Consider the following 72,089-nt stretch of genomic DNA (forward strand, 5'->3'; position numbering starts at 1 on the left):
GAAGTCTGGGAACAACTTTTCCATTTAGACTTACCTTCGTTTCCTTAGCTGGCTAATGGTAGGCTCTCAAGTATTAAATAACCTTGCAATGCTCTACAGTACATTCCACTTCAAAACCTTATGAATACTGCACACTGTAAATCTGGAGCGAGGTGAGACCTGCACATGTGAGGAGTGCATGTGCTCTTCCATGGAAACGTGGAATCCTTCATGGCTTCACACCAATTTAGAATATCGCAATGGCTTCATAAGAGAGAAATGAAAAAGGAAGAGATGGTTGGTCTTATAAGAAATGCTTGAATGAGTGCGCTTTTATGAGGAACAAGTATCTAAGGTGGAGTTTGCCATTGCCAAGACCGCATGGACCCCAGCAAAGAAAATTAAAATCACTATGAAGACAATGCTGGGAAGAACTTAGACATGGGACCTTTACGTGTCCAAGTAAAGGGCAGCTTCCAGCCTTGTGCAACATTCTTCAGTTCTCCATTTAAATTAGATTGATGGGGCAGCAGTCTAGGGTTTGTGTTTCCTGTGGTCTATGTTGGGAGAAGGAGCTGTTTGATGTGAACTCTCTGCATGAACCACCTCTCAGGGAGTTGTCCAGGTACCTATAGGAGGCTCCACTCTGTGTAGGCAGCCCGCAGCCAGTGAAGGAGATTGTAGGGGGCTGGGGATGGAGTTATGAATCAGACACGGCAAGAGAAACCATCCAGAACCGGAGCAAATGGAAAGAATTATAAGGTGGCCTACCAGATGCACGGGGTAAGCCCATGCCACAGATTTGAAAATCTGAAGAAACAGATGATTCTAGGCCTTCCTGGGAAAATACAATTACTAAAATATTACTGAGATACCTAAAGAGACCCTGAGGTAATTTGAAAAGTTGTCCTTCTAAATGTTATCACCACAGACAATGTAATGAACAACTTTTTTCAAACTTTTAAGAAAAGGAAATGTCTTCCTTTTGAGAAATTCATCCAGAACACAGGGAAAAATTAATGTTGTAAAATTATTCTTCTTGTGAAACCAAATTAAATTGATACCAAAGCCAAGGACAGGAAGCACTCTAAAATGAAAGAGAAAAACCTATAGACAAAAAAGAAAAAAACTAACACGAGAGCATTGAAACACATTATACTTCAAAAGTATATCAAAGGAATAATGTATCAGCCAGGTACAGTTCATCCCCAAAAACTATTGATTCAATATTTTAAAATATATAATTTAGTCCCATATTAATATGTAGAAGAAAAGACCCCAGAGGACCACTTCACAACTGCCAAAAGCTTTTGATAATATTAAGCATGTATCCCTACGGAAGGAAAAACAAATCATTGAAACTTGATAAAAGCATATCTCAAAGTAACATCCAATATTAGGCTCAATCATATACGGCTGCAAACACCTCAGTGAAATCAAGAACAAGCCAGGAGGCATGCAATCATCTTTAGGGTTTAATATGCTTTTGTGGAAATCCTAACTAGAAAAATTAGAAAAAGGAAATAAAATGAAATATAAAATACTGAATTGGGAAAATATACACAACCCTACAGGCAACTTTCATTTTTTGATGATGTGAGGGCCAAAAGCCTTGGCCTTGGTTCACTGAAAAACTGAGACAGCTGAGTATAAAGGGGTCCCCAGAGAACCTCCGACCAGCCTGCGCATGGGGAGAACGGGATGGAGCCTCAGAAAGTTTGTGCCATTGTTTTGCAGTGGGGAGGAGCCTGGCCTCTCCTGTTCTGGGGTGGAGTCTCGCTTTGCTGAGAGACCTTGTTTCCCTTTTGTTCCCTTTTCACCCAGTAAGCCCTGCCCTTCTCACCCTTCAGAGTGTCTGTGAGCCTGATCTCTTATGGTTGTATGATAAGAACCCGGCTTTTAGCTGAACTAAGAAGAAAGTCCTACAGCAAAAGCACTGACATGAAGCAGATTGATTAATAAGTGATGACAAGGCACAGAAATGTACTTAATGACATCTACATGAGAGCCTTCACAAGGGAGACCCAAAAATATATGGGAAATTGTTCATATGTATCCTTAGGTTCAACAAAATATGGACAGCTATGCAGAAATATGACAACACAAAAAAGACTCGAGCTGATGCTAATAGACTGAGTGGGGAAACCCTGCAAGGCCTGTCTGTCTAGATTCTTCTTGGCCTCTCTGAGCAGCGCTCCTTCCTTCCGGGTGTGGGGCAGCGCCCTTTGAGGAATGAGGGTCTAATGACCTGTAGTCAAAAAAAAGAAGGTCAGATAATTTCTTTATGACTAGTTTTTACATAGAATACTGTTTAGTTTTTTTGGCTGGATTTCTGGAAATGGGACTGAGAAACAGGAGGGCAGGAGAAGGTCAGAGAAAAACTTTTGCTTCTGAAGAAACTGCTGAGGCCTTCACGTTGGGGTATTGTTTTCTGAGTGCCAAAAATGATCTATGTATTGGTTTATTACGTAAACAGGTCCATGAGCCAGGCACTGTTGCAAGGATCGAAAAGTCAAATGTTAGAGGAAAATAGATGCTGCCTGGACCTCAGAGACCTTGCACTTCAATGAGGGAGAGAACTGTCCTCAATATGAAGAAAAATAAATGCAAATTGCAAAGGTAGTGAGTGCTGCAAGGAAGGTGTCCCGAAGCCAACAGAACAACGGGATTGTTAGACGTGATCATGAAGGCAGTGGCCAAGGAAAACAGGAGCCGAAGCAGCAGTGCTGAGTTTAACAACCCCATCTCCATTCTCTGCATTCTTCCAGTCTTAGGGGAAACTAAGGAAATGGGGAAAAAATAGGTGGGGGGAAAATGAGTCACTAGGGGAAGAAACACCACCATGGTAGCCTCTAAAACAAAGGAGGGTGTGCTGAGTAGACCCTGGAGCCAAGCAGGTGACTTAGGCATTCATATTCATGGATTGACAATGATATTGAACAGGTCCTTCTCCGAGTCGCTGAGACACTGCTTTAGAAAGGTGAGAGCTGGGCTTCAAAGCGAGACACAGCTAGAGAAAAACATGGATGCGTAGCATAATAAATGCATGCCTTAAAGGCAGTAAGGATTACAATGCCCATTGGAGACTGAGAAGGAGGGAGGGTAGAGGTGAGGGAAGGATGGGAAACTACCCGCTGGGTACAATGTACACTATTTGGGTGACAAATACACCAAAAGCCCAGACTTCACCAATACACAATTCATCCACGTTACCAAAAGCTCCCTGTATCCCTAAAGCTATTGCAATGAATTTTTTGTTTTAATGCATGGATTAAACACACAATTTCCAAACCTCAGGTGCTTCATCTTGCAAGCAATCAATGTTTAGAAAACAAAGCAAAGAAAAACAAGCAAACAAACAAGCAAAAACTTATTAGCACAACTTGTACAAAACAGATGCTGGGAACACCCTCTTGTTTCTCTTACAGAAACTGTGGCAGAGAAAAAGGGAAGGATGTTATCAAATAATTTTGAGTCTAATAAAAGCTTAATAACCTTAAGTTATTAACATAACCAAAATGTGTAGATAATGATTTCTAGCATCAGAAAGACAGAGATAAATTGCAGTGGCATTTCAAAGGAGGCAGGGATGCTTCTCTCTGGAAAGGGTCATAAAAACTTCCGTCACCAACCCCATGATCAGCCCTGAACGTGGGTAAGACAGGAGGTCCACGCTGATCCTCTTATCCTTAGCCAGGGTACCTGGCATTGGATTGTTCAAAATTTTGTGAATTTGATTAATTGATCAACTGGGATTGTCAAAAACAATTTTTAATCATTTTTCATGTGCTATTGTTTTCTGTGTTACAATAACTATAGCTAATTTAAGATATATATACACACATATATGTACACCATAAATATACATGTGTGTATATGCACATATGTATCATATATATAATATATATGACAGTCTTGCAGTTTCTCAGAGTTTTCATTCTGAGAATTAGCTTTTCAAAGATTTATTTATCATCATAATGGAAGACAGAGACGTCAGGAATTATGGGGCATTTAATAACTTTTTATTGACTCCAAAATATACAGCAGTATTTTCTTTCCTTTTTCTTTCATTTTTGAAGATACCATTTATATAAACCATTTCCTAGATGTGTAGCACCATTTTCAAGAAGAGTTGTCTCTTCAGAAATTTCAGTAGAGCAAGCCAGCTAGTATTCTAACTACTCTCCCCGATTCGTAGTCAGATCTACCATGTGCAGGAACTCTTTAAATTAAATAAAAAAAAAAAAAAGGAGACTCTACAATGCTAGAAAATAGTAAGAAGTTTTTTCTCTGTATTTGTCTCAGCAACAGGCACCATCAGCTGTGCAGGGGGAATTTCTTCACTTCATTCTGTGATCAGCCTGGTGCCACAGAGTCTAACACGCTCCTCTTTTGCTTTTACGTTTACATAGATACACAGTGACTTCAGATTTATGCTCAAGCAGCCAGAAACTGATAGTTTTCTTTTCTTTCTTGGCCACAAGTATATAGACATTTTCACTTTTTGCAGAATGCCTGGATAAGCATTTTGATGGCCATAATATCAGATTGTTTTAATGCTGTTTTCTAAACAAAAAAAAAAAAAAAAGAAAAAGAAAATGAAAAAGAAAAGAAAGATTTACCCCCACAGTTCAAGGGCTTTATTAGACTGTAACCAAATTCTCAGCATCTCCAGTGAGCTAAGTGTATAATTGTTATTCATTGCTCTTTTAGAATTTTTTAAACCTATGATTTAAAAAAAAACAAAAACTAGAACCTCTTCTCTGGGGATTTCAAATATATGCTGATTATACTTCACGTCAAGGTAACTGTCACAGGAAAAAATTTTGCATATCATTTGTTACCGTGTTTAACCTTCAATAAGAAAATGTAATAGGTAGAAAAAAGGGGAAAGTCCCTTTAACACATGAGAGTCTACTTAGCTTTCGTTATTTAAAACAATCATGTTATACCTTTTGGCTACTGCATGTAGAGGCTCAGTGAGAAAATTTCTAATGTTGTTAAATAAATTGTATTATAAATAAATCTGGATAAAAGAATGCAGATTGAAAGTAAATAAAATTTAAGATTTCACTTGCTTCATAGTGACCCTGTAGGTATGCAGTAATGTCCCATATACCTAAACATTAAGAATGCATTTTGAAGTAATTGTGTCAACTTTAAAAGCAGCATATACTGAGAATGTAGGTCTTCACATAATGCGTCTCTTCACTTAGAAAATACGAGGCCCGAGGGAAAGGTCCCACACGTAGAACTTTGCCCACCACACTTTACAGCCTTGCTTCTGCTCCTCTTTCTCTATGTTTAAATATAATTGAGGAGCCACAGCGTAAGGCGCACCTCATGGAAAGCAGTCTCCTACTCCTAGCCCATCACCACCTGCCCCTAACGCCACTCCCAAGAGAAAGCAATTCTCCATTCAGCTTTCTCTGGCACTCTCTATTTCTGAATATTCATTTCACACTGATATTACTTGGTTTCCCAATTTTAGATATTAGCTGTGATTTCCTATTGTGAAGTATCAGAATTTAACTTTTACCTAACCCAATTCAGTCACACCCTTCATCTTTTTCTAATATTGTTAAAAATAAATATGCATTGCTTACATCTTACCTCTATAGACATTGTTTACAACTGAGCCAAATATTGGACCATTTCTTTTTTCATTTTTGAGCAACTAATAATGTTTCTTGCCTACCATCTCACTCCTGATGACTTGCATCCTTTGAATGAGAACCCAAACTAGCATCAAATGTTATACCCCGATATTCTTATCATACTCATTGGACACCCTGTGCTCTCAGCAAAGCCGACTCTTACCAATAGGCACAAAGTCCCATAAATGTCACTACTCAGGAAAATGATTCACAGCTTTGAAATAAGGGTGAAAATGATTGCATGAACTTCTGTATCATGCTGGAGAGCTGTTGACCATTCAACCCTCTGTGAACACGTAAATTTGTCTAATAATTGATCAGGGCTGAGAAATTTTACAGACCTATAAAGTTAAAATTAATTTGTGGGAAATTCATTAGAAAACTAAATAGATGCAATGATTTTTTTTATTTCCTTTTTCTCTTACTAAATAATTCCATTTAGTATACAGGCATACAAAAAATTAATAAATAAACCTCTCCTGACCCCATTTCAGCTTCTATGATTCCATTTCCCTGCTCTTTTTTTCAAAGACATTCCCAAAATAAGTTCATGCCCTTGCTGTCTCCACATCCTCTTTCCATTCACTCTTGAACCTACTCAGATGAGCTTTGCCCCATTTCCTGAAAATTGCTCTTAACAAGGTTACTAAATCCAGTGATAATTTTTATCTTCCTAATACGTGAGTTAATGACAACATTTGCCACAGTTGATCACTTGCCCCTCATTAAAAACACTTTACTTTGTTTTAAAACCCCACAGAACACTGGCTTTCCTTGGACCTCGCTAGTGACTCCTTCCGCTCTCTCACTGGTTTCCTTTGTCTCCTCACCTACAAAAGGCTGGAGTAATGCGGGGATCAGCCCCTGGACCAGCCCACTATCCTACCCATGCCTACACCCTTCCTGACCTGGATTGCATGCAAGGCTTAAATATCATCTCCTTGCCAATAACACCATATTTTGTATTCAGCCTGGACTTCTTTCTTGGATCCTAACTTGAATATTGGACCATCCACCCTACATGTCTACTTGGATGACTAATAGATATTTACCATAACTATGCTTCAAATGAAACTTCTGATTTTACACCACCTCCATGACCTCCACTCTGGTCCCTAAATGCCTCTTGCAGGAAATTGTTCACATTTGCCAATGGGAACTTCATCCTCTTCCCCAAGCCAAAAAACTTGACTTCTCCCTTCACTCTTTTCTTTATCCCATATCCAGGTTGCAAGTCGTGGCAGGTTTACCCTCAGATATGTCCCCAGTCTAGGCTCCTTTCACCACAGTTGCATCCAAGGCACAAACAATTCTTCCCTTCAGGTCACACATAATCCTACTGACCCATCACATTCCTTCTGTCCTTGCCCTTACATTCCATTCTCAACAGGGCAACCAGCATGATCCTGTTGACACACAAGTCTCTGCTCAAAGCCCTGCCAAGATTTCCCACCTCCACTGTAGTCAAGGGCAGGCCCTACACTGGCTTGGGCTGATTGCCCTCTGCCTATCTGTAGCCCTTCTGAATGTTGTTCTGCCTCAGCCTCTGACGCCCTTGCCATTCCTCCAAACTGCCAGCTGCAACACTTCCCAAACTACCACCCAGCCGTTGTCTTGTTGGTACACTGAAACAATGCCTGATGGAGGAGCTCTATAAAATGTGTTAAAGGCAAAAACTAAAGTATGAATGAATAAATGTCCCTAGTTTTCTAACCATCGATCTCTAATTTTTTCAAACTCTTCCGTATAAATGCAAAACATCTCTTAATAAGGTCAAACACATTATGCAATCTATCAAATTCATTTTTCCCTCTCAGGAAAGAATGAAGATAAATACAAATGTAAAAACTCGCAAATTATTCCAGAAGTCGCTTTTCTTTTTCACTATTCCAACTTTAACAGATGCCATCATTTCATAGAAAAGATATAAAAACAGGTGATCTATGTCAAATATAAACAACGTTCCTAAAGGTTTCCTTTCAATCTCTATAATTCTGTCAGACAGAGTTCTCAGCCTTTGGGTACTTTCCCTTACACAAATCACATCTTACTCCTCAATCACCCTATGTGCCATATTAGGAATAAACTGATTCGAAGAACTAATGGAAAGCATATAATCTTCCATTTTACATCACATTACAGTTTCTGGGTTTTTTGTTTTTTGTCTTGTTTTGCATTGGTTTGCACATTACATTTAGAATCTATTTTATATCCTTTACAGTGTCCTTAAAGCTCCCGAATCTTGACAATTTACTCACACTCTTTGGACCTCAATTTTATATCTGTAAAATGACAGGTTTGGACTATTGTAGTCTAAATTTGCTTCCAGGAGTAGAAATCTTTGATTCTGTAGCATTCAATTTTAACAACTCTGTGAGTTAACCCAACAGGTTTTGCTAGTATCTACTTAAAAAATAATGCATCTGAGTTTGAATATTAATGGTTACAAGGCTTTTTGAAAGGGCTATATTTAGAAACCAGGTCTTATAGGTAACTAATTCTATTTAAAAACAAAAATAAACAAATAAACAACCAACATTAAGGGCAACTTTTTAACATTTAAATATTTGAATTATTTTCTTACAATAAGCAGGCTACTATGTTTAAATGTAGGAAATAATGCATAACACAAAATTATGAAAAGATTACTTAGAATTGGATCAATATACAAAAATCACAAGTGATCAGCCATTGGATTGACACATTACTAGTTGCTCAAACTAAAAGACTAAAACCAAACAAGGTCTGCATACATAAAGATGCAGAAGGAAGGCGACGGAATAGGTACAACTGATAGAAAAATCAATATTTATCTAGAACAGAAGTTTAAACTTCCAGAAGCCAAAATCATCACCAGGAATTACACAGTTGTGCATGATGATGTCGGAATGAGCAAATGACCTTTTAGACCTAGAAGTCTCTTCCTTTAAACCCATACATAAGAGAAAATATATATCAAATCTGGGGCAGTTATTTCTTCATGTAGGCTAGCGGCATAGATATCTGTTAGGGAACCCTTTATTAGGGCTAGTTTTAAGTTGTCAACATGTAATCACACAGCATGATAATTGTTCAGGGTATAATAATCATGCACAGATCTGTCACAGTGTGCTCAGCTAGGAACAGATTTCTTTCCATTTATCACCAGCAGCCTCCCTACCAATGGAGCATGGTCCACATCAGTTTCTGAGCTTAGAATTGAAAGCCTGGAATGAGAGTTTGTCTACAGACCTCTCTGGAGATCATGCTAATAGGCTCCTGCCCAATTACAGGGCCTGTCCTATTCGAGTTCTTTGCTGGCAGGAAACATGAAGAAACTTGGCTAACAAGGAAAAATGGAATGTGTTGGAAGTACATGGCGTACCTCAAATAAATGAGAAAATGCCAAAGCCAGCCTCAGAAAGGAAGGGAGCTGGGACAGCTCTGAAGATTGCTGGTTTAGGGACTTGGAATAATCACTTTTTTCAGAATGCTGCTGTTCACTCTAATTTTCAGAAATTAAGCTACTTCTTTCAGAATTCAAGTCATGTGCCCAGGTATGGTTTGAAGAGGGTAAGGCACCTGCTTCAAAGCCCAGCCAAGATTAGAAGGTTCAGGGTAAGAGAAGCAATTCTCCTCGGAAAAATCAAGTTTGATGCCAAAAAACGATCATTTATCATACAGAATGAATAGTTGAAAGAGAACTTTTCTTACCGATACACCCACTGTATGCTGGTATTATTGTCCTACAGGAAACTTCTGCTGGTATTTCTAATACTGCTCTGGATAGATGTGAATAATCTTGACACAAAACTCTCTATAACAATAACAAATACTTCTTGACAAAATAAAGGCTATCTTCAATACAATAAGTAGTTAATAGAACATTTTTCCTGTAAATTAGTAGTCAGCATGATGATACTGATCCAAAATTATCCAAGGAGTTATTATGACACCAAAAGTATGTGTGATAAAGTAATAATTATATCAATATTGCTTTACATTTAGACAGCATGAACTTCAGGAAGGAAGTTCATAGTAAGTGCCAAACCTTATTATATTTAATAGAAAAAGGAAAATATTGTGCAGTCATTAAAATATTGAACAACGTAACATAATAATTGTAGGGCCATGATTGTTGGTATGGGAATATTACCATAATATTTTATTAAGGCAGACACTCAGCTTAGAAATGTGTATTTTTTGGCATGCCTTGGATATGTAATTTTATTTTTTCTGTTACAATGGACTGTTTTGGTGAAAAGAATGCATATAATTATAAATGCTTAGGACAAATTCTTCTTGGATAAATTAGAGTTTACGTATTTAAAGGACTGAAGTCACCCAGTCAGGTTACAAGAAAGACAAGAATGTGCCTGTATAGGTATAGATGTGTATGTTCATTTATTAAGTTCCTGTTGTATGCACAACATTCTGGTAGGCTCTGAGTTTTTAATTCCCTTGAACATCTGTGATGGGAATACTAATGCCTGAGGTTCCACCTACATGGCCCAGTGAAAGCAGGGCTTTCAGAGGAGAAAAGACCAAATCCAGTGGGTATGTATACTTATAATAAACTTCAGGGTAGATGTCACCTTTCAGGGTTATTCAATAGGATTTCGTTGTCCCAGTGGGAAATTCTATTTTATACCCTGTTATTTCACAGACAATAATCCTGTTGAGATCAATGTACTACCAGCAAAGGAAATTACAGATAGGAACTTGAATTATAAGTTCACCCCATGACAAAAATGAATTGCTTTCATTTTTTTATGTAGTCTGTTTCTAGACACTACATCCAATTGTTGCTGAAATGGCCGTGAGAGTTGTAATGGTAATATATTGAAACTTGAATGTGTCTCTAGTTTATGTGCTTTGTTTGTATTATCATTTTAATTTCTGTGATTAATTGATTTAATATTTTTAAGCCATAAAAATATATGCTTGGTCTGCTTTGAAAAACAAATATTTAAAATATGCCTCCACTTCTTTTGTCAAAGTGCATGTAATCTGTTTGATTTTGCCAAGGTGGTGAATAAGCCACTCTGGCCAGACCAGTGTATATCCAAATTAGGAGGACGTAAGTAGTTACGTGACATTAGGGATGTGCTAGTTCTGACAACACACAGAATACAGACACAGAAAGTACATCTTAGTTTGTAATAGAGCCCCAAGGAGCTCTGACAAAATTGACAAAATGAGGCTTTGTTGAAGTAAGGGAAATCATTCAGCTAATGCAAATAAGTTAAATTTAAGTAAGAAGGAATATGCATGTACACATACATATGTAATATTAGACATTCAGAATTTTCATTAATATGCTTTTATTTTAATAAACATTGGATTCTATTTAGAAAGGAGAACCAATCCTATGGGAAATCCTGATCAAGTGCTGGATATTGAGTGGTGAACAGCATACAATGCCCACTTATAAGGTGCTTTATAAAACAGGTAAGCGAACAAGCTGTCATACTTGGTTAGTTTTTCTGAAATCAAATTTTGGGAGGAACAAAACTACACATTTTGTCCTGGGGAAGACAAGGAAGGCTTTCTAGGGCCACAATATGTAAGGACCAGAAATGCAGGTATAGTGGGGTGGGGGGTAGATGGCGTTGGGTGTCACTGGGAAGAAAGGCCAAATGTCTAATTCCACATTCTCTCTGCTCTTGGCACCCAAGGTCCTTCTTATCTTCTGTCTTCTAAATAGTTTTTCCTACAACTTGCCTCAACATCTCTTTTTTCTTCACACTGTAAGGTTGTTGTAACACCAATAGCAGTCTCACTTCCAAAATTACAGTTTTAAGCATTTGGTTATTTGATACTTCCTCCTTTTTTCTTACCTTCAAATTCAATAAAATCTACAATCTTTTGGCCATCGTGTTAGTTTTCTATTTCTGTGTAACAAGATATCACAAACATAATGTCTTAAAACTACACCTATCATTGAGTTCCTAGACTATAGATCAGAAATCCAGGCAGGCTCAACTGTCTTCTCTGTTTACCATCTCACAAGGCAGAAATCAATGTGCGAGTCAGGATGAGCTCTCTCAGGAGACTCAGGGAACAATACATTCCCAAACTCATGTAGATTTTTGGAAGAACTCAGCTCCTAGTTGGTGTAGGCCTAAGGTCCTCCTTTCCTCCTGACTGTTAGATAGCGGCCAATCTCAGTTCCTGGAGGTTGTGCACACTCCTCATAACATGTTTTTCCAAGCCTATTATGGTGCATGAAATCCTTCTCATCCTTGGAATCTCTCAAACTTCTACTTCCTCAGAGAAAACTCTGCTTTTAAAGGACTCATGAAGTTAACTTAAGCCCACCTGGACAATCTTTCTATCTTTAAAGTCAATGGCTCACCAACCTTAATTACATCTTCAAAATCTTTTTTGTCATTTAACACAACCATAGCACCAGAGTCACTCAAGGAGACCATCTTGAGAATCTACCTACCACGTTCATGCAAATTTTTCCATGTTCATATTCCATTTTTAATCCTCATTTCCTCTCCACCCAACTTAGGTTTTTCATCATCAATATACTCAGTACAAACATTTCCTTAAAAATACCTTCCGTTATCTTGCCTCTCTCTTGTGTGCATACCAGCCTGGCAAAACTGTAACTCAGATAATTGTATACCTCAGTCTACTTTACACCCATACTGGATCAACTGAATGTGAATGTATTTTTTTAAATGCAAGCAGCATAAAGAATGGACTCATCTTTATTTTTGAATCACACGTATCAACTAAGTCCTCAGTACTGTCCAGCAATCCCTTTATATTTCTTTAGTAAGTTTGCTTTTCCCCTTTTTGAGTACATGATTTCAAAACTTCCTCTTTCTCCATATGCATTTAGTCTTTTCCCTTTGTCATGCTTTTCCAAGGAACTGCCTTTTTACGTCATTAAGAAATAAAGCAATATAATGAAAACTTTTATCTGCCTTATCTGACCACCATAAATCTACTGATCTCTATACTCATTGCCATAACCTCTTGTCTGCTCAAAGATTTTGCTCTAGCAATTCATTCTTTTCTGATGATAACTGCATCATTAGTTTCTGCCTCATATCTACGTACAGACATCATCTCATCTTAAATTCAAAACAGGCCTTCTATTTCTTCCACTGCTGCCTGCTGTCTCTGCTCCCCTCAACAACAAATCTCCTTGCTAAAGCCACCCACACTCTTCCTCCCCATTCTTTCTTGAACACACTCCAATCAAACACCCCAGTGCTCCACCAAACCTGCTTCTTTTCAGTGTTCACAGGACCTTCACTTTACCATGTCCAACAGCCAATCTTCGATTTCCGTCTTGTTCTGACTCCATGTTGCTACAGTAGAAATTGTGTTCCACTTGTACTTCGTGACCCTTGACAATCTCTGTGGGACCATCCTATCCATCTAGGGAATCCCATTCTTCAGGAGGCTTAGTCCTGAGACCTCTGTTTGTTATTGTCAGTCTTTCTTTTGGTGATTTCCTCTCTTTCCTTCTATACACTGATGAAACTGTCAACCAAAGATAATTTTAAGTGGCCCCCGGTGCCAGCCATCTGAATAGACCCCTCCTCTCTGCCAAAAGCATTCCAAAGTTAACCTGAAAAACTAGTTCAGGGAAGAGGGGAGTCAGACATGCCTTATTATACTCTCCTCCCTTTTGGAACTCAGGAAAAGCTGACCAGCATTTAACATCAACACAAACCTTAAGTCTGATAAGAAATATTTACAGTCTATTCTATAAAGCCTATACTTGGAGGCTTCGTTTGCATGATAAAACCTGAGTATCCACAACCCTTTATTGTAACCCAGAAATTCCTTTGTACTGATAATAGTTCTTTAAACCAATTGTCAATCAGAAAATGTTTAAATCTACCTAGGACCTGGAACTTCTGCTTCAAGTTCTACCACCATTCCAGATCAAAACAATGCAAACCTCACATGTATTGTTTGATATTTTGTGTCTCCCTAAAATGTATAAAAGCAAACTATACCCTGACCACCTTGGGTAAATGTCATCAGGACTTCCTGAGGCTGTCACAGGTATGTCCTTATCCTTGGCAAAATAGCCTTCTAAATTGATTGAGACCTGTCTCAGATACTTTTGGGTTCACAGTACCAAATATACATATTTTAATTCTCAGTTTTCTAAATGTCCAATATAAAAAATCCATGTGTGTGGATAGCCATCCATGACCTATAGGCAGATACAGATATAGATACACTGTATCTCCACCTGGATATTGTGTAAACTCCACACACTGGGCTCAACCAAGACAGCTGAATCTTCTCCCAATTCCTGCCACACCCACAGCCTACTCCTCCCCATTCTTCCTTGTTTCTGTGCATATCACTCAGTTGCTAAAGACAAACACCTAAAATCACTTTGGTTCCTCTTCTTTCCCTTTCCACCCTTCTCCTGGCTAGACCCTTCATGCACATATAGGCAATTCATCAATATGTCTTGGTTCAACTGCCAAAAACATATCCCTGTTGCAGTGGCAGTGATTCATCCCTCCCTATCTTCTCCACATTGCCCTTCCTCTCAAAGTCACTGTGAATGTTCACCTGGACCATTTCAAAGGCTTTCTCACCCTTCACTCTCTTCTCACTCTTGTCCCCACCCTCCAGCTCCCAGTTGATGTGCACACAGAAGTCAGAGTGACCAGAATCATAACTACCACCTCCAAAAGTCCTGCAGTGGCTCCAACACACCACTTAGAGTAACATCTGGCTTGCTGCAATGTTCCCTGGCCTGCATGACTGAGTGCTTTTTCTTTCTCCCGAATCTTATCTCCATCACTCTGTCTGCTGCTTACTCTGCTCCAGGTGCACTAGAATGGTCTTTGTCCTCAAACCTCCCAATCTCCTTTCAAGCCCTCTAGAGGATGATCCTTCTGCCTGTAAACTCTTCTTCAGAGATGTGCTTACCTGGCTCCTCCTCCACATTCAGGCCTTTGCTCACATATCAACTTCTCACAGATAAAATATCTGAAAACTCTATCCAAAACAGCTACCCTAGTCCATCTAACTCATTAGCCAGCTTTTTTTTTTCTCCACAGCACGTATAATTACCCCAAATAATTTTATATATTAGTTTCTCTATTTACTGTTTCACACTCCCACTAGAATGTAAGACCCATAAGAACAGGAAACGTCTGTGTTTCTTCACCAGTGCAACCTGAGTACCTGACTTGGTGTGCAACACACAATAAACACTAGTTCACTGCATAACCATACAGAATTAACAAGACATTGTCCCAGATTGTAATGTGAGCTGAACAAAAAGTCAGGAACAAGGAGGAGTGAAGGATGACTTGCTTCCCACTCTAAATAAAAATTCTTCTTGCAACTTCAGAGCCCATTAACCTCAACTTGGACATCACTAGTGTTGTTCATGAGGAAGCTTTCTTACCAAGGCTTCTAAATTTATTGTTTTGCTAGGACAGATATATTTTTTAATGTTTTGATCCAGATTCTCTAATTTTTCTTATTCCTCTTAAATCTTTCTCCTATAAAATATGAAATAAGTTTACCACGCTCTCTATTACACTATTCAAATATTTCAGACAATATTATTTCCCATCACCAGTTTTTTCTTCCCTAATCTTACATAGCCCAATTTTGTTTATCTATACTCTATCTTTCTACATCTCTTTCTGATCATTTTTTTTTATTTTACAGCTACTGCAGTCTATTAATCACCCAAATTTAAAAGCTTGCAGTTATTTTAACTTCTGTTCTCAGAACTGACCTAAATTATTCTCCAAATTATCTTAATTATACCTCCATTGTTCTTCTCACATTTATCCTGTAGAGTAGTGCTAGAGATTTAATATAAGTTCACTCCATTCTCATTGATGACTCAAGCTCCCTCAACTTCATTTTTTCTTGCTAAGTTACTAGCCCATGGATTCTTTTCCACACAGTCATTATTAATGACTGAACAGGCTGAGCCTGCTGTTGTTATTAAATGCACACCATTGAGTTGCGAATACACAGAATGGTTTACGAGAAATCTTAACATTCTGGCATCATAGGTTTTTTTCCAGCTTTCTTGGTGAAGTCAGTCAAACCTTAATTTGAATCGGCCAAAGTGGTTTTGTGTTTGTGGAAGCAGAGATTGAGAAGAATAAAGATAACATTTCCAAACCACTTCCCGTGAAGATCCTAAAATGACATCCTTGTTAAACACTCGATGACAAAAAAGAAAGTTTTCAAGACTCATAATCTGTGGGTAACAAAAGTGCAATACATCCTTGATTCCTTTTTTTGGAATCAGGCAACCAGCAGAGCTTGTTCAGCCTTGATGTGTTGCACTTTTGGTCAAATGTATAGACTAAAGGATAAACCCACAGAGGCAGGAGAATTTAGTGATATTTGATAAAAAAAAAAAAAAAAAAAAGTAGCTTTGTTGGTGCTTTTCTCTCTGAACAGCAGGGTTACTGAAAATAACAGGCTCCAGTGTGTTTCTTTCTAAGAGGCACCAAAAATAGTTCTTTTGTCATCAGTCTTAATAGAGTTACACAGTCAGTTCCATAGAAATTAAAAGCAATACTGGAGCTCATCTGGATTCTCTTGGCAGGTAAGCAGCTGAGGACAAATGTGTGGTCTTTTTACTGCTGATCATACGTAACGCACAAGATGGGGTGAGGGAGGAATTCAGAATAATCAATTTCTCAGCAAAGAAAAAAGAAACAGCACAGAAAAACAAAGAATTTGGAATAAAATAGAAGGAAACTGGACTCTTCCCACTCCTTCCCTTCTAAACATAGTGAGTATCACATTCTTCCTTCCTGCTGTGGTTTTGCTTCTCACGGGCCTACAAGTCAGAGATAGATGTAGGAACAACTTAAACAATTTTTTCCCTTAGAAGATCAATAGAATTAGTGAATTTTAAATGTTAATGCATTCCATTCCTGGCAGTGGGAAAGTCATTCCAATTCTTCAATTTATATTTATCCTTGACACAGAGGTACCAAAAGATGAAAAACCCTATATAACATATAATTTATCTTCTATTTAGACTTAAAAATGGAAGCAAAATACAAAAAGCAAAATTCATCTGTGATGAAGAAAATCAATTGCCACAATGGCTTAACGTACCAAGAATTTTTTGAGCAAAATTGTGGCCAGATGATGTCAGCAGGAAGTAAGGCTGTAGAGTTTTTATTCTGACTACATTTTTTATTTTCTTACATTCCCATATATTTCAATATATTGCCTTTGAAAATTTAATAATTAAGGAACAAGGAAATGACCAGGTGCAGTGGTTCACACCTGTAATCCCTGCACTTTGGGAGGCTGAGGCGGGCGGATCACCTGAAGTCAGGAGTTGGAGACCAGCCTGGCCAACATGGTGAAACTCCTTTTTTACTAAGAATCAAAAATTAGCCAGGCATGGTGGTACGTGCCTGTAATCCCAGCTACTCGGGAGGCTGAGGCAGGAGAATCGCTTAAACCAGGGAGGCAGAGGTTGCAGTGAGCTGAGATCATGTCACCGCATCACTGCACTCCAGCCTGGATGACAGAGCAAGGCTCAGTCTCAGAAAGAAAGAAAAAAAAAAAAAACAAGGAACAAGAAAGCAAGGATTTGTACAAGTGTTTGTTAGTCTTATAAGAAAGCCTCAGGATGAAGACACCACCTGCACCATCCATACAGGCCCCATCCCCAACCCTCATTTGCTATAGAAAAAGAGAGAGACACAGAAATTTTTATTGTTTTACCCAGGAAAGTAACACGTAGCCTCTACTCCATTCCCAGGACTAATCACACAGCATTCAGATTATGATTAACCACAATGTTAATATTACACTTGGTTATTCCAGATGACTTGGGCCTCTTCACACTAGAATGGCCAGTCCCACAGAGCAAGCATCCCAAAAGAGCGAGACAGAGAGTGAGCGAGAGAGAAAGGCCAAAGGTGCCTTTTAGGAACTGGGTTTAGAAGTTGGGCAGCATCACTTCAACCTTATTCTTTTCATCCCAAAGGCCAGCCCACATTCGGGGGACAGGGAGTTAGACTCTGCCTCCCACTGGAAAGACGGTCAAGGAATTTGTAGACATGTTTTAAAGTCACCACTGCAGAGATGAAGAGTTGACTGAAAATGGGGGAAGACATTGGAAAATGGAACAGAATCTAACACACAAACATCACTACATGGATGCTTCAGTGTATTTCAGATCACCAAATGTTGATTCCTGAAGTTTCTTGAGTGGTGGAGTCATAACCATTTAAGACTTGGTAGGGTGATGATTTTCCATTCATTTGTAAACTGTACAACTCGGCTATATCTTAGTCAAAAGAACTGACCCAGGCAGCTGTTTAGAAAGTGCAGCCAGGAGCTGCAGATGGTGGCCGTGCCTCTCGGCAGGAGTGAGCACAGCAGGCATCTAAGCCCTGAGAAGGACACAAATAGAGATTCCCTTGGTCAGCCAGAAATCAGGCCCATGGAGAATCTGGAACCACTCATGTATCATTTTAAATATGTAAAGAACTTTCCAAATTTGGATCCGTTACAACAAATCTGATGGAGGTACTGTATAGTTTTCAAATATGGAAATCCAAAACTACAAACACCAACCACTACTGTGAAATGTTCTGCCAGACTTCAAGAAGACAAAGTACAAACTCAATCTTTATTAAAAAGAAAATACCTTAATTGCTCATCTGTCTTTAACCACTGACCACCTCTCTTTGCCTCTCTGTTGGTATCTTTGACTTGGGGAAATTTCATCCCATTCCATGATAATTTAAATTTTCTGATAGCACTCCTGGCAGCTTAATCCATGTAAATATAAATATAATATCTTCTACCAACTTTTGCCAGCAATTTATGTTATTTTTGAATGAACAAATTGGAATCCACTGTTGGAATTTTATCAAAATGACAACAATTTTGCTTATGACAACTAAAAATCATTTTGGAACATCTGACATCCATAGAAACCTATATAGAAGTAAAATTAAAATAACACTGGAAGTGAAAAACAGATGTTAAAAATAATTATTGAAGGTCTATAGAGAGGGGAGACTCTAATATAAAAATTATTATTGACCAATCTTGCAAGATGAGTTTAGCAGGTGTTTTGGTAACTCATCTTAGATTTTTTTATTCAAACTTCAGTAAATGCAACCAACTGCCCAATGCTGGCAAACATAATGAAAGTGTAAAAATGGAACAGAAGGAAAGTGTTTAAAAATATCCTGTATATCATTCAAAAATGATGCCATTAACATTGGTACCCACTAAACACTTTCAAACTATAGTTCAGATCCTGGTACAAGGCTAATTTTTCCCAGATCTCTTAATGAAACCTACACAACAACAGGAAGTCTCTTGCTCAGAGTGCAAATACAGATGTATTCTTGTGTCATGGTTTCTAAGGACTGGAGGTTTCCCTCTAGCCTGCTCTTTATTTATTTTGGAAACATTAACAGAAACACAAGTGGATATGTAAGAAAGGAGGTTCCAATTAATAGTACTCATGGTTTACAGGGTAACCGCTTTATAGTTTTTACTGAACTGTCTACAACTTTAGCACTTAAGAAAACCAACAAATTCAAATCAATTTCATGCCACTGTGTACATCCATTCTCTTATTCAAGAAGTATGTATGAGTGCCACTCGGTGCCAAACCCAGGTCCAGCCTTCAGGGAGCTCACAGTGTAGTAATGGAGATAAGAAAATTGGAGATTTGGTAGTATATGATGATAGTTGTGATAAAATATTCATAACCTCAGTGAGTCAAAACAGATTTCACAGGGAACTTAATGTCTAACATTAAGTGGAGAGGATCACCCCAGACAGGTACAGCCTGCTCGGAGAACTGCCAGGACCTCCAGTGGGGTGAGCACGGAGCTCAGGGGTCAGGGCCAGGAGGTGGCTGGAAGCATCTCACATCTTGTTGTGTAAGGGCTGAGCATCCTCCGTGCAGACAGGGGTGTGGTGTCAGAGTCCTGTTGCCTGTTTACATCAGCGTTTATCCTTTGCTCCATCTCGTGGCATGACAGAACTTTTAACAACTGAAAACTGCACTGCCTTGCCACATGTATGTTTATTTGCACAATGGCTATGAGAGCAAGCTGGATCTACCATGCAATGGCTATCTCCTCTGTGTGGGAAATGCAGGGTTCTAAAATGAAAAAGTCAGGCCGGATTCTCAGGCTTTCTTTGCCACCTGCTTAAGAAAGTGCATGTTTTACTGAACGCACAACACAAAAGTTTCCATCTTCTTCCTCATATGGAAATTTTATGTGAAATTTTCCCTCTTTTTTTTTTTTTTTTTTTTTTGTTCCTTCACTTCCAGAATCACAGGCTGCCTGACAGGATTAGCAGGTTCCAGGTTCCAACTAAAGCCGTCTTTTGATTTTTGATTGCAACTGTGGTGATTGAGTCTAGGAGGAAAACACAAATGAATTCTCAGCCCTGGGATTGAGTGACATTTAATAAAAAATACTATTTGTTTAACCTGATTTTTATGTTTTTTGAATTATAAAACGCTGAGCATTATGATGGCTGTCAGGTTATGTTATCTACTACTTGATTTTAAGCAATATCTGTGGGATTTACATGTAAATTGTAAATTGATGTTTTCTTTTTCTTACCTATACAACAGAAAATAAAGGGTTTCAGAATTTTTATATCACTGGATATTCTGGCAATGAAATATTAAATGGCTTTAGGAGAAATGTGTTTTTTACAGGGGAAAGCAGGACACATTATAAACCTCTCCATCACTCTAATCAGGCTTCTGACACGAAAATAATAGGGCTGCGCAGGAACACATCTGTTCCCATCCCAAGCATGGGGCTCAGGTAAAGACATAGCACAGACGGTTAGTTAGCGGAAAGTGGAGAGGTGCCTTTTGGAGAGATGTTTGTTTGAATATTTGTATTTGCTTTGCAAGGCTAAGCAGCACCCTTTGGTTAATTTTGAGGGTGTTTTGGCATCTGTCACCTGAAGTGTGTGACTCACCCAGATTCTGACTCAATAGATGGAAAAAGACTAACCTGCTCACAAAATATTCATTTCATGGGTAAGGAGTTCTGTGAATTACCATTTTACTCTACTCTCTAATGCTCTGAACATATTGCACAAAGAGATCCATTTTGGCTTTCATTTTCATTTTCTCCTAGTTTTCTCTTATTTTCCAGGACATCTGACTCTACCTCCTTAAAAGTGAAGTGACTGTGAAAATTGATTGTATCTTCTTATACGACACTAATTTTGACCATCCCTTATGGTTGAGAATCTCATGCAATGCTTTGGATGTTCCATCAACAACACTCCAAGTCCATGAGGTTTCATAGGCCGTGCTCTTGGGGAGTCATCACAGCTCTGGGTTGTCCTACCATCAACACCGCCTGGCACCCACCTTGCCACCAGGGTTCAAACTCAGTTCATTGAGAAAACTATCTCAACCCCAAGAGTCAAATTTAGGTCAATACTGAAACAATCACTCACGTTCTTGTTGGTGAAATCTGTAGAAATGGTAACTCAGGAGTGAAATCAACCACAGCAACTCTCCATTCATGGTGAGGTGTGGGGTATACAATAGAGAAAATCAACGTGTTTGAGATGAGTGAGGCTTTGGGGTGGCTGATGCTCACTCAGCTAAGCATCCGGACTGTCTGGGTTGCCCTTCATGTCCACTCCCCCTCGTACTGTGTGTTTTAGCTATCTCTGGACTTTTGCATGCTGACTTTCCTCCAGCAGATTGTCAACCTTTACTACTTGCTACACTCAGGGTCTATTCTCCTAACTTCCTCCACTTTTCCTTCTGTTTCTATACTGATGTAGCTTAAGAAACAAAATAATGAGCTGGACTTGAGAGGCTGATGTTCTCATAAAATAAGGCGGGAAGCTTGAAGCCGGGTCTTTGTGGTGTAACAGAGGCTGGCTACCTCCCAGATGAATGAGCTTCAGGGAGAAATTAAAGTACTGCTCTCAGCAGCTTTTATTTACTAACTCCTGTTGTGAACTATGTACAAATGTGGACCTAAAATACGAGATAAGGGGCTCCTCACTAATAGAGTAAATAGGGAAAATGAAAGGGAAAGTCACAGCCAGCTAGTAGAGAAATAAGCTGTAGCACCTTGCTTAACGCATGTATATAGGTTTTCAAACAGGTTTAATCGATTTCAGTTTTGAAACTTGGAAAGTATTATGGCAGTATCTCATGTAATATTATTTTACAGTTGATTGGACTGACAAGATGTATAATTTTTCTGTTATTTGTTTATAGTATTTATTATAATGTAATTGTTATTGTATTTTAAATTAGTATTTATTTAATATAATGATAACATTTGTTTATAAAGTCTATAACTTTTAAGAATGAGACACAATCAATCTCTTAATGGCACCAAATAATTATTTCCACATAGTCAATGTTATTTGAACAAATGAATAAACAAACTCTGGAAAATCATCACAAAAGCAGTCTCCACCATCTCATCTGCACTGGGAAGCTCTGCGAAGCTGCCTGGGGCGCTAGCAGGCAGACACAATGCCGTCGTAAAAGCCTCCCTGTTTTTGCAAGGGATAGATTTTACAACCAATAATTAAACGATTAGGACATTCCATCTCTTGTCACCGTGAGGTGGGACCCTGCTGTTCTAGATTTTCCCTAACACTGAGTCATCGACAAAATTCAAGATTCAGAATCTTCTCTACGAATCTTGACGTATTAAAGCATTTACTTGTAAACTAATGGCAAATGCTTATATTAAATTTAAATAAAATATTAGAGCAGTTAATCGCGTCTTTTTTTCCATTCAACTCACCTGAGACATGGGGCAGCATGAGAAGTTTCTGGAAATGAGGTTAGGTTAGGCATAGATTCTCAGAAATGATCTATGCAAAAGACTTTGGAATTATAGTGTCTTTTTTTCAATCCTATCAAATTTACTACTGAATATATTAAAGTATGGAAAGTTGAGAGATATCAAATGTCACTGAATAAAAATGAGATCAGATTTATAATTTGGAAGATTGTGTCATCATTTGGTGTCTGAATTTTGTTGTTGTTGTAATTTCTGCCCTCTCCCATCTAGACTACTTAACATTCTTTTGCCCATTATAAGTTATCATAGCCCATAAATTTGACAACTTCATTAAAATCCAAACGAGGACACTAATATTTGGCCCATATCTTCTGGCTGACATTTTTTGTTCTAGAAATTATCTCTCTTTACCTGTGAATACCCAGTTTACTCTCTACTATTCCCTAAAGTTAGCTTTCACTCAAATACACATTTACAATTATAAAGTTACTTTATTTCCATTTAGATTGCTCCTGGTCTCCACAGAGATAGCAAAGATTTCAAATGCAACAGGCTATTTAGCAGAAACAGCCATTTTCTTTTATATAAATTTAGTTATCTTAGCTCAGTTATTTTGTCTTTAAAAATACATTGCTTCAAAAAAATGCAAACTGAACTATGCTTAATTCAATTCTTTCCACTGGCATGTAAATTTTAATTTACAATATAGCACCAGGTCCTTTTAGTGGCTTTGTTTAAATTGTTAGAGAGACTAAGACTATTTTAATAAACAGTTTCAGAAATACAAAAATCTAGGGAATAATACGCTCCAGTTTATGACCGTACAACAATATGTATATTCACCTATCCTGCTAATGGGCATTCTGTTTATTTCCATTGTTTATTATAATTTAAAAATTACTACATCTCTTTATTGACCATTACAAATTCTTCTTCTGTCAATTGCTTATTCTTATCCTTCAATGTTTTTTTTCCTTCTTTGGTCATTTCTGTTTGATTTATTAGGCAATTTTAAATAGTTTGATTACTACTTCTTTCTATGTTATATGCACTGTCAATCTGTTCTTCCCTTCAATGGCTGGTTTGTTGTTTTTACCACAGAACATTCAGTCAAGTGTTTCAGAGGTTAAACTCTATTTATATATTTATTGCCTTTAAGACTTGTACATTTTCTTTATGGCCTGATTTCGATAATTCTTTTCTCCTTCACAGACCTAAAGAGCTTTTTCTATATTTTCTTCTACAATGTTGAAGTTTTATTTTTTACATTTAATTTCACATTGAGTAAAATTTATTTTTTATCTGTTGTGAACTAGAGGTCTGCCTTTTCCATGTGGATATCCAATTTCCCAGGAATATTGAAAGAGAAGCAAATCTTTTTTTTTTCTTTTTCTCTTTTAGTATACAAAAGGATGTAACAAGATCCCTAGGACAAATCTGATGTTAACCGAATTAAGTGGATTACTATTTAATTAACTGGCCTGATAATTACAGGAAGGCATTATAAGTCCCTAGGGAGCCCAAGGAGGGTGAAGCCTCATGCCCCTTTGGGTAGTAATAAAGGGACTAACTATACTCCTTGCTCCCACAGGACAGAACATTCTCTAGGTTTTTCATTCCCAACTCAGTAGCACTCAAAGCTTTTCTTTAGGTAAATTAAAGTTATGGAGAAAGACATGACTCTGTAGCCACTGTTTTCCAAGAGTAACATTCCAAGGCAGCAACTAGGGAGCCAGCAAAGATTCTGTCCTGTCTACCATTTTCCCATGAATGACATCGTAATAGAACCTCCCTGTCTTATTGCCTTTTCTTATTGGTAACAAAAGATGACAAACTAGGTAATTTATATTAAAAAGTTTATTTAGCTCATAGTTCTAGAGGCTGGAAGTCCACAGTGCTGGCATCTGTGAGGGCCTTCTTGCTGCCTCACCTCATGGCAGAGGGCATCACATGCTGAGAGTGGGAGCAAGGGAGCCAGGGAGAGCTCACATGCACAAGAATAATGCTGCTGTGATAATAAACCCACTCCTGGGACAGCAACATTCATCCTGTCATGAGAACAGAGCCCTCATTCATCCATTCATCTCATCCTAGGGGCAGAAGGATTACATTTCTAACACATGAACTTTTGGGTGACACATTCAATACATAGCACTCCCAAAATATTCACTAAGAGTGAGAGTAAATTGATTTAATTTTGGACTGTTCTTGGCAGTCCAAAAGTAGAGATTTCCAAGTTTTACAATACAGAATTAAAATGATTGAAAAATATTCTAAAAAAAAAAACAACCTGCAGAAGAAAGCTAGAAAATCAGAAGATGAAATATTTTTTAGGCATAAAATATGCATGCAGTTTATAGACAATGGAGACATGCTAACACTTGAAAATGTGCTTCGACATTCTCAAATTGCTTAAGGCTTTTGCAACAAAATAACTTACCAGTGTCAGGCCATGATAGAATATGAGTTCATAATGAATGTTTATGCCTGGGTTTCTGTGACCTAAGTTATGCTGAAGAATATGAGAGACACCACCTTTTAAAAATTTTTACATAGCCTGCGGCCACTGCAATTACTTAATCCCTTTGGAAAATTGCTTAAGCCTGGCATGTTTTGTAATGAACTTTATCTTTTCACTACCAAAAGTCGTAAAAAGTAACTTCGGTGAGGAAAGAAACACAATTGATAATTGAATATTTCAAAGAGATCAGCATTTTAGAAAACTGGGTATGTATTTATATGCTATATCTGACATATGACATGAAAATGACATGTATAATATAATTTTGTTTATACTATTATATATTTTATACATTTTGTGTTATAATACATTTTGAATACATGTATATATATACACATATATATATACACACATACAATATATAGGAAAATAAAATTAAATATTATCAGAATGTTTATTTCTTGATGATGGGAATTTGAGTGGTTCATTTTTTACTTTATTTCTATTGTTATTCATTTGGTATTTTCCAAATTTTGTTCAGTGATTTTGTATTACTTTTACAATGATAGACATTATGTTTGGAGGCAGAAAAAAGAAGGGAACAGACAAGAAACGTTCATTTGAAAATTCTAAATGCAGTACATACCTGAAGTCAAAGTGTCCCCCGTCACTGAAAAACCAAAGCCACCAATATCAAAGAAGCGTGGGCCCTTCCGCCCCCTACTGTCTATCTTCAGTAACTGTCCAGTGAGTCTCCGCCTTTTGTTAGCAGGAATCTAAGAATCTCCTGGGAAGCTTGCTGTTTGCAAAATTAGGAAATCTTGAGCTACATCCTCAGATAATCTGAGGCTGGATACCCTCAAACTATACTGTGAGAAACATCACCACAATTAAGTTACATGACGTGATCACAGCTATAGTAATAAAATCAGAAAAAATATGGACATCATATTTAGAAACACAAATTGGCAACGAGATTTCTTTCAGTTTTAAAAAAGTGTATTAGTATATAACATAATATAGTATGTATTAAAATAATATACATTTAAGGGTATATAAATATATGCTTAGTACACATTGTCAGTATTAATATCAATACATTACCTTTTATACATATGTATGTGTGTATGTTTGTGTATTTATGCACATGCAGCTTTATATTTGCCTATGTAGTTGTATATATGTAGAGTGCATAGTATAGTGTGGATGTGTGCGTATGTGGTATGCATGTATAGTATATATAGTACACACACACAGAGTCCTGCACATACACACACAGAACCATGCATCGTTTAACAATGGGGATACATTCTGAGAAACGCATCCATAGGTAATTTTGTTGTTATGCAAACATCATAGTGTGAACTTTCACAAAACTAGACAGAAGAGCCTATTACACACCTACTGCTGCTAGGCAACAAACATGTACAGCCTGTTATTGTCCTGAATACTGTAGGCAATTGTAACACAATGGTATTTGTATATCTAAACATAGAAAAGATACAGTAAAAATATGGTATAAAAGATAAAAATGATGCACCTGTGTAGGACACTCACCATGAATGCAGCTTTCAGGACTGGAAGTTGCTCTGGCTGGGTCAGTGAGCGAGTGGTGAGTGGATGTGAAAGCCTTGGACATTACTGTACGCTACTGCAGACTTTACAAGCACTGTACACTTAGGCTACACAAAATGTACAAAAAAATTTTCTCTCATCAATAATGAATTAACCTTAGCCCCCTATAACTTTTTTTACAGTATAAACTTTTCACTTTGTTTTAACTTTCTGACTCTTGTAATTACACTCCACTGAAAACACAAATCCACTGTACAGCTGAAGAAAAATATTGTCTCTTTTTATATCCGTATTCTATAAGCGCTCTTATATTGTTTAATTTTTTAATTTTTAAACTTTTTTGTTAAAAACTAAAACACAAACCACACAATAGCCTACACCTACACGGGGTCAGGATCACTATCACTGTCTTCCACCTACATTTCTTGCCCCATTGGAAGGTCTTCAGGGGCAACGTCACGCATTAAGCTGGCATCTCCTATGATGACAATGCCTTTTTCTGGATAGCTCCTGAAGGAAGTGCCTGAAGCTGTTTCACAACTGACCTTTTAATAATATATTAACATAAAGAGTACAATCTAAAATAACAATAAAAACTATAGCATATTAAACTAGTAACCTAATCATTTATTATCATTGTCAGGTATTATGTGCTATACCTTATTGTATGTGCTGTATTTTTATATGACTGGCAGTGCAGTAAGTCTGTGTACACAAGCATCACCACGAATACAGGACTAATGCATTTTGCTACAGTCTTACAGTGGCGACTGCCTGATGAGTTGGCAGGAGTTTGCCAGCTCCATTATAATCTTGAGGGATCACCATGGTATATGTGGTCCTTCGTTGAACAAAACGTTGTTATGCTGTACACGACTGTATGTACTTTTACAAATAATGCTGCATTTGTCTTTTTAGAAATTATCAAGATCCTAACCTGTGATTAACATCTGCATTTTAACTCTAAAGCTGATAAAAGCTTTTCCTCATTTTGAAGTTATTTGAAGTTGCAGGTTTTTTAAAAGATGACATATATAAGTTCTTAAAAATCATTATTTACTAAATTCAGCATTTCTTCTGAGCTAAGTTTAATACTGTAAAATCTCAGAAGCAATTTATTTAAAGTCAGTTAATGACTTTGAAGCCAAATTCCTTTTTAAAATACGCTCTCAGTTGCAATTGAACACAGTTACACGTGCCTCTTTGAAGAAAAACGTAGGCACAGTGATAAATGCAGTGTTGCCTCACCCATAACCAAATAGAAATAGCTGCATCAACATTCCGAGCCCAGGACAAATAGGACTGAAAAGAAAACAAGAAAAAATCATCAGTTTGGCAGCAAATCCACTGTCACTATACTCCCTGGCACTTGCCTTTGGCCTGGAAAGCACTTGTCAGTAACGGCTTCTTTGTTTTCTGAGACGTCACCTGTAAATACTGAAATATTGAAACCTAGTCCAGGCTTTGATACCGCATTCTTAAACCTGTTTTGAAAACCTGAGATAATTGCTTTAAAAATGCCTTCATCTATCTGTTATTTGATTTAGAAATACATTGGATTAGGTCTTATAAGTCAAGCAGAAACTTGTCTTTTTTTTTTTTTTTTTTTTTTTTTCTAGATGGAATCTCACTCTCACCAGGCTGGAGTGCAGCGAGAAATCTCGGCTCACTGCAGCCTCCGACTCCTAGGTTCAAGCAATTCTGCCTCAGCCTCCCGAGTAGCTGGGATTACAGGTGTGTGCCACCACACCCAGCTAATTTTTGTATTTTTAGTAGAGACGAGGTTTCACCATGTTGGTCAGGATTGTCTCGACCTTCTGACTTCGTGATTCACCTACTTCAGCCTCCCAAAGTGCTGGGATTATAGACGTGAGCCACCATGCCAGGCCGAAACTGGCCATTTTTAAACATACACATTTGTCCTTTATGTGATGTTCTCCTGGTGCTGAATCTGTCTGCCATTCCCAGATTGTGGAGTTAGGGCGTGAAGTTCCTGAAGTCATTTCTAGGATGGACTCCGTATCCTATATTCATCACAATTGATGCTGTAACCACAGCATGAGATGCTGTGAAGAACAAATGGGATAAATAATGTGGAAAGGCTATGAAACGAGTGAAGCCCCATGTAAACAACTGGTACCAAAAGCTTCTCACTGCTACTGAATTGGAAGAATTAAGAAAGAGGTGGATGTCAGCTTTCTTTCCTCTTCTAGTCGATTCACTTTTCCCCAAACGCCTGGTGAAATGTGACTCTCGTGTGTATATTAACTGCAAGAGTGTCACAAACACTGCCTTCCACTATGCCTCTGTGGAGCGAACTTAACAGTAAAATTTAATCTAAAAATTTGTCTTGTCTTTTTTATGCAGCTTTTTGGATTGGCTCACAGTTTTCCTACTTTTCTGTCCTGTCAGTTGAGAAGAATACATTTCAAGAGATGCTCTTGGAAAACACGTTTGATGGAGAAGTTGATTTTTGCAACCTGTATGCAGTAGTCAGGTACTCTTGGTTCTTGGTATAAATTAGACATATAACGGAAAATTCTATTCTATTACTAGAACTCTCTGGAGCCCCAAAGCAGGGTCCCTAACAGAAACTGCATCTCTAGGGGACCTAACCACTGTTAGAATTTGGGGCCACGGGGTGAGGAAGGCATGAATGCCACCCCCTGTGCTAATATCTCCCTCCTCCCTCCTACCACATGGGAGCCCAGGCAATACAATCTATAGAAATCAGCTTCCCTGACTGAAAAATTACATAGGAAAAGAGAAGAATTAATGCAAGTAAATTAAAGAAACCCAGCACACCCCTAATGTGTACTATATAGCTGTTTATAGGCATCCCTAAATCAATCAAGAAGGTGTGCCTGACACTTTGTAGATTTCTTGAAAGATTTCCTTTCTCTGCACATCTCTGTCTCCCTCTCTCCCTCTCTCTGAGTCTCATCCTCCTCTTCATTCTTTTCTCTTCTGCCCCTTCCCTCTCCATGCTATCTCTTGCTCTTCTCCCTTCCTTACCCTCTCTGTCTCTCCCCATCTTTACTCATTATGGCTACTTTGCCTGACTACTCTTGAGCTATTTTGACTTGGACTAGAAAAGAAAAAATGAGAGCCAACAAAATGGAGCAAAGAATTTGCCCTTTCTCCTGAACATTAGGATCTTTGGTGATTTATGTGTAGCTTTCCTAGGATAATATGAGACTCATGTTTACAGGGAACATGGAAATCCAGGAAACAGAGACAGAAGTCACCTTCCTTTCCCCCCACTCCCTCCAATTGCATCACTGTACTGGACCCATGAATAGACACCAAGGAGGCAGGCGCGGTGGCTCCCGCCAGTAACCTCAGCACTTTGGGAGACTGAGGCAGGCAGATCACCTGAGGTCAGGTGTTAGAGACCCCCCTGGCCAACACGGAGAAACCTCTTCTCTACTAAAAATACAAAAATTAGCTGGATGTGGTGGTGCACACCTGTAATCCCAGCTACTTGGGAGGCTGAGGCAGGAGAAACACTTGAACCTGGAAGGCAGAGGTTACAGTGAGCAGAGATCACACCACTGCACTCCAGCCCGGGAGACAGAGTGAGACACCGTCTCAAAAAAATATAGACAGCAAGAGCCCACTGTGGGTTAGGCTCTGTGCCTGCTGCCAGAGGGTCTCGGGGCCAAACGTTAGTATTCAGTGGCAGAGGTGAATAAGTGACTCGATGGACAAAAGTCATGTTATGGCAACTAAACTACTTTACATGCTGGAAAACAACCAGATTTTACTCATATTATCTTAAGAGATCCAAGTGTTTTTGTGAACAAAATAGCCAAGAACACAGTGCTGCAACATCTCCTTTTTAGCTAATTTACCAAAGGTGTATGCCAGATAAGAATATGTATATAAGGTCACTTTATAATCTATATTTGGCAGTGGCTATGCAAATAATTGTAGTTTTGATATGAATTGATCACCGTAGCAGTGACCTCTCCTACTCTGTGGCCATGCGTGGATGTGAACTCTGTAAAGAGGGAGAGAACTAAAAGCATCAGGGCTGGCTGCTGGACTGGACTCCTCCACTCCGTTCGTGTTTCCTTTTCTTTCTTGCAGAAGAGCCGTCCTCTGGCAGGTATGTGAAAGAATTGCCCATGAGGAGTGAGAGGCTACTTCGCACACCTCGCGGCTCAGCTCCCCGGAGACGGCTTTACAGGCACACAAGCCCCTCTCCCAAGCCATCTGCCAGGAGCCCCATGAGGGCACACAAGCACAGCGCCTGCATCAGAAGCCCATGGGTTTGCCTATCACATGTCTTGTTTTCTCCTGATCTGTGGCTCACAGGCTCAGCGTGACCCAACCTCCTAGATTTCCCCGTCAGTGCTATTTGCAGTGCCCCCAAGCGCTTTCCTCCACTCCAGTCCCTGAGCGCATGCCAACGGCCCTATTTTCAGCCACCCCTCTCCATGACTCTTGTCTGTCTCTAGCTGACAAGCAGATTATCTCTTCTGTCCACTTTGTTTGCCAATGTACTTTGGCACCATTGAATTCCAACACATGAAGTAAACTGAACTGTGTACAATGCTGAGCACACACGTGGTTTGGAGAGCAGCCCCTTGTCAGGATCCAAAATGTTCCCAAGCCTTGTTGATATTTGGGTCACTGCAGAGCTCTGAGTCCCCCTTCCTTTCTAATCTTCTTCCCTTCAACTCATTCTCAATTTCTCTCTCTGAAACCACCTGTGAACACACTTATGCTTTCAAATAGATGCATACTGTTCATGCTTATATTTTTCTGTAACCGTCATATCTAATAAATACTTATCATCCAGGAAAAAATGTTGTTGGGCAATAATAACATGCTAAATAATGGCAAGTCCATTATCATATTTTTGTAGCAGTATTTCCTTTACTTGTCACACACACTTGATGGAAAACTTCAAAAAGTTAGTTTGAAGCAGTCTTTTCAGAAAACAAAACTGAGTAAAATCATTTACCATCGTTCAAAAGAGCAGTCCCCAATATTAATAGTAGCAGGGACCTACTGTGTCCACGGATGTGGTAGGTGGGGGATGGTTTGGGGATGAAACTGTTCTTCTCAGGCATTAGATCCTCATAAACAGCACCATCTAGATCCCTGGCATGCGCAGTTCACAGTAGGGTTTGCACTACTGTGGGACTCTAATGCCGCAGCTGATCTAACAGGAGGCAGAGCTCAGGCGGTTGTGCCCAATTGCCCACCACTCACCTCCTGCTGTGCATTCCTTACAGGCCACGGACCAGTACTAGTCTTTAGCCTGGGGGTTGGGTACCCCTGATTTAAAACCCTTTTTTAAAGATTGGCACAAGTATGCCTGTTTTTGCTGTAATTATATTAACTGCATATCTGTACACTATCCCGACTAGCCTGGCTTTTATTTCTGCTTCTTCACTTTGGTGACTTCTGTCTCTGTTTCCTGGATTTCCATGTTCCCTGTAAATATGAGTCTCATATTATCCTAGGGAAGCTACACATAAATCACCAAAGATCCTAATGTTCAGGAGAAAGGGCAAATTCTTTGTTCCATTTTGTTGGCTCTCTTTTTTTCCTTTCTAGTCCAAGTCAAAATAACTCAAGGGTAGTTGGGCAAAGTAGCCATAATGAGTAAACACTTAACAGGGCGTTTCTCCCAGCAACTGTCTGCAGATAGCAGTTGCATGAATCATGCAGAACACGTGGATGTCTGTTAGTCTCCAGGGATTACCAGGCTCTGACTCAAGGGTGGAGTTTGGTTACAGAGGCACTTCACATGCCTCAGCAACCTGGGTAATGTCAGTTGATCCTATTATAGGCAGAGGATCAGCAGTATTCAGAACAACGCTGTGTTCATTCAGTTCCAGTCCAAAATTACAGTGGCACAGCCAAATAAATCTAGGTGGCACGGAAAAAGCTACTTATAATAGAAGCTACTGGAAGTCCAGCTTAGCTATGGCTCCAGGCTTAAACAGATTCCCCTGTCAATATCCTATTTGTCACTCCAGGACGGTGTGTCAAAGCAACGGGCTAGGTTTCACCCTGCCCCTGCCTTCAGTTTCCTTGATGTTTAAATGCCTCTGTGCAGGAATCTGTTTGAGAAACAGATCTATTTTTATTCATAATTACTTCTCCATCTGTCTCGGTATTTTCTATAAACAGAGATTAACGTCCTGCGTGTTAACCTATTTTAATCTGTGAACTATTCAGAGCCAAAATGTCTTTTTAAAGAGTAACAAGATGATATGAACATTCTGTTTCACAAGGCAGAGCTGAGCGTTACTGCAGGTTCTTCAAACCATTCAAAGAAGAATGGCTTTAAAAATAAAGTCTAAGGAGCGTTTCACTCACTACCATGAAACTACATATCAGCTTGATTTTTTTAAGCTAGCAGGAAAAAGCGTTCTCGTGAAATGTTTAACGTGGATATTTGTCTTTGTGTGGGTTCTCCCTTTGATGTATTTGGAGGTAATTTAAGAATGAGGGTTTGGGACTGGTAGGGCCTCCATCATTTATTACACAATCTTGAATAAAACCCTGAAGTTCTCATTTATTTAGGTTCTCCATACATAAAATGGGAACAAAAATGCCCAAGTCTAACTGAAATGTTATTGAAAGGATGATATAATGTAATGTGAAAAATATATAAAGAATTGCCCAAATATGTGAAATCCTGTTATAACTAAAGCTAGAGTCATTAGGTGGAACTCAACCATTACTACATAAATAAATGGACATTAAAGACTCATTGACTTCACTAAATCAACATCTGTTAAAAAATTGTATAATATATGCCCTTGTGGATTTTGTGGCAAAGCTGAGGGTCTTTGAAATATAAGAAGTGAATGCTTGCATTGCTCATTTGAAAAATAATTTCTATACCTAGACATGTCCATTTCTAGCTATAAATGATAAAAGTTTGTTTCCTCATTCCACGGCTATATTTTTGTCACATACTGTTTTTTGTTTGTTTGTTTATTGAAACAGAGAATCGCTCTGTTGCCCAGGCTGGAGTGCAGTGCTGCCATCTCGGCTCACTGCAACCTCGGTCTCCCAGGTTCAAGCTAATCTCCTGCCTCAGCCTACCTAGTAGCTAGGATTACAGGCGCCCGCCACCAGGCCCAGCTAATTCTCCTGCCTCAGACTCCCAAGTAGCTGGGATTGCAGGTGTGTGCCATCACGCCAAGCTAATTTTTTTTTTTTTTTGTATTTTTAGATATGATGGGGTTTCCCCATGTTGGCCAGGCTGGTCCCAAATTCCTGACCTCAAGTGATCCACCCACCTTGGCTTCCCAAAGTGCTGAGATTATAGGTATGAGCCACCATGCCCTGCCTGTTTTTTAATATAGATAAAAACATACTATGAAATGAACCATTTTAAAGTGTACACTTCAGTGGTTTTCATGTATTCACAAAGTTGCACATTCATCACTACTATATAATTCCCAAATGTATTCACACAACAAAAAGAAATTCCATACTAGCAGTAACTTCTCCTCTTCCCTCAGCCCTGGCAAACACTAATCTAGTTTTTGTCTCTATGGATATACTATTTCTGGACATTTTATATTTTTTATATTAAGATTTCCAGCTTCTTTATCTTCGATAATGTTTTTAAGATTCAGCCACATGTTACCATGTACCAGAACTTCACTTATTGTGTGGCTGGATAATATTTCATTGTAGGGCTATGCAACACTTTATTTAGCCATTCATTCTCTCTTAAATGGACATTTGGTTGTTTCCACATTTTGGCTATATTTGTTTTTGGTTTCCACATTCTGACCAAAAAAAAAAAAAATGCTGCTATGAACTTTGATGTACAAGTTTTTGTTTGGACATATGTTTTTATTTCTCTAGGGTGTGTATCTACAAGTGGAATTGCCAGGTCATATAGTAACTAGTTTAACCATTTAACTGTCAGACTGATTTCTGCAGTAGCTGCACCATTCTGCATTGTAACTAACAATTAGGAGGCTTCCAATTTCTTCACCTCATCTCAAATACTTGTTATTGCAAGTCTTTTTTATTATAGCTGCCCTAGTGGGTATGAAGTGGTATCTTATTGAGATTTTGACAACGACTAATGACGTTGAACATCTTTTCCTATTTCATGTTTGATAGCCATTCACATTATCTTCCTTAGATAAATGTCTATTAAAATTATTTATTTTTATCATTTGTGTATTTCTTGTGAGCTTATAAATATTCTTTATACGTCTTGAATGCAAGTCCCTTATCACATATATGATATCCAAATGTTTTCTCATATTCTATGAATTGTATTTTCACTCTTAATAATGTCCTTTGATGCACAGACATTTTAATTTTTATGACGTTTAATTTATTTATTTTTCCTTTTCTTCCTTGTGCTTTAGGCATTACATTGTTTTTTAAAAGTGCCTATTCCAAGGCCAGAAATATTTATATCTCTTTTCTTGTAAGAGTTTTATCATTTTAACACATATATTTTGAGTTAATTATATGAGGTAGGAACCCACCTTCATTCTTTTTCCTATGAATATCCACTTGTGCCATTACCATTTGTTGAAAAGATTGTTCTTTCCCCCACTGAATTGTCTTGGTGCCCTTATAAAAACTGGCTTATCTTATATGCCATGGTTTTAAACTCTCAGTTCTAGGTCATTGATTTCTATGTCTATCCTTATACCAGTACCACACATTCTTGATTACTGTAGCTTTGAGATTTTTAAAATCAGGAAGATGGAGTCCTGCTTTGTTCTTTTCAAGATTGTTTTGACTGTTGTAGATCCCTTGTATTTCCATATAAATTTAGGATCAGCTTTTTAATTTCTGCAATAAAAGCCTGCTAAGATACTGACAGAGATTATATTAAATATGTTCAAAAATTTGGGTAGCAAAGCATCTTGTCAATATTTTCCTTCAACACATGAACACAAGATATCTTTATATACTGTTTAGCAGTATATTCTTTGTTTCAATGATAAAACATCATTTTTTCAATGATGTTTTATTGTTTTGGTGAGTAAGTTTTATACTTCTTTTGTTAAGTGTATTTCTAAGTATTTATCATTTTTGATGGAATTAAAAATTGAATTGTTTCCTTAATTTCATTTTAAAATTGTTCTTTGCTTCTGTATATATTCAGCTGATTTGTATATATTAATCTTACATTCTGCAACCTTGCTAAACTCATCTATTTGCTGTAGTATTATTTTTATGCATTCTCTGAGATTTCCTTAAGTTTTAAAATACAAAATATTATGTCATGTGCAATAGAGACTGTTGTCTGGATGTGGTCCATATACTTTCCTTGATGAATTGCCCTGGCCAGAACCTCCAGTACAATGTTAAATAGATGTATTGTCAGGGAGCATCATGGTCCTTTTCCTTGATCCTGGAGGGGAAGCTTTCAATCATTTATTATTAACTGTGATGCTAATTGAATGTTTCTTTAGAAATACTCTTTATCAGGTTGAAGAAGTTTCTTTACAGCCTTAGTTTGTTGAGTGTTTAATTATGAAAATTTTATTTTTTCTGTGTCTACTGAGGTGATAAATGTATTTTGTTGCTTGTTATGTTAACATGATGTATTACACTGATTGATACTCATGTGGTACACCAACCTTGCATTCTTGGATTAAATCTTACTTAATCATGGTCTATACATCTATTTGATGTGTTGCTAGATTCAGTTTGCTGGTGTTTTATTGAGGATTTTTATCAATATTCATAAGGAATATTTATCTGTAGATCTTTTCTTATAATCTTTTTTCTAGTTTTGGTATCAGGGAAATATTTGTCTCATAGAATGAGTTCGAAAGTGCTTTGTTCTCTTCTACTTTTTTGGAAGAGTTTGTGAGTATATACTGTTAGTTCTTCACTAAATGTCTGGTATAATTCACCAGTAAAGCCACAGAGGTATGGCATATTTTGGGGAAAGGTTTAACATAATAAGTTCAATCTCTTTTCTTGTGACAATTCTATTCTGAGGATTTTTTTGTGTAAGTTTTGATGTTGTATATCTTTTAAATAATTTGTCTATTTTTTCTAGATTATTCATTTTTTCATGGCATACACTTGTTAGTAGACATTTCTTATCATTCTTTTTATATTGACAAGGCCTATAGTAATGTCTTCTCTCTCACCCTGTATAATATTAATTCAAGTATTTTCTCTTTTTTCTTAGTTAATTTCTTAGTCATTGTGGGCAGCTCATAAATAGCAAAGATTTATCTCTCACAGTTTTAGAGGCTGAAAGTTAAAGACTAGGATGCCAGCTGGGTTGGGTTCTGGTGAGGGCCCTCTTCTGGGTTGCAGATTGCTGTCTTCGCATTGTTTCTTCACATGGTGGAAAGAGGACAAGAGTTTTTAAGATTCCTTTTTTATAAGGGCTCTAATGCCATTCATGAAGGCTCCACCCTCATGACATAATTACCTTTCAAATACTTCATCTCTTCATACTACCACTTTGAGGGGTAGAATTCCAGCATATGATTTTGGGAGTGTGGGGCACAACTATTCATTCCATTGCAGACAATCTAGCTATAGGTTGTCAATTTTATTGATCTTATCACAAAGAAATAACTTTCAGTTTTGTTGATTTTCTCTTTTGATTTTATAGTCTTTATTTCATTTAGTTCTACTATAATTTTAATATTTTCTTTCCTAGCTTTTGTTTAGCTTAATATTTTTTCTAGTTTCTTAAGGCAGAAGGTTAGGTTATTGATATTTTTAATCTTATTTTTTAATATAGGCATTTACAGCTATAAATTTCCCTATAAGCCCTGCTTTACTTGTATTCCATAAGAGTTGATGTAGTTTTGAAATCATGTACCTCAGAGTACTGATTGACCTTGTAATTTCTTCTTTAATCTCTTGTTTATTTAGGAGTATGTTGTTTAATTTTTAAATATTTGTGACCTTCTCCTTCTTTTATTACTGATTTCAAATTACATTCCATTGTGGTGAAAGAACAAACTTACATGATTTTAATACTTTTAACTTAAAAATAGTTTTGTTTCATCATTGTTTTATAATTTATAATCTTATAGTCAATTCTGGAAAATGTTTCATGCACACTTTAGGTGAATGTGTATTCTTCTGTCATTGAATGGAGAGTACTATACATACGTTTCAGGTCTAATTAGTTTATATTATCTTTAAGTCTTCTATTTCCTGGCAGATCTGCTGTTTAAATGTTCTATATATTATTGAAAGATGGATATTGAAATTGGTAATTTATTGTCGAGTTGTTTCTTCTTGCTTTCAATTCTATTTTTTTTTTTCTATATGTATTTTAGGGCTTTGTTGTTAGGTGCATTTATGTTTTTAATTTTTATATCTTCTTGATGAATTGACTATTTTCTATTATAAAATACTCTTCTGCAGTAACAATTTTTACTTTAAAGTATTTTGTTGGATATTGGCATGACCACTTCGGCTCTCCTTTTTCGACTGCTTGCCTCTTCTATCATTTTTTATCATTTCTTTACAACAACTGTCTTTCCATCTAATGTCTGCATCTTACAGACAGCATAGATCACTTTTTAAAATCTATTCTGCCAATCTTTGACTTTTTACTGGACTATTAATTCATTTACATTTAATGTAATTACTCTTAATATAGCATTCACATCTACCATTTCGCTATTTGTTTTCTAAAAATCTTATGGCTTATACTTTCTGCTATTTCTCTATTACTGCCTTCTTTTTAAATTAAATCATTTTTCAAATATACTATGTTAATTCTCTTGTCATTTTTTAATATTTAGAAAAGTTTCCTTAGTTGTTTACCTGAAGATCACAATTAATATCTTAAATTATGACAAGCTAGTCAGGATTAACACTAATTTAGTTTCAATAATAAAATAAGTTTTACTACTGTAAGCTTCTTCCCTGACTTCTCTTTTGAGCTATTGTCACATTACATCTTTATGCATGCATGTCAAACAGATTAATAATTAGTTTTATGTAGTTGTCTTATAAATCATACAGAAGAAAAATAGTTACACTAGTTGCAAACAAGAATGCATTTATACTGTCCTTTATATTTACCTATTTAATTATATTTACCTGTGCTCTTTATTTACTGCATTTAGTTTTGTGGATTAGAATTACTAACTAGTGTCTTGTCATTCTAACCTACAGAACTACCTTCAGTTTTTTGTTTGTTTGTTTGTTGTTGTTGTTGTTGTGGAGACAGGGTCTCACTCTGTTGCCCAGGCTGGAATGCAGTGATGCAATCTCAGCTCACTGCAGCCTCGACCTCCTGGGCTTAAGTGATCCTCTCATCTCAGCCTCCTGAGTAGCTGGGACTAAAGTGGTGTGCCGCCACACCTCACTAATTTTTAAAAAAGTTTTTGTAGAGACAAGGGTTTGCCATGTTGCCAAGGCTGGTATCAAAGTACTAGGGTCAAGCACTCCTCCCTCCTTAGTCTCCCAAAGTGCTGGGATTACAGGCATGAGCCACTGCGCTCAGCCTTTATTATTTCTTATAAGGCAGATCTTCTAGTGACAAATTATTTTAGTTGTTTTTCTGAGAAATCTCAACTTCTCTTTTAATTTTGAAGGGTAGCTTTTGATGGATACAGAATTCTTGGTTGAAAGTATCTTCTTTCTGCTCTTTGATTATGTCTCCATCTTGTTTTCCAGCCTCTTTGCATCTGAAAATAAGTCATTTCTAAATTTTGTTGAGATTTTTTTCATTCATAATGGATCATTTTTCTCATGCTGTTTTGAAGATTCTCTATTAGTTTTGGCTTTCAACAATTTGATTATAATGTTTCTATGCATAGATGTATGCATTTATTTATAATCTTTTTAGCTTTTTGGATGTGTAATTTTTTAACTATATTTGTTACTTTTGGGGTTGCTGTGTCTTTAAATATTCTTTCTTTCCCTTTCTCTTCTTTATTTCTTGGAATTCCATTTTGTGTATAATGCTGTGCTTATTAGTGTTCCATAGGTTTCTGTGGATAGTTCCGTTTTTCTTCATTCATTTTTCCTTCTGCTCCTTACACTGGATAATCTCAGTTGACTTATATGCTAGCTTGCTAATTTCTTTTATATGCCTGCTGAAACCTCCTGTTGATTTTTTTTATTTTAACTAATGCAATTTTAAACTATAGAATTTGTATTTGGTTTTTAAATATAACTTCTATTTCTTTATTGATTGTCTTTATTTGGTTAGATAGTCTCATATTTTAATTATAGATGTGATTGTGTTTAGGTCTTTGTGAATTGTATTAGCTTCCTAGGATTGCTTAATAAACTACCACACTCTAAATAGCTCAAAACAATAGAAATTTGTTATCTCACAGTTCTGGGAGCTAAAATTCCAAAATCAAGGTGTCATCAGGGTGATGCTCCCCTTGAAGGCTCTAGAGGAATTTATATCCCATGCCTGTCTTCCAACTTCTTGTGGTTGTTGACAATCCTTGTCATTCCTTGGCTTGTAATTGTATGCCTCTGCCTTTACTCTTGTGTTCATTTGGTGCTCTCTCTATATGTATCTGTGCCTAAATTTCCCTCTGCTTATAAGAAAACCAGTCATATTGGATTAGGATCCACTTTAGTCCAGTATGATCTAATTTTAACTAATTATATAGTTAAAGGCCCTATTTTAACAGAAGCTCACATTCTGAGTTTATGAGTGGGCATGGATTTGGGGGTCTTCAACCCAGTTCAAGCATGTATATAATAGTTGACTTAAAGTGTTTTTTGAAAATGGAAATTTTTAATAATATAATGTGTAAACACTGGACATCAGATACTCTCCCTTTCTGGTGTTTGTTGCTGCCACTGCTTGTTTCTCTTGCTGTTTCTTATTAATTAATTTCCCAAACCAGTTCTATAAAGTCTCTGTTCTTTGTCACACGTATCACTGAAGTCTCTGCTTGCTTAGCTTTGTGGTCACCTAATGATTCAAAAGACATTTCCTTAAATGCCTGGAAGTAATCAGTCTTCTAGCCTTTGCTGATGGGTTCTGCATATGAGTTCAGGCATGCCTTCAGGACTCCACCAGGCACTTGGTAATTCTGCCTTATCCTTCACTTTTTGCTTGAGCAGGGCCGAAAGGTGAGCCAGAGGTGAGAGCTTATGGCCATTTCAGATGATTTCTGAGCACGTCCACAGCTGTATGCATATATGTGACTTTCTATTTTCCTAACTACTTTCAATACATGCCCTGCAGAAAGACCGTTGCTCTGAGTAAGCTCTGAGTCAGGTCAAATAAAGGCAAGCCTTGTGAGTAGGGTCTTCCAGGAACCATCAGACAATTAAAATAGTGACGATTCTATTGGAATTGGGTTTTGATGAAGCCCCAAACTTGTTTTGGCCCCCAGTGGCTGGCAGGCTGCTGGTTTTCCTACTACTGTGTGCGAGTTTTAGGGCTGTCATCCCCGGTGGGGGTGGAAATGAGGAGAAAAAAAAAGCAATGTTAACACTCAATAAAATGTGCTACTCTTACCAAGATTAAACTAGTTTTTTTGAATAAACCTGCTGAATTGTTGCAAGCCTTTGGTTAATTTCCAAAGTCCTGAAAAGATTGATTCTGCTCATTTTTGAAAGCATTCTCATTGTTTTTATAGATTGGAAAAATTTCAGAGATCCTTACTCTGTCATTTCCCCTGACATCCCATTACCATATCTTTTCAGACTAACAAATATTTTCTTTATTTTGTTTTTATCATAATCAGAGAAAGCAACAAGTCTTAAAATGTGAAGTATTTAATTATTTGGCTAAGCAACATGCATATCATTCTGGAAATATGGTAAAGAAGCAGGCTCCATTCTTGATCCTGGGAAAGCTGCATTCTTGGCAGTCACTGACATTATACTATTGAGGACAGGCAGGGCAAGCCACCTCTAGTTTCATTGTAAAGGCACAATTTATCCCGCAGGAATACCAGGCAAATTAGAGTGGCCTATTCTCTTCTATTTCCAGAAATCACTTAAGCCAACGTGACTTGGATTTATTATTTCTCACAAGAGATTTCTCTTTATATCTTTGAATTCATTGCTAGTGTACTTCACTATGAGATTTCGAATTTCTATTTTGTTAGTCTTTTATTTTGATGGATTAGAATAGACTATACTGTTCAAACAACCTTGTAGCTAAGATCCATTTAAAGTGAAAACAAATGTATAATAAAATGTCATGGTTTACTCTAAAAAGTATATTTAAAATTACAATACAAATTGTGAATATAGGGAAGAAAGTTTATAAAAAAATTTTTCTTGAACACTTACTATCATGGCCCAAATACTGTGTCCACATTTTATGCACATATTATATATTCCTCAGAACAATTTTTTGAAGACATTAATAGAATTCCTAGTTTACTAATTAGGAAATGGAGATCTTAAATAACATTCCTAAAGTTATACAGCTAGCTGTGGACAGACTGAAACTTCAAAAGTCACGTCGTTCATTTCATTTTTTATTAATAAGGCTTTGGTTTTGAAAATAATCTTAATAATAAATGCATCTCCTGACTGTCTGAATTTTCACGAAGTTTAAAATATTTTAAGGGATTTCTCTAATTAAGAGTATGTAGATAATGTTTTTTGAGCTTCCTTGCTTAGATAACAGCCAGAGGCAAAATCTTTGTTCTCAGTGTCATGTAACTAAATTCAATAAAGAATTCATTATTAGGAAAACATAAATCACAAATGAGATTTGGTATTGACTAGAGTTTGAAAGAAATAATAGGCTGATAGGCATTTTCATAAAAATATAGCAGGTTCATAATAAATGCCTAAAGTGCTTATTGTCTTAATGCATTCATTTTTTAACCATTTAAATTACATTTTACAGTTCCAAAAGTGGCTAATCAAGTAATAAAGATAATGTTCAAAACTACAAAGATCTTCTTGGCGTATTCTCAGCCAAGAGAGTATCGGCATATTTTCGCAGATAGCACATAACACTTTTTCATGAGTCACTGTCTTAAAATAATTTTCTTCCTAGTGTTATAATACTTCCTTATAGGAATTTTGATTCTGCAAATAAATTTTACATCAATTGATATTTACAACATTATTTTAATATTAAATAAAATTATATTTTAGTTTTGTTTAATAAAACAACATCAAGATTTGCAAAAGTACTATTACCACTTTCTCACAAACTAATTATAATACCTATTTGGTTGCCATGTGGTTTAGGCACTCATCTCAGAGAGTCAGTTGTGTATAGGGTAGTGATTCTGCCATGGTACCTGTCTCCATTATTTTCAGCGAGATCCGTAAACTCTTTGTGACTGAGTCTCACCTGTCGAACTAACCAGTAACTGTCGCTCTGGTCCACTGAAAAACTAAGAGTCATTTGTATCACATTCTAATCGCCTTCATCACAAGGGCTATCTTTCCTGCTTTGAAACTTAAATGTTCATCATCAAGCAGTTTCTTGTGTGAGGTACCTACCTTGATAACTACGTTAAACATTTCCCTATTTTTTTCAGTCCTTTAAAGATTCTGCATATTTACTGGGTATAAGATAATTTTCTCAGCATGAAAAGAAGAATGTGAAATGGTTGAGGTTTAAATACCCATAAGAGAAGAGGAGATAAGAGACTAGTTACTGTCTTAAGCTTATACTTGAATTTCAAGTAGATACTTGCAAAATCTGGGGACTATTGAAAAGCTACTATTAATAATAAGAGAAAATGCCCCCATATAGGGACAAAAATACTCCAAGTGAAGTAGCCATCTGAATGGGACTCAGTTGGGGGAGAAAATGCTTTTTACAACAAATTAAATTCTACTTCGATCTTCGCACAAATTTGTAGTCCAAATTAATATTATAAAAGAATTGTGAAAATCCCAAGTTAATACATGAAGAAAAGACATATTTGGGGAAGTTGAAATATTAGTGGCTTCAGCCAAAGACAATGCAAAAGCATTTTGTATGTGTTCCACTTCAGGCATGGCCAAAGATGCTCCTGCCAGGCCAATTTCCCCACAAATAACCACTAGAAACCTGGATAAATTTTTTGAATAGCAGCCTGGAGGCAGTGCAGATTGAGCAGAGGCTGAAAGATTATAGGAGGGAATCAATTTGGAAGAAAGAATGGCATGGGCTAATTTTCCTGTGTTCTCAATTATTTTAGCCTCAATGCAGATTGCAGTCAGCATTAATAAGTAAATCCTTGATAGAAAACCCATACTTTTTCTGTTCTAAAGAACTGGAGAACAGAGTTTGAAATAATCATTTCCACCAGAAAGTGAGGGAGATATTCCAGAAAGGAGATGGCCAGAGAGGGGGAGCCCAGATCCCATGCACAAATTTCAGCCAATTAACTAACCAACCTTAAACCATGCATACACAAGGCAGGATCAAAGCACTTTGGAATGAATTTTGAGCTGTGTTCAAAATACAATGTTCATGAGTCTAAAATAATTGCCCGCTAAAATTTAGAAAATCAATACTCTATTAAGGATTATAACAGGATTCAGTCTCTACATCTTCAGAGTATTCAAGAAACAATACAAATCCAGTCAATAGGTGAAGAAAGAATGGATATTTCATTCATTCTCAAGAGAAAAGACAACCTATGGAAAACAATACCCAAATGAACATATGTTGAAATAAGCACATAGGATATTATTTTAACTATTTTAACTACACTCAGTAGTGTAAAAAGAAATATGCTCTTAATAATAAAAATACAAATAGTTTCATCAGCAAATAGAAACTAGGAAAAAGTCTCAAACAGAAATGCAAGAATCAGCCACGTGCAGTGGCTCACACCTGTAATCCCATCACTTTGGGAGGCTGAGGTGGGCTAATCACCTGAGGTCAACAGTTCGAGACCAGCCTGGCCAACATTGTGAAACCCCATCTCTACAAAAAATACAAAAATAGCTGGGTGTGATGGCATGCACCTGTAATCCCAGCTACTTGGGAGGCTGAGGCAGGTAAATCGCTTGAACCTGGGAGGTGGAGGCTGCAGTGAGCCAAGATTGCACCATTGCAATCCAGTCTGGGTGACAGAGTGAGACGCTGTCTCAAACAAAAACAAACAAACAAAACAAAACAAACAAGAAATGCAAGAATGGAAAAATACAATGTATGCAGTAAGCACACACTAATTGGGCTTCACAGAAGAATAGAATTGACAAAGAAAGGGGTCAGAGAGATCAACAGAACTTTTTTTAATCTGAACAATACCAAGATTGATAAGCAAAGTGAACAAAGCTTCATGGACCTGTGAAATAATCTCTGAAGTTCCAATATCCATGTAACTACAGTTCCACAGCAGAAGAGAAAGAAAATGGGACATACAGACACACAATTATTGAAAAAAAAACTGAACTTTTTCAATTAGGTAAAAGATAAATTTACAGATTATAGAAGCTCAGTAAATTCCAAGTGTGAGCAAACATCATTAAAATGAGCAAGTATGTAATAGTCAAAGTATTTAAAGCCAAAGAAAGAATGTTTTCACAAGCCAGACAAAAATGGCATATTACATACATGCAAAAAATGTTTCAAATACCTTTTTCTTGTCAGAAATTTTAGATGTGAGAAGACAGTTGAAAAATATTATAAGGTAATGCAAGGAAAGAAACTGCCAACCCACAATTCTGCATCCAACAAACGTATTCTTCAGAATATGAAGGCAAAATAGAGACAACCTCATACGTTCCACCATTGTGTTTTGGAAGCAGATAATTTGTTTTCTAGTTTCACAGTTCTGTGGATGAAGGGACTTTGCCCCAGTATGGATGAAAACTAAGAGTCTCACCCATACCTAATTTAGATCATTTCAATGATGAGATTTGTAACTTTTTGAGTTGATATTAATGTGACATTTTGGATTTAGAGTTAACGCTTAAATGGGTTAAGAATTTGGGGGACATGGGTAAATGTATTTTGCACACGGGAGAACATGAATTTGGGGTGCCAGCTGGTGGAGTTTACTGGGTTAATTAGTGCCACCCTTCAGCCCCCCAAAAATGCCTGTTCAACTGGAACCTGTGAATGTGACCTTATTTGGAAATGAGATTTTTGCAGATTTAATGATGAGGTAATCATGGAATAGAGGGATCTATAATCTAATACATGGTGTCTGTGGTTTCCTCATAGGAGGGAAATTTGGACACGGACACATAGGGAAGACAGCCATGTGGAGACAGAGGCAGAGCTGGACATGCTGCCCCAAAACCACAGGGCGCCAAGTACTGTGGGCCACTGAGAAAACTAAAGGAGAGGAAGGATTCTTCCCTGGAGCTTTGGGGATGGCGCGGCCCTACTTTCACCTGGATTTCAGACTTCAGACTTCCAGAACCATGAAAGAATAAGCTCTCTTTGTTTCAAAACCACTCAGTCGTGGCACTTTGTTACAACAGCCTAGGAAACTAATACAGGAATTGGTATTAGTAAAATCATTATTGTTGGCTCATATGACCATCCTCATAGAACTTTTAAGATAATATGTAAATAAGCAACTAAAACAAAAAGAAAAAGTCAGAAAGCTTTATGGTGCCAGATCAATATACAAATAAATATCATTATTTTCCAATAAAAACAATTATATAATGTAACAATAATAAAGTAATAATGCAAAGAAACTTCCCATAATAGCCACCAAAAACTCTAAAGTAGTTATAACTAGTTTTTAAAAATAATATGTTCAGAAATTTTATATAAACAAATATAAATTTTAAGTTAAAAAGAAAAAGAAACGGATAAATACATCATTAATGAAGTTTCAATCAAAATTCATACATGAATATTTCACAGAATTTGACAAGTATATCTAAAAATTATTTTAAAGGAGTAAAACGAGCTTGGAATTATTTGAAGAAGAAAGTATTTATCCTTTTGTATATTAAGAGTTAACCTAAGTCTCCCGGGACTCAATGGTATCACCTCTCTAACAAAAAAGGTCACAGAGATATGAAAACACATCATAAAAAAATCTATCATTTTATCACACAATGATTTGATCACTTGTGCACATGGAAACAACCTTATTTTAAATCCTTGTTTAGAGTCAATTTTAAGGGATAATGTTGCATGTGAAGCTCCATAATCATTCTTTTGTGTTAAGTGGTTGAGGAAAATATCAGGCTGGTGAGATGTTAATTATAGGTCCAGGGAATAACTTGAGTTAATAAATCAGAGATGAGTCCAAAGTTCTGTAAACAAGTTTCAACATTTCTGGGCACCTGAGATTAAGCACAGCTCTGGGAAGTGCTCCACACGTTCCTAAGTATATGATGCAAGTTTTACTTTGGCAAGAAAATGTAACTAAATCTAGTACCCGCCTTAGGAACATGAATGACGAAATGGAAATTTCACATTTGCCAGATGAATAGGACTAATGTAGAAAAACAAATCAAACTGTCCTTTACTCTCAGTCAACCCCCTTCTCAATAACAAAAACATCCACATATCCACATTGTCCATCTATTTTAAGGTCATTATAGTATGGATATTATACCAACTTGCAAAAATAAATTAAACCACTTACCACAGGTATCCTCCAACATCATTGGCACCATTAAATAACATTCATTCAGAACTACTTTTAGTGAATGTAGATACTTAATGTTTACAGACGAGGAAATCTGAATGGTACGAAACAAACAGAGACTTGTTCAAGGTCTCACACTGACTCAGCAGCAAAGTCCACATAGGAAGAGAATGTTCCTGAAGTAGCACATTTTGTTTGGACAACAAGACCAACTGAGTTATTATCTTTATTTGAAAATGATTCATGCAAGTCTGCCACAGATGAAGGCAAGCTGTGGAATTCTTACTCAAACTCTTTGTTGTTATTATGGGAAAGCTTCAAGTCTGGGGTTTTTTGTTTGTTTGTTTAATTCCTCATATTTGTTATCCGAAAAAAACAAACAGCGTTCATTCACCTGTCAAGCAACAAACGACTCTCCACGAGAATGCAGATTTTGATCAATAGGAGTTTTATTACTTGGCTCAAGTAAGGGGAGCACTGGGTGTATTCTCCAAAGCAGTGTCTCCCTGAAGGAAAGTGACAGGAGGGTTTTACGGGGTGATGGAGAGGGGAGAGGGTGCATTATCGCATGTAGATGAGGGGTCCCAGCGGCACAGACACAGTGTCATCATGGCAGCACACGGGTTACATGTTATGATAACGGAACTACAGTTCCTCCGGGATGGAGACGTTACAGTCATGAGGAAGATTCACCAGGGTTAATCTCTAAGTTGCCAGGGTCTGTCAGGAGCTGGTTTCAACCAACTAGGTTACTATAGTCCACCCAGGGTTTAGGGAAGAACAGGCTGCAGGGCAGGAAGCTGTAAACCAGGCTGATGGCTCACGTGGATTAAACTCCTATGGTTCCTAGAGACCCTCCTTGTCTGCTTATATATCCTAGAACTGAAAAATAAATTGAAAAGTGAAGTGGTTATGGTGGTCGCACTTCTGAATTCTGGTATGCCCCTCCTACCTCCCCCTACTAAGTAAAGAAAGATAAATCAGTCGTCTTAACAGTATTTAAAACAGCCCCTCCCAAAAACTCAATACATGAAACTTTCTTTCTAGTTGATCTTTGTACCAAATGATCTGGCCAATAAAGGAATAAAATCGTTGAGCTCAAATAACCATGAAAATGCAATACCCGATTTTCCTAAATGCACTTCCTAATGTGAAGACCATTCACAAAAGCAAATATCCACCCCAGATTCTACTGGGTATGAAACATCTCAATGACTGATACTTCATCTTATCACCTGAAAATTAAATAATTTTATTACAAAAAGAATTAGTAGATTATATTGCTAAATCAAGTTTAGCCTAGAGCTGCCTCCTTACATATTTTAAGTTCAGTCTAAACGTTTCTCTGTAGGTAATGAACTGTAACCTCACTGGACGTGTAAACAGACTGTGACCTACCTACTCTTGTGCCAATCACGGAGTTTCAGCCAATCACAGGCGGCCGGCTGTTCAAACCATGTTTAAATAAGGCAAACGCAGAACTGTAAGCAATCTAGCTGTTTCTGCACCTCTCGTCCATTTTCTGTAAGTCCTTTTTCTGTTCATAAATCTTCTTCCATCACGTGGCTGTGCTGGAGTCTTTGAACCTACCCTGCCTCGGGAGGCTGCCCCAATCAGCAATTTGTTCTTTGCTCAATTAAACTCTATTAATTTAATTTGCCTAAAAAATTTTTAACAATGTTTACTAGTAAATTTCATTTTTTCTTGCAAAAAAGAAAAAATCCTGAAAACAGGAGTAGGGAAAGATTGATGGCTAAAATTAAATATGGTTAACTTTAATATTTTAACTTATCACAAGAAAATTGCGTTGCTTTGGACTATAAAAGTGATACATAAATCTTTCACTTCAGTAGCGCCATCACCATCATCAAATATTTAAAAACTTACATATGAAAAGAAATATGGTGGGGAGGGAAGTAGACAGAAACAGTTAAGAAACCAGGACATAATAAGACAGCAAAATTCCTGTTGGTTTATTTTTTGCTTGTTTCCTTGCTTAGTATTCTCTGACAGCCAAAGAATAGACGAAATATTCTAATAGCCAACGAATAGACAAAATTGGGCAGCTGCTCCTGGAATACAAAGGTACAAATCCTTAGAAAGTTCTTCTGAGCAGATAATCTTCCCAGAGCCTTGACACAAATGTGATCATTAGAATTTTATTTCTCTGGGTTAAAAGTAACCTCAGGGAAGACAGCACTGTTGAGAGGCATTTACATCACTGAAAATTATTTTGGCATAACATTTTAAATATAAAAACCAGCTTGGAAAATGAGAGACGCTGGAAAATGCAAAAGCCTGTGTACATGGGGCCTATGCTTTAGGTTGGAGAGCCAGGACCCCGGGCGAGAGAGAACAAGCTAAATGACCTGAGTTAAGTGACTTGGTCACTGCTGCAAACTTTGCTTCCTCATCCATTAATTGAAGATAACAAAAGTAAGAACCTATCGCACAGGATGGCAGGGAGGACTAAATTAGCACGACAATGACCATCAGAAAATATGTGCTCATTACACATTAACCATTTCTCTTCCTCTCGTTCCTCTCCTTCTTTACTTCTTCTACCAGCATCACCTCCATTGCCACTTCACAACCTCACTACCCCATTGCTAATTTTGTCTTAAGGCATGCTAGAGGTTTAAATAATAATCAAGTATACTGCTTTTCACTTATCATTAGCAAAAGCCTTTGAACAAGCCTATGAACAAGAAGAAGCTACGTTCTCCCAAAGGTTGTTTTTTTTTTTTTTTTTTTTTGAGACGAAGTCTCGCTCTGTCACCCAGGCTGGAGTGCAGTGGCGCTATCTCGGCTCACTGCAAGCTCCGCCTCCCGGGTTCACACCATTCTCCTGCCTCAGCCTCCCGAGCAGCTGGGACTACAGGCGCCCGCCACCACGCCCAGCTACTTTTTTGTATTTTTAGTAGAGACGGGGTTTCACCGTGTTAGCCAGGATGGTCTCGATCTCATGCCCTTGTGATCCGCCCGCCTCGGCCTCCCAAAGTGCTGGGATTACAGGCGTGAGCCACCGCTCCCGGCACCAAATGTTTTTCTGATGAGATCAAAGTTATCTCAAAACAGTATGTGACTTTTTAGTGTATGTGCTCCCCCACACACTAAAAAACCTGAGTGAACTAAAAAACCTGAGTGTTTCTTCTTTTCAGGTCTGAGTTTAAGAGTCAGGTAAATACATCTTGTTAAATATTTCTAAATTATTTTCTCTTGTATGATTTTCCTTTAGAAATTGAATTCTCTCTTTTCTTTGGGTTTTGCTGAAAGGTTCATCGATCATTCAAATAAATTTCACAAAAATATTAGGAGTAGGTACAATGGCTATAATGCATAGTTAACAGAGAGATCATTATGTCTGCCTCTGAGGACCTGGGTGTGGCCTCTGATTTCCCTGGACAGTGTTTTGGGCTTCCAATGAGAAAGTCTGTCAAAGAAGGACACTCTGCAAGTCAGGGCCCTAGGGCCGGCCATCACCTAACGTCTTCAGATAAATTGTTTGTTTATGGATTCAAAAGCAAGACAGTTAATGAATGTCATCATTCAGTTTTCAGTTTGAATATTGTATTTTTTATTTATTCAGAACCTAGCATATAATATTTACACAGGATAATATATTTTTTATAAATTTTATTTATATATTTACTATTTACTGATTATGTGCTGTGCTATTTGTGATAGAAGGATCCCAAATGAATGCAATGTTGGCTTTTGTCCACAAAACACTATCATGATATACACGTAAAATATACATGTGAAAATAACAACATTATAAAATAATAAACGGTATTTAAGAAGCAGAATATTATAAACTTCAGCAGAAGTACAGAAGTGTATATAATATGTTATTTCTACATTTCATTCCCAGAATATTTCTTAAAATACATTCTATTTTAAAGGTAAGGGAACTAAATATTTAAGTGCAAAAAGAAATAGAAAACCATTGTAAATATATAGCTAACTCAGGCCAAAAATGTCTGTTTTACTAGTTCTTTTAAATGATAGGTTAGTCACAAGAAATAAGCATCAGATGAACTGAATCAGTTTCTCATTATTTTCTATTCGACAGGTTAATTTCAGGTTTATACATAAGATGAGCAACTTGCCAAGTGCTTCTAATTCTACTTGATAAAATGATACTCCCTAAGCCACCTTGACTGGGTGTGAAAGAGGGCAAATAAAGTCTTAAATACAATATATCTTCCTGATGAGATAACCGCAGACCTATTTGTGGGAGAAAATTGCTGCACATAAGCATTTGTGTTTGTTTTATATTCACTTAAACTGTGAAGAGGGAAATGAAGTTTGAGCGGAAGCCATGAGACTCTATTGTAACAGCTCATGAAAAATTACAGCTCAACATCCAAACATACATCTGTCTGTGTCCCTATGTGAATTAATACAGTATTTTAAGGCCAACAACAAACACAAATAACCAATTCTAAAGCTATGGGAACTACTTTCTGCTGATAACTGCAAAAACACAGAAATAATAACATAAGTCATGGAAAACTATGTAAGACCCAAAAAGATAATGGCCAGATTATTTCAACCAAGGCTTGCTTTGGTATTCATAGAAATAAATCTAAAGCATCTGCTTTAATGTATCATTAAACTTTTATCAGATCATAGTCAGAATGCATGAGGATTAAAACTCCTTTTAGCTGAATAAAGCATGCTAAGATATACATCGTTCGTGTTAAGGTAGTAATCATCTCTTGGCTAACGAGCTTCAATGGACTGATGGGCATTAAGCCTGTTTTGAATGCAAGCACTCATATCTTGACAACAAAAGGGGAATGTTTTTATCATTTTGGAAATGCAGTACAAGCATGTAAATAAATATGGGCCATGTTAGCTTTTGTTCGAGTAAGGAATTAAATTACTTCTGCTTACCATTTAATATGATCTTTGAGTTGTTGTTCAAATGAGCTAGGTGGCTCTTAAGCAACTTCCCTGTGTGTTTTGTCTTGAATGCCACTTATTATTATACCCATAAGCTTCTTTTTTACCAGGGAGTATCCTCCTGTCAAATGACCAGCACTTCCCTACTTATTCTTTCCTTTTGTTGAATTTTTAATCAGCTTTTTAAATTCACACTGAAGTATGAAGGGCTACTTCCATCAACGTGTCATGCCTTCCTGGTGCACGTGGATTTTTTACCAGAAGTGAATGAGAGAAAAGAAGAAATTTTAGATCTCAATTAGAAGAGGTGGCAAAGGTGAAAACAATGGGGCTTTCTGTTTCTACCCCATCCCCTGGCCCTTGCCTGGTTGCTACACTTCTCCCAAGTCCAGCTGGACACACACGTGTAGAGAAAGTTACCTACTCACTTCCCTTTTTGAAAACAGGAAGCCATGAATTTGTCTTTTGTGAAAGCCTGAGTCTCCTTATTGGATATAAATTTTGCCTAGCAGTGATGCCACTCTTGTATTTTTGTTTATGATTATTGGACTTCAGAGCAGTCTCAGCAATCTTTTTGCCCCCTGGAAACTGAAGAAATACTTTAAATGATGCTTGAAAGAGAGGAGAAAACATTATGGATTAGATGGGTGAGGATATTGAAAGACAGTACCTTTAAGAATAACTATTAGGATCAATAGAGTATTCATTTAACCTCAATTTTCTTTTTCTTTCTTTTATTTCTTTTTTGTTTTTAAGACAGACTCTTGCTCTGTTCACCAGGCTGGAGTTCAGTGACATGATCATGGCTCACTGCAGGCTCAACTTCTTGGGCTCAAGTGCTCCTCCCTCCTCATTCCCCGAGTAGCTAGGACTGCAAGTGCATGCTACCATGACTGGCTAATTTTTTTATTTTCTGTAGAGACGGGATTCACCATGTTACCCTGGTTGGTCTTGAACTCCTGCGCACAAGCGATCAGCCAGCATCGACCTCCCAAAGTGCTGGGATTACAGGCATAAGCCAATGCTCCCGGCCTTGGCCTCAAATTTCAATGAGACATTACTTGATTCCTAAAGGCAGATTACCACTGTGGTACTGAGGGATGAATCATGTTTAGAATGAGTCTCCCCTCATCTAAAATTATTTTATTGACTGTCTTCCAGGAGCCCCCAAGTTTGCATCACTAAAAGTACCTGGTTGAGGCTCAGCACAGCACTTTGGGAGTCCTTAATAATGGTTAAATTTATGACATGTAACACAACCATCTTTGACAGTCACTACATGAAGGAATGATTGAATTGCTTTGTAACCTTAACAGATGGCTGAAAGGAGGGTCTGGGTGACTTTGAAGGAGTATGGGCCAGTACTGAAAAGGGGCAAAAAAAGGGACACAAATCAGATCAAATGTCACCAAGTGGCTACATGAGAGTACTACCTACTTGGTTGAGGGGCTTTCAAGAAGAGAAGAGAGGGCTGACTTAATGACTACTCTGTCTCCAGGACTCTTCTACCTGGATCATTGCAAAAAAGAAGAAATTGGGCTACCATAGCCCCACTCCCATTCAGACAATAGTTTGTTTTACAATAGAGATTGCATCTTAATCCATCTTCAAGCATGAGCACTTACCATAGCATGTGACTCATGCCAGCGACACAATCAGTGTTTGTTGAGTGAATGAATGAATACATGAATACAATAATATAATTTTACTTGAAGGAGTCTCTGGCATTCCATATAGACATTCTAATTTCTTTTAATGTAAACAATAGCATCAGTAGAAATGCTAGGTATTCTTTATAGTTCTATTTAAAAAGAATGGAAAAATACCAGCAGGGCTTGGGAGACAAAGCCAGCTGTGACTCTTTGTAGCAAGAGGAAAACATTTTATAGGTATCTCTATCAAGTGATCTTTCATTGGAAGAATAACCTCTGATGGTCAAGGCAACTGGAAGGAAGGGCCAAAAATGCAAAGCATGCAAGGAGATTTAGTAAGCCTCAGGGACACCAGAGCAGCCCTGAAGAGCAGGGGCAGCATTAGCAAACAGCCCCTGTTTTGATATAAGTAATAGATCAATCCAATTTCCAAGTCATCTCCATGTAGTTAACAACAACAACAACAATCTGTGTCTAGATGACTTCATGTTCTTTCTGGGGCATGCCAGTATTCAGTGCAGCATCGCTGAGAACAACATACACAACACAATAAATCAATCGAAGTATCCAGAGGGTTGGATTTGGTGAGCTTTTCACAGATTAAGTGTCTCTCCATGAAAGAGACACTTGCAAGTGACAATAGCAGCATTTGCGCAGTTTTCTGGTTTCTGATCTGGAATGTTTCAATGCTTTGGAAATATCACACACCCCAAAATGGACTGTTTTGTGATTCCTACTAGCTTGTAATTCATTCATTTAACAGGTACTTTCAAGACCCCAGTAGGTGCCAGTCAATATTTTAGGTTTTAGGGAAAGAGCAATGGAAAACAGAATACCTAACTTCCATGGCTTCATGGTATGTGTGTGGGGGCAGATGGTGGGGACAGAGAGGAGTAGATATATAAACATCAGATTAAAAAGTAGAAGTCATGATTCAATATATGCAATGAAGAAAAATAAAGTGAGGCCAGTGATTGATGAGGAAAACAGCTGTGCCCTTGGCTATTTTTAAGATGGACGTAAAACCAGTCTTAACTGCAGAGGTGACGTTTTAGCCAAAGTGAAGGAAATGAGGAAATGAGAACAGATGATATCTTGGGGAAGAGTGTTCTAGGTGGAGGAAACTGCAAGCACAAAAGCTCTGAGGCTGGACTACTTTGGAAGTGTTGGAAGGAGGGTCTGAGGGCAGGGCCTTGTGAGCCACGGCAAGGCTGCCCTGTAGTTCCTACAATAACTCCTCTTAGGGAGTTTGATGAATTTTGCTGGACACATGTCTATCTAGTAAACATTGCAATTCACTTTCCTGTCCCTGCAAAGTTTTATGAACTAGGACCCTGTGGCCTCTCTTTGCTCACTCAGCCTTCTTTCTTTAACTGAATAATCAAGCTGTGTAGTTGTGTAGGGTCATAGGAAGAGTACAAAGGGTCATCAGATGAAAACCGATTTGTTGCACACAACTGAAAACCAACCATGATTATTCCAATTCACTTTCCTGAAACAAGCTGTTTTGGAAACAACCCAAAAGTGAGCTCTAGAAATGTAAATTCCTATGGGGAATGGTGTTGCAGAGTCAGCAGTGACATGAGAGGACACTTCAGGGGCATTTACCTTTAAATCAGCCCCACACATTCCGCAGAGCCTAATTTATGTCTGACCTCCTACATGCGTTAATTTAAACATTACTCACAACTCTGAGATCATACAACATTAATTGCATCTTTTATTTTGTATTTATAAATTACATATAGCTTTACACTAGCTTGTAATTATACTATAGAAGCTACGTGTAGGATAGCTTGTGTGTACTGACTGCAGAAGCACTTGGAAGGACATTTACAGATGTTGACACGGGACTGGGGCTGTCACTGTATCTTCTTATCTAGTTCATAAATTCCATGACAGCAAGGCTTCTTTCTATGCTTCTCTGTATCTGCTAGGTGGATGAGCACAGGGTCTTTCACAGAATAGATTAAAATAGCTGTCGATTGATTGATAGATAAAAGTAGAAAAAAATTATAAATACATGTATGAATGGAATGATGTGTAACTTACTGCTTTTGCTGATAACTTAGAGCAGGAATCTGAGCTCTGATCTCCAACTCAGTATTTGGTTACCAACAACATAGGTTTTCCTCATTAGGTTTAGTTAGGTGAATTTCCCAGGCTGTGGAAAGATTGAATCATGTATTCAAGTTGAGAAGGAACAAAGACCATAATGTGTGGTTGCTTTGCATCCTCCCACCTGAACTACGTGCTCATCACAGTGGAATTTCATTGCAACTTCTCTCAGTCTAGTGAGCATTGTGTCTGGTATTGAAACTCAGATACATGATAAATCGCTTCAAGTTATTTTTAGTTTTATTCTTGGGTAATGATTGGTAGGGAATTATCAAAGTTTTTACTCTGAAAGTTGTGAGAGATTTAGATAGGATAAGCCAAGACCTCAGGTATATGTCTTCACACATGAACTTGAAATATGCTAAAATAAAGAAAATAATTTTACAGTTTATCTGGAGCTTATGCAGAGAGGGAGAACTTAGGGAGAAATATTTATATATTTTGAGTTTTACCCTAGGCAGGGAATAGAAACATTCAGTAAACCACATTAATTTGACATAAATATGCAGTACCAACATTTATGACATAGTTGGTTTAGAGAGCACATAGTATATATAGTGCACAGTTTATATAGTATGTAACTGCTAGTTATTCAGAAACAGTATAATATTTTCTGCTGAAAGAAAATGATTACAGAAAAAAAAAGATTGCTGGGCCTCCCAGTAGGTAGTGCAAAAGACAGATGTCATTCAAAGTGATGTGCTTTCCAACAGCATGAGAGTTCTCATTAAACATATGTACACAATTTTGAAATTAGATTTCTTCCCCAAAATGTCCAAATCATATGTTAAACAGGAGACAAATGGAGATGTGAAAAACCTCACATGCTTTTGATTAGGACAAGATGCTGTCAGGCTGGCTGCTAGTTCTTTCCACTTGGATCTGTAATGTTGTAGGTAATCCTCCCCACTCGGCCACTGCAGCAGGAATCCAGTGCCTGTCAACTGCCGGACTGGCTGGTTTCCTGTGGAATCACAGGACCTGCTGAATCTTGAAGGCATCACGACTTTGCTGTCTACTACTGAGTTCTCCAAAGAGTACAAGTGGGTTTGGATATATCACATATTTACACCTTTTGCCATATATACATATACAAAGTTATTTATATATGTGTCCATGTGTTTATGCTTACACACATTTGTACTGTTGAGTATAAATACTCTAAAAATTTTCAAAGTTGTGACAATAAGATCAGGTGATGCTTGGGGTTGCTATAATTTTTATTAGACATCTGGAAGGTACGTCCTGCAATAGAAGTTTCTGCAATAAGGTGCTGACATTTACCTCAAAGTGCTGTTTATTTACTTCTTCATTTGGGACCTGGTATTGAAAGGGTCAGGGATGGCTCAGGGAAAAGGTCCAGTTATTTGAAATTCTTCTGGTTTATTTCGTTGGAGTTTGTTCAGCGTTTCAGTTTAATGAACTTGTCCTTCCAACTCATTCCTTGAGCTCAGTGACTCCAGGCTTTTTTAGAAAGATTACAAGGCCAAATGCATATTGTATTATATGTCTCTGTCAATCTACAAGGCCTGTGGATCAGAAATGGGGAAGATAGAAGGCATATGGAAAATTGAATGTTTCCTCTAACTGTGTATGTGGATCTTCAATACACATCGGTGGGTCCATGTGGATGATACATATTTGTGTCTTACTATAAGCAGCTGGAAGGGATTAGAGTTTGTGATAAGGATCTGGTTGAATGCTTTCTTCTATTCTGAGAGATGTTTCTGTAGGTGTGTAAATACTGCTAGAAAGTAATTTAGAGAGAAAAGTAATCTATTCAATGGCAAGGGCCATTAATTTTAAGTTCTAGATGCAAATGTTATAATTGCTTTATCTTTCATGGCATTAAATAAATGAATCACCATGTGGATTGATCTATCTCTCTCATTTACATGCATACACACACACACACACACACACACACACACATATATGCAGGAATTTCTCCCTCCTTTCTCACTTATAGGTCTCAAGAATAACTGTAGAATGTGCTGGGAATACAACATCCCTGGCTGGCAGCAGTAGCCTGGGCTCTGTTCTAGCTCCCCCTTAAAACAGGAAATCTTTCAGCACTGTAGCTGAGATAATCACATGACCCTAGAGTATAAAACCTAAGACAAAGCTGCTTTCAGCAGCAGTGAGAGTGGGGTAGTTTCAGATGAGACTCTTATCTCCCTCGGCAGCTTTCTTGAGCCTTGGAAGACTGGCTCACTGTAAATCCTAGGCCTCTGTTGTCCCTTGCTGCCTATCTGTGAGTGAAACCTACTTCATGCAACGTGCTGTGTGTGAGTGTGTTCTGTCTTATGGGACTCAGGTAAGTGGGTAAGCAGGCACCGTGAACCTGCTACACAATATGCAATACATATAATGCACACACTCATGTAGACGTAAGCTTGGGCTGAGGTGAATACTGGAGATACAAGGAAGCATCCCATAGAAAAACCTAAGTATAAATCAAATAGATAAATAAAGCAAATAACTTTCTCCTTAACATGTCCCATATATATTATCTTCAAAAATTTTTGCAAGGTTTCAGAAGGAGCAACCAGAAGGAAGTACTCTCTTCTTGCGGCGGTCACTGCTTACAACGCAACTGTGGAAAGTCAAACAATCTTCCAGGTACCTCGGTTTTCTCTTCTATAACATGAGATACTTAAAATAGAGTATTTGTAAAAATCATTTCACCTCTAAAGTTTCATAATCTGTTTTATCCTGCACAGCATTCCTCCTCTTTATTCTTTCAGGGGGATATTAGCCTTCCTTGCCTTCCTGCTGAGAACTCTTCTTGCCTGGTCTAGTGCATCTCAATGACACTGAACACAGGGTGGACATGGCACAGACTGGCAATGAGTTTTTCTTTTCCTGGTCTGGACACAAAAGCATGATTTTAGAAAACAATATATCTGAGGTTTAATATGGGCGCTGCAAAACAGAGCATAAGCCTCCTCTGAGAACGTGAGTGCAAAGGTTAGGGGAGTGTGGAGCTTCAGGGGATGTCTGCTGTGATGTGGGGAAGGGTCTGCAGGATAAAGCATCAAAAGCACTGGACCCGACACGGTCTTACAGGCTCTGCCTGGGCCACCAGACTGACTAGGCTGGGAGTACCCAGCCCAGGACCCTCACTGACTTGAGCCAATCCGTTTCTATTTTTGTTCCATTTTGTTTGAATGACTCTGTGACTTGAATTTGAAACACAGTGAGAAAGAATTTGATGTTCTCTTTTGGTTCCTGTTACTAAAAGAAATTTTGTGAATTTTATAATGTCTTTAGGTTAGAAGAAAAATACAAGTTGGCTGATTTCAATATTTACCTTGTGGAAGTTTATTTGAAAACTACCACATTTTATGGTAAACGTAGTCTCAAAAAAATAAATAAAAGAAAGGTTGAGGAATTAATACTTATTGGATATATTAAATAAAATAGTGAATATTCTTTATCTCTAAATATTCTACAACTTCCAAGAAAATCTATGTTTTTACATTTAAGTTGTCCAAATAGATCAAGCAATATGTTATCCTTTGGATTCTCTATTACTAATCTAAAGTTTAGAGAATAGTTTGGTGCTTTAGGAAAAAGTTGGTATTTTCATGACACCATTATTTTTAGAGTAGAAAATATGAAATATAGAAGAAAACATTTATGATATTTAGAGCTCAACTGAACATAGTCACATGCCTGACAGTTGGCCTGATTTTCCCACCACTAGGATTTTTTTGGAATGGGGGTGGAATGCACACCTCTCCTAGAATTCAGATTTGAGACGCAAAGGGAAGAAAAATGAGGCAGGAAGACATCTCACTATTTTAGGGATTTAAAATGAATTTTACCTTTTTTCATGATGTCAGAAGCAAGTTGATACTTTATACATATTTTCTCCTTTCTCACTGATTATTCCTATGTAAGGATACATCTTAAAGCTGTAATGAAATGTATATTACAGGGATATGAATGAGAGTGATTAGATTATATGTAGAATGAATATCAAAAATCAATTCTTTTCTGAAGCACTCCATTGCCTGAGTTCTTCTATTTCAGCTTAATCGGCCATAGTGGGTTTATCCTGTAGCAGGAAAGAATTCATTCTCCTTTTTTAATCTTGGATTAAATCTATTTTCTGCAAGACAGCCTATATCAGGTTAGATGGCCCTGAAATAAATTATTCCCACAGGTAAAATTAATAGACACTAGAAGAAAAAGAATAATTTTACTATAATTTTGGGGAAATGACCACTATTGTTACTATTGAAGGAAAGGTGATGCAGGATTGAGATACACATGTACACATACATGCATGCATGTACATACATGATCACAGGTACATATGCACACAAACATGTACACACATATGCACACACATATATTCACATATACGCACATATGCTCACACACTCAAACTGACTCAGGCACACACACACATACACACACGAATATTTCTTTAACTCCTTGAGTCCCTTAAATATTAATATCATAACTATAAGAATATTTTAATATTTACCTGGCATTTTGCTTGGTAAATTCCCATTATAAAATAAAAATTTACAAATAAAATGTGAAACAAATTCTGTGATTTTACATTTGTATATAAATATGATCCACAAAAAGATCAGAGATTATAGAGGACCATGCTTTTAGAAGATAAAGAAAGATGGGAATCAAAGTATTTTGAAGCTACCAAAGACACGGAGGGAGTGAAATTACCTAGACACATTTTTTAATATGTATTCTGAATCACCAAGATATTTACCAACTGAAAGTCACCAAGTCAGCCCAGCCCACACCGAAGGCAGCAGAAACACGTGGTGAGCAGAACCTAAGCCAAGCTACTAAATTCTGAGTGGTTTCTTATATAGCAACAGATAAATGGAACATATGGAAAAGCAAATTTTAACAATCAAGCAGGTGTGAACTTCGTCATTCAGAATAGATGGGGTGACATCTGCCAGCCCAAGGGGAATCTCCAACAGCTGCCCACTGCCAGTGTTTTCGTTTGTGGCTCCTGGGGCTTTTGGAGTCCCAAAAGGGGCAGGACTAGTATCTTTTCTCCTTAACGCTTTCAGACTTTCCTCTAGGAGCACCAGGTAACGTGTGCAAAACAAAACAAATCAAAACAGACAAACAAAAAAACCAAAGCTGTTATCTTAGCTATATCACTGTTAATCTTTCTAAAGGGAGAAAAACTAAACAACAAACTGTTCAGTAAAACAAATAACATGCTCTCTGGCCTATGTCTGTGTTAAAGGAGGGCTAGAAGGAGAAGCTAGGGAGTTGTTCAGCATTCCTAACAGATGAGTAGGTTTTGGGGAAATGGACTTGCCACTGCATAGCTCTCTTTATCCACAATTTAGCGAAGGGAAGGAAAGGGGAAGGGGAAGGGGAAGGGAGAAGGATGGAGGGTGGGGGGAAGGAAGGACAAGGGAGGAAAGAAAGAAGGAAGGAAGGAAGGGAGGTAGGTGAAGGGAAGGAAGGGAGGGAGGGAGGGAGGTGAAGGAAGGAAGGAAGGCATGCAGGCAGTATAAATGGCTATATAAAGTTTATGTGTACGACTATGTTTGGATGACAGAAACACCAATGTGAGTAAGGACTTAGACATTGTCAGAGTAGAGTTTCATAAATTATTGCAATCATGACCGTGATATACATATAATATAGATGTATATACAGGAAATTTTCTGTAAATAGCCAGATAGCAAACATTTTAGGCTTTACAGAGCATACAGTCTCTGTCACAGCTACTCAACCAGGCCATTCTAGAGCATGAGTTGCCATAGATAGCAGACACATGAGTATGTATGGCTATGTTTCAATAACACTTTATTTACAAACACAGAGAGTGGGCAGAATCTATCCCTCGGGCCATAATTGGCAGATTCCTTTTCTAGTTAACTACGTCGGTACAGTGTATAATGACCACGATGCACGCTTTGTTAATTGGCATTCACACATGATACTCCTCAGCAGACAACTTCCAATTAAATAAAACAGCAAAATCATGCATTTTGTTTAATATTATGCAATTGTTTTACATACAACCATGTACCTCTTAACGTTCTTCAAAAAATGGGCCACAAAATCCTTTTAGGTGAAAGTTCATTCATCTAGCTGAGTCCGCTCAGTCCTCCATTGATATCCTGTAACTTAAATACAGAGATATAAAGTTAATTATTATTAATATATTTTATTTTAAATTGTATAAAAATGAAAGAAAGGAATAAAAGGAAAGAGTTGGTTAATATATACACAAATCAACATAAGGAAATATATATATATGTGTATATATATATATATTGAGATGGAGTCTCACTCTGTTGCTAGGCTGGAGTGCAGTGGTGAGATCTTGGCTCATGGCAAACTCTGACTCCTTGGTTCAAGCAATTCTCCTGTCTCAGCCTCCTGAGTAGCTGGGATTACAGGCACACGCCACCACACCCAGCTAATTTTTGTATTTTTAGTAGAGAATGGGTTTCACCATGTTGGCCAGGATGGTCTCAATCTCCTGACCCTGTGATTCGCCCTCCCCACCCTCCCAAAGTGCTGGGATTACAGGCACAAGTCACTGCATCTGGCCAGGAAAAATATATTCAACACTGTTCAAGTCCTTCCTTCTGCCACTGCTCACATGATCATAGTTGATAATGGTAACTTGCTTCTTCCACAGCCCCTTTCATATTCTCTTTTCCCCTGGAAAGCACCATAGCTAACTGTGGCTCCCTGCCTTGTAGAATGGCTTGTTTCTTCATTCTAGAAGGTTCTACACCGTTAGGAGGCCTGCCTGTATTGAGTTGTAGCATTGTACTGAAAAATTAAACAACAGCCAGTTTTATAGAACATGGAAGTAATGAGAAGCACCCCAGGTGATTTCATAATTTCAAACACACATCTACTTATCCTCTTTGGATATAAACCCAGCATTTCCTTGACCATAGGAAGGAATTATTGGTTAATTGAGCAGCATTGACCAGCACTTCCTTGACGACCTCTACTACTCTAGTAGAGGAACACTCTTCTTGGCCTGTTGCTTCACTGGCATGAGATCCCAAAGGGGCCTGGTGTCCATCTGCTATGGGCTAAATTGCATCTACTCCAAACTAATATGTTGAAGCTCTTACCCCCAGCATGATGGTATTTGGAATAAGGATGTAATTAAGGGTAAATTAGGTTATAATGGTGGAGCTCTGATCTGATAAGAATAGTGTTCTCATAAGAAGAAACACCGAATCTCTCTCTCTCTTAACATCTCTGTCTCTCTATCTCTCTGTCCCCCTGCACTATGTGAGGACACAGGGAGAAGCTGGCCATCCATCAGCCAGGAGACAGCTGTCACCAGAGATTAAATCAGCAAGAACTCTGACCTTGGACTTCCAGCCTCTAGAACTGTGAGAAATACTTGTCTGTTGTTTAAGGCACGTTGTCTGTGGTTTGTTATGGAAGCCCAAGCTAAGACCCTGTCTTAAATCCCAGGTTAATGACAGTATCACAATCCCATACCTCTTTTGGGGACCAGAAGATCCCAATATCACAGGAAGAAGAAGCAAAATGTCTTGCCAGTGAATCGCTAGGAGCAATAATGAGATAAATCACTCCCATTTTCAACCCTTCAACTTGGACCCATGGATTCTAGCTTTGGAAAAAACTAATATATTGGTCATTGATCTAGAGTGTACAGCACATCCTGAAAAATATTATTCCGGTTCTAGGAGGCATTGCCACCAAGACAGAAGCATCACTTAATCTTCACAAAGAAACATACACTATAGTTTGGGTATTTGACCTCTCCAAGCCTCGTGTTGAAATTTGATGGAACAAATGTTGGAGGTGGGGCCTAATTAGAAGTGTTAGGGATCAAGATCCCTCATGAATGTCTGGGTGCTGTCCTCATGATAATGAGTGAATTTTCACTCCGTTAATTCCTGGAAGAGTTCTCCTGAGAGCTGGTTGTTGAAAAGAGCCTGGTGCCTTCCTCCCGTCTCTTTCCTCCTCTCTCACCATTGAAGCTTTACCTCCTTTGCCTTCCACCAGGACTGGGAGCAGCCTGAGGCCCCCACCAGATACAGGTGCTGGTACCATGCTACTTGCCAGCCTGCAGGACCATGAGCCAAATAAACCTTTTAAAAAATAATAATAATTTACCCAGTCTCAGCTATTCCTTTATAGCAACAAAAATGAACAACAACAGCATCCCATCAGATCTCTCAGGCCAGCTGCTTCTGGGTGATGGGTAACATGCACATGCCAATGAATTTCATGAGAATGAGCACAACAGTATAATATACTTTCCCAAAGAAAAATAAAGCACGTATTTGAAAATGCCATATACCTCATTTTACATTTCTACATTATCATATTAATACGAGCTCCCTATGAGACATCAGGAAATTCTGGAAAAGCACCATGAAATAATTTGAAATTTAGTTATGAAAATTGGTATTTTATTCCCTTCAGTTGGAGGTTAAATAGATATCTAGTATACAAACCACTTCTCCTTTGACATAAAGCTTAGGTTTAACAGTTCATCCTTAGGCCCATTATGGGATTCTCAACTATTCCACAATTCATAATACCATCATATTCTGATGGCTGCAAAGACATATTCTGTTGTCACTTTCCACACACTGGCCTCTGCTGTTCATTGTGCATTCTGTGGCTTACCAAAGAGACTACTTTAATAAAAGAAGTGTGTTGAGTGAATGAAAATGAAGTGGACTGAGTCTGAGTTTCATATCCAGAAAAAAATACCTAGAATACAAATTTTAAAACATCACATGGCCAGAAAGACCCTATATTAAATTCAGTAGTGACCCCAAGAAGGGCTCTGAAGGCCAAGAACTCTTCACTCAGGGCTATAATGGGATGCAGAGTCATTTTATGGAAGATGTGCTGGCCTGGGAGTCAGAAGGCCTCTGTTTAAGATCTGCAAATTAATTTTGCCAAATCCTGACTCTCCATCTACAAAAGAGAAATAAGTAATAGCAGCCTTTCTTCCAGTTTCAGAAAAGTTCAAATAGACATGAGATGTCTGAATGTTGTTTTCAGAGTATGTGAGGGTCTCGCATCTGGCTTGGGCTGGGTGTCTGGGGACAAAGAGCAAGGATTGAGTAGGGCACAGCCAACCTAGAGCTGCCGGCAGATCACAGGAGGGGCACAAGTGAAACCACAGAATGTGAAGACTTAAGCATGAGACTGAATCTAATTCTAAGTGAAGGGGCTGTCACCCAGACCACAGTTAGGGAGGATTGGAAGAGACACTGATTGATCTGGAGAGAGAATGGGGGTTTGATAGGGCCGTGATTGGTATCTCTGAGTGGTGAGCAGTTCTTAAGGTACCAGCCTGGTGCAGGCATTGGATGCGAGCAGCTGATAAAGCACTAATTTTTCTCTCAACGAGATGCCCCATCCTCTTGTTTCCCATGCTAACCACAGGTCCATTTAATGAGCCACCAAATTCCGTCATTTACACAGTCCTGTAAAACTCATGTTCGTCTTGTATATGTTGTGGGAAAATCTATCCTGAATTCTCCTGTTAATTTACTCAATTTTCTAGTTCATTTTGCTGGCATCAAACTGGCCCCTTTGAACTATTATGCTGGATTTGGTTCTGGAGAAGCTTCCCTAAAGCACACTGGAACCTTGAAATCAGAGGCCACCATGAGGTGTGAAATTACAACAGCTGAAGTTGTAGGACACTCTCAGATAATGTCATTTCATGGTTTAATAAATAATATAAAAATATCCAAATCCTTTACAAGATAACTGCTAGAACATTTCATTCTAAATTCTATTTTTGACTTAAAATGTTACGATGCTCTCTCATTTTGTCTCCTGAAGTTGAAAGAGAAAAATATACCTACATGGAGAATTCTTAATAGTAACACAGCCAAAAATAAGATGCTGAATGAATAGATTTACAGTATATAAATATAAGTGTGTGTATATTATATACATACATACATAGATACACACATACATGTGAGAGTGTGTGTATGTTTACATAAATAACACATGGGTGCATATTTTATATATACGTAGAGATAAATATAATAGCCATAGGTAGATACAAATAGAGCTGTAATAGCTGTAGATACAGAACAAAACCAAAATAAAACAGGCACACCACTGCTCATGGGCTAATGTCAAAGACACACATCAGTAATTCCTATTCACTTAACATAAATGTTTCTCAAATAGACGTGCTCTTTTCCATTCTAAATAATAGTGAGATAGTAGCTACTAGGGCATGGATGAGGGGGGAAAGGAGCAGAAGTGGGCTCCCAAGTTTGAAATTCGGATGTTTTGCCAATAGAAATGGAGAATGCAGAAGGGAAAGCTGTCTGAGGAGGATGGGCAAGGGCCAGAAGAGCACGAGAATGGCATGAGGGTGACTGTTTAGTGAAATACAGTTTCACATTAAATAAATCTAAGGTAATTTATCTCAAGCAGAAGGCCTATTAAAAAAATGCTAAAAGAACTAAAGTGCAATTATGCCAGAAGGAATCTTCAAAATCCCGGTGTGAAGGAACAGCAACAAAAATAGCAAATATCATCCAGGCTTGGTGGCTCATGCCTGTAATCCCAGCACTTTGGGAGGCTGAGGTGGGAGGAACCCAGAAGCCCAGGAGTTCGAGACCAGCCTGGTCACCATGGCAAAATCCCATGTCTACAAAAAATACAAAAAAAAAAAAAATAGGTGGGCATGGTGATATGTGCCTGTAGTCCCAGCTACTTGGGAGACTGAGGCAGGAGGATTCCTCGAGCCCAGGAGGTTGAAGCTGCAGTGAGCCGAGATCGCACCCCTGCATTCCAGCCGGGGGGACAGAGCCAGACCCTCTCTCAAACAAAACAAAACAAAACAAAACAAATAGTAAATATTTGGGTCAAAGTAATAGAATATTTTTCTACTGCTAGAAAGCTGTGAAATATACATGACCTTAGGAAACAAAAGTTCTAATCTTGTCTGAGGCAGTTTAATATAGATAGATAGATGATAGATAGATAGATAGATAGATAGATAGATAGATAGATAGATAGATAGAGATAGATAGATAACTGATAGATAAATAGACAGATGTAATGCACATGGCAACTATAATAAAAAGAGGAGGCCAAATGATTCTATTTGGTTGCAAGTCTGCTATGTTGGGAGGTAAAATAATAACTGAAAGAAAATCGTGACATTAGACAGGTATATTTTTATTTCTTGATCAACCACTTAAAATAGTAAAAAGAGATATAGCTAAAACACAGCACATGTTAAATGAAATATTTTAAAGTATGTAAAAAAGCAAAAAAATGAAGGCAAGTATATTACTTGATGTTGACTCTCATAGCAGAATATCACAGACTGGGTGGATTAAACAACAAAAGACATTTATTTTCTCACTGTTCTGAGGGCCAGAAATCCATAATCAAGATACTAGCAGCTGCGGTTTCTGGCAAGCCTTCTCTTCCTTCCCTGCAGACAGACACCTTCTTGCTGTGTCCTCACATGGCTTCTTCTCTGTGTGTGCACAGAGAGACAGTGCTGGGTTTTTTTTCCTCTTCTTGCATGGATACCAGTCCTATTGGACTAGAGCCTCACCTTTGTAAACTAATGTAACTTTAATTATTTCCATAAAGTCCCTAACCTTCAATATAGTAGCAATGGAAATTACAGCCTGAGTATATGAATCTGAGGAAGATTCAAACCTTCAGTCCACGATAATAAGGAAGAACCAGAGAAATAAAAAAATCAAAAATGACAATCAGAAAATAATAAAAATGTTAGAATTAAATCTAACCAAATCAGTGATTATATTAAATTTAAATAATCTAAACACACCAAATCAAAAATAAAGATTGACAAATCGAATTAAAACGAACAAACAAAAAGACTTGACTGTATGGTGGTAAGGTATCTGCAAGAAACCCACTGTAAATATAGTGATATAGATAGGTCTCAGAAATAAATTGGCACTTTTAATGTCAATTCATTTTTGACAAAGGTGCCAAAAACACACAATGGGAAAAGGACAGTATCTTCAATAAACGTTGTTTGAAAAACTGAATATTCACATGCAGAACAATAAAACTAGATCCTTATCTCACACCATATACAAAAATCAACTGAAAATGGATTAAATATTTTAACATCAAACCTGAAACTAAAACTACTAGAAAAAAACATATTGGAAAAGCTCCATGATATTGGTCTGGGTAGAGATTTTTGAATATGACTCCAAAAGCACAGGCAACAATAGCAAAAATAAACAGATAAAATTACATCAAACTAAAAACTTCTGTACAGTGAAGAAAACAGCAAACAGAATGAAGAGATGACTTATAGAATGAGAGAAAATATTTGCAAACTCTACATCTAACAAGGGTTTAATATCAAAAATATATAAGAAATCCAAACAACTCAAGAGTGGCCCAATTAAAATTGAGCAAAGAACCTGAATATACATTTCTTCAAAGAAGAAATACAGATGGCAAACAGATATATAAAAAAAAGCTCAACATCACTGATTACTAAAGAAATGCAAAATAAAACCACAAGACATAAAACCTCATACCTGTTTGAATGGTTATTGTCAAAAAGACAAAAGATGACAAGTGTTGGCAAAGATATGGAGAAAATGGAATCCTTGTACACTGTTGGTAAGACTGTAAATTAGTACAGCCGTTATGGAAAACAGTATGGAGGTTCCAGAAAAAATTAAAAATAGAACTGCTATATGATCTAGCAATCCCATTGCTGGGTTTGCATATCCAAAGGAGATGAAATCAATATCTCAAAAATATAGCTGCATTACCATGTCCATTGTGGCAATATTCAGAGTAGCTAAGATACAGAATCAACCTAAGGGTTCATCAACAATAGTTGCATAAAGAAAATGTGTGATATATACACAATGACTATTATTCAGCAGTAAAACAAAGGGAAGCCTTTCATTTTTGCAACATGGAAGAAACTGGAGAACATTATGTTAGATGAAATACTGTGTACTTAAAAGTCACTAAAAGAGTAGATTTTAAATGTTCTCATCATAAAAAATGTTAATTACCTCAATTTAACCATTCTACCATGAATTCATAGCTCAAAACATCACGTTATAAAACATAAATATATACAACTTTCATTTGTCAATAAAAAAGTAATAAATTTTAAAAATAAATAAAATGAAACTAACAAAAATAAAATATTTAGGTGTTAAAAATATGTGTGGGATTGGTATATTCAGAACAACAAAACACTGATGACAGAATAAATGAAGACCTACCTAAATGGAGAGATATACTATAGATATGAATCTGATGACCTCATTTTAGAAAGTTAATTGGCCCTAAATGGATCTAGATTTAATGCAAATACATTTAATATGATACAAAAACAATTAAAATTCCATCAGGATGCTTTTTAGATATTAAAGAGCTGATCTTCAAATTTATATAAAAAGGGAAATGAAGTAAAGTAGTTAAACTTCTTTTAAAAAAGAAGAACAAATTTGGAGGAACCACTTCACCTGATTTGAAACTTACCATAAATCGACATTATCAAAGAGAGTACTTAAAAAATAGTGGACCTCCAAAAATCCTCTCCTCCAAAATAACAGTAAGATCACTGGCAAAGAAAAAAAAAATCATTGCAATCAGCCTTTTCAGAACTGTAGAAATAAACAAAAGACTTGCAGCATTCTCCAGAGTGTTTATTCCAGAAAAAGGCTGACTCTTCATAAAAGCTTTGTGACATTTAAACTTGCCCTATTCGCATCCTCCTCTCCCTAGTTTCTTGATACTCTTGACAACCAGAAGCATAAGCAGTATGGCAGTTTTAAAAATCAGAAGCCTGGCAGTCTCTGGAAGAGGAAGACCATCTTCGGATTACCCTGAAATTCCCTATTCCAGGAGAATTGAAACCATTTGTCCTGTCTAACAGCAACCAAGAAAAGCATCTTTGTCAGGCCTTATCTTTATTTGACCTCAGAGCTCAGTTAGTGAGAAATGCCCTGTGTTATTTGAAAAAAAAAAAAAAAAAGCAAAAATAAGAATAGTGCCTGAGGTAGCAATGATAATTGAGGCAAATAAGAATCTGTCCAAAAGCCTATAAAATATATATAGGGAATTAGTTGTACCTTAAGGACTTTGAAAAGCTCTACCTCACCCTTGGAAATCTAGATTGTGCCCCTGTACAGGGCTAAGTGTGTGCCAGGAAAGACCTCAGAACACCTCAACCTCTCACTTCTGGCCGTCCTTGAGACTCCATTCAAACAAGAAATGAAGAGTGAGGCAGATTTGTGAACTGCTGGAAAGTGAAGGCATAACCCAACACATGCACCGAACTTCTCAGCAGAGGGTGAGAGACTTACTGGTTCAAGGAATTTCAGGAAATTTGTGACCTGTCATTAGCTCATCAACAAACTGAGTGGAGGCCTTAGTGATTGCACATGGCAAAGAATAGAGACTATGGAATTCGTTCTGGGAAGTCACTAAACAAACAAAGAGCGACAACAGCAATAACAAAAGAGACAATAATAAACCACAGGGAGGAAGGGAAAATCCTGTTGATAGATTTGTTGCACAATATTTAAAATTCTAGTTTTCAACAAAAAATTATAAGACATTTAACAAAGGAAGGTACAGCTGATTTATAATACCCTCTATCCAAATCAGCAGAATGCATTCTTCTTAAGTACATGTAAACATTATCCAGGATAGACAATATGGTAAGCATAAATTATACATCGGTAAGTTTAAAAGGATCAAAACCATTCAAAGTTTATTCTACAATCAAAATGAAATACAATTAAAAATCAATAACAGAAATAAATCAGAAAAATTTATAAATTTGCAGTGTGCAGAGATTAACACATTCCTAAATAATTAATACATCAAAGAAGAAATCCCAAGGGAAGCTGTGAAATATATTGAGATTCATGAAAACAAAAACACAATATACCACAGCATATGGAATGTAGTGAAAACAGTACTCAGTGGAATATATATTGCTGTTATGCCAATATTTTAAAAAGAAAAATAAAACATCAATAACAACGTTCCACCTTAAGAAACTAGAAAAAGAAGACTAAACTAAATCCAACCCATGCAAAAGAAAGGAAATGAGAACCATTAAAGTGAAAATAAATAAAACAAGTAATAGCAATCAAATAGAGGTAACCAACAAAGCCAAAAACTTTTAAAGTCAACAAAATGTATTAACCTTTATCTAAATTGGCCAAAACTATCTTTATAAAGAATAAATTTGGAATACTGACATTTCTCAATTTCAAAACTTATTAAGAGGCCACAGTAATGAAGACAGGCTGGGCATACAGAGCAATGTATTAGAATTAAAAGTCTAGAAATAATCCTTTGCATTTATTGTAAAGTGACTATTTTTACAAGGGTAACAGGACAAGTCAAGGGTAAAGAACAGCATTTTCAACAAATGATGTGAAAAAAATCCTTCAATTGTGAATGGGTAAACAAACTGGTTAATGTATACAATAGAATAGGTACAATTCAGCAACAAAAAGGAATAGACTACTAAGATATTCATCAACTTGGTTGGATTTCAAATGCATTATGTCAATGGAAAGAAGCCAGATCTCAAAGGCTACATGCTATATAACTCTATTCATATGTCATTCTGGAAAAGACAAAATTATAGGGACAAATGGGCATATGGTTTGACACAAATGTCAGTACTAGAAGATTGTATAGGGGGTAAGGAACTCTTTGTTATCTTGATTATGGTGGTGATTACGTGACTATGCATCAGGATTTATCAAATTAGACACAAAAGAAAAGTGAATTGTACTGTCCATAAATTTAAAATTGCATTAAAAATAATATAAAATACTAAAAAATTGATCATTTAACTATGGTCATTCAGGAAAAAAAACCTGACTTTTAATGTGATAGAATTCTTGATTATTTTACATATAATTTGCCACAATTACCTTTTATATGATTTCTCAAAGAGAAAGGATGTATTCACGTTGAAAGATTCATTAAAGATAAATGATCATCTTAGAAAACAACTACTTTAAATCAGTATATGTCTGGAATAATGTGACCCCTTTATGTCTTTTATATATTCTATAATATTTTTATCTATGTACATATTCTGGTTTCCATTTTGGGGAATCTGAATCAATAGATGTGCAGAACAATATCCCATCCTAATTGATAGTTTGAATAAGTAACTAAGTCATGGATTTTGAAGCCACTTCAAGGGAAGTAACTTGTTTAATGGACCACTCTTAGTGATATCGAGAATCAACTCCATCTTCTGTTAATGGATTTCATATTAATATTTCATTTCTATAACAGCTTAAAATTATTGCCTTTGTTGCCCAAATGCCAATTAAGTGCTTCCTGCATTTAAATCAAGACCAAGCCCACCAAGAAGCTGACAACTGAAATTTCATGGGGCGGGAGAGGGATAGAGGGATAGAAGCAGAATAGATTTTCTTTTTTTTTTTTTTTTTTTTTTTTGAGACGGAGTTTCACTCTCGTTGCCCAGGCTGGAGTAGAATGGT

General features: G+C 37.3%; 2 long non-coding RNA genes across 2 annotated transcripts; one reads left to right on the forward strand and one right to left on the reverse strand.

Moving 5' to 3' along the window:
- Positions 1-24,961: 24,961 nt before the first annotated feature.
- LOC100612045 (uncharacterized) lies at positions 24,962-31,249 on the forward strand. Its single transcript, XR_128175.4, has 3 exons — positions 24,962-25,126; positions 28,803-28,932; positions 30,528-31,249. It is a non-coding gene; the product is annotated as an uncharacterized LOC100612045 (long non-coding RNA).
- LOC134807096 (uncharacterized) lies at positions 25,514-38,565 on the reverse strand. The gene is made up of 3 exons (XR_010146733.1): positions 38,481-38,565; positions 26,418-26,542; positions 25,514-25,659 (listed from the first exon to the last, which is right to left on the reverse strand). It is a non-coding gene; the product is annotated as an uncharacterized LOC134807096 (long non-coding RNA).
- Between the last annotated feature and the right edge of the window lie 33,524 nt (positions 38,566-72,089).

Source organism: Pan troglodytes, chromosome 8 (assembly GCF_028858775.2).
Source record: "Pan troglodytes isolate AG18354 chromosome 8, NHGRI_mPanTro3-v2.0_pri, whole genome shotgun sequence".
NCBI classification, from domain to species: Eukaryota; Metazoa; Chordata; class Mammalia; order Primates; family Hominidae; genus Pan; species Pan troglodytes.